A 60,127-nucleotide genomic window follows, 5' to 3' on the forward strand; every position below is an offset into this window, starting at 1 on the left:
ATTATTGGTACCCACTGGGGTCATTTATGTGGTTGAATTATATGTTCAAATTATAATTTCACACTCAGTCAAGTTTATTCATTTCATATCATATCTCAGTCTCTGTTGTTATTTATTAAAACATCATATTATCAATTTTGGGCTGATTATCATGATTTCTGAAAGCCTGAGAGACTGGTGAGGTTGATGACTAAGTGAGGCCGAGGGCCTAATTGTGAGGATATTTATGGATCGGGTTGCACGCCATAACATGTTTTAGTGATTTATGCCTTGATTGGATTGATATAACGCTTGGGCTGAAGGAGCCTCTCCGGAGTCTGTGCACAATCCCAGTGAGTGCAAGTACCTACTGAGTGCGAGTGCCGAGTGTCGAGTGATGAGTGACTGTGAGGAATGAGTGACTGTGAGGAAAGAGTGAATGTGAGGTTGGAGTGAATAGGAGGACTGAGTGACTGTTACTCTGAGAGGATGCATTGATTTCATTATTTGCTGCATTTCAGCTGTCATATATCATTATTTTGAAAATTTTGGAAAAATATTATTTTCTGTTTCGGTCAAACTTGTTATGAAATTCCAGTAAAATCTTAAATGTTGAACTTGAGAGCATGCCTACCATTTTATGTTGGAAAGTATTGTATTTGGACTTAGCTGAGAAGCTCGTCACTACTTTCAGTTCCTTATTTATTATTGTTACTTGTTGAGTTGGTGGTACTCATACTACACCCTGCACTTTGTGTGCAGATCCAGGTGATCCCGGACACTGTGGGTGTTAATTATTTCACACAGTTGATTTTTCGGAGACCCAGAGGTAGCTACTATATTTCGCAGACCTTGTCTCTCCCTCCCTACCCTTTTGTTTATTGTATTTGGTCTCGGATTATTATAGACCGGGTTTCCCAAACTTGTAATTTATAGATGCTCATGTACTCAGTGATACCAAATTTTGGGAGTGTATTTATATCAGTATGTGTGGGATTTTTTCTTAAATTAATTATTATATTTTCCGCATTTAATAAAAATTGTGGTTTATGGAGGTTGTCGGGTTGCCTAGTATTAAGATAGGCGCCATCATGACATGTGTGATTTTGGGTCGTGACAATATTGTAATCTGGTGCTTGGTTCTCCGACCTCGACCGATATTAAAGCTTCGGTACCGTAAACAAGCGAGAACGGGGTGGCTTCGGTACTTAGACTTTGAAGTTGTACGATATGCCCAAAGGACTTCGAGCAGGATTTCCTTCCATTTTCCTTTGGCGTCGTTCAACCTCTTTTTGAGGTTTTGGATTATGATTTTATTGGTGGATTCTGCTTGTCCGTTCCCACTATGGTGGTAGGGAGTGGATAAGATCCTTTTGATCTTATGGTCTTCGAGAAACTTGCTTACTTTGCTGCCAATAAATTGTTTTCCATTGTTGCACACGATCTCGGCCGGTATTCTGAACCGACATATGATGTGGTCCCAGATAAAATCGATGACTTCTTTTTCTCTGACCTTCACATATGCCTGTGCTTCAACCCATTTAGAAAAATAGTCAATCGTAAACAAAATAAATTGGGGCTTACCGGGTGCTCGTGGAAGCGGGCCAACGATGTCCATCCCCCAGTTCATGAATGGCCACGGTGATAAGATCGAATGTAGCAGCTCTCCGGCTCGATGAATCATAGGAGCATGCATTTGGCATTCATCACATATTCGTATGAATTCCTTCGCTTCTTTTTCCATGTCGACCCAGTAGTAACCGGCCCTGATTATTTTTTGGACTAGTGCTTCGGTACCTGAATGATTTTCGCATATGCCTTCGTGAATTTTCCTCAAAACGTATTCGGTATCTCTTGGTCCCAAACATATCGTGATCGGTCCATCGAACGTTATTCTGACTAAGGTTCCATCCTCGGACAAACTAAATCGGGTTGCCTTCATACGTAGGGCCCTCAATTCCTTTGGATTCGAAGGCAATTTTTCGATTTTCAGATATTCTATGTATTTGTTTCTCCAATCCCATGTTAGGATCATTGTGTTTATTTCGGCATGTCCCTCTTCGACTACCGATTTCATTAGTTGTATGACTGCCCCTGCATTGATCTCATTGTCTTCCACCGATGACCCCAAATTAGCGAGGGCATCGGCCTCATTGTTTTAATCTCGAGGCACGTGTTGTAGAGTCCATCCCTTGAACCGGTGTAGTGTTACTTGTAATTTATCTAGATATCTCTGCATTCGTTCTTCTCTGACCTCGAAGGTCACATTAACTTGGTTTACTACAAGGAGTGAATCACACTTAGCTTCGATCACCTCCGCCCCCAAACTTTTGGCTAGTTCGAGACCTACAATCATGGACTCATTGTTAGTCAATCTTATAATTCTAATAGACTATCTAACTACATTACCTTTTGGTGGTTTTAACACGATGCCAAGTCCGGACCCCTTCGCGTTCGAGGCCCCATCTGTAAAGAGGGTCCAGATCCCCGAACAAGTCCCCGAGTTTAATAATAACTCTCTTTCGACTTCAGGTACCAGCGCCGGTGTAAAATCGGCCACGAAATCTGCCAGAATTTGGGATTTAACGGCGGTTTGGGGCAGATATTCAATGTCGTACCCGCTGACCTCAATGGCCCACTTGGCTAACCGTCCCGAGAATTCAGGTATGGGTAAATAGTCACAACATGTATGGGGTGGCACTGAAAATACAGTTTCAACTTCCTAGAGGCGCTTAGCAAGGCAAGCGCCAATTTCTCTAGGTAGGGGCATCTAGTTTCGGCCTTACCTAAAGTTCGTCTAACATAGTAAATAGGGAATTGCATACCTTTTTCTTCCCGGACCAGGACTCCACTTACTGCTATCTCCGAGACTGCTAAATATAGGTATAGTTGTTTGTCTATCTTCAGCGTGTGGAGCAGCGGCAGGCTCGATAGATATTGCTTGAGCTCTTCCAAGGCCTGTTGGCATTCCGGAGTCCATGAGAAGTTACTATTTTTCTTCAATAATGAGAATAATCGGTGACTTTTATCGGAGGACCTCGATATGAATCACCCCAAAGCGGCTATGCGCCAGGTTAGCCTATGCACGAACTTTACGTTATCTATGACCATGATATCTTCGATGGATTTGATATTATCGGCGTTAACCTCGATTCCCCGCTTGGATACCATAAATCGGAGGAATTTACCAGATCCAACTCCGAACGCACATTTCTCCGGGTTCAGCTTCATGTTGTATTTTTTCAATATGTTGAAGGTTTCCTCGTCTTTGATGAAAGCATTTTTGACCTCGGACTGGGGCCTCATCTTTTGCTTGACCGGGTGGAACTTTGGATCCAAGATTATCTTATGAGTGGTTCTTTCCGGTGGTATCCATGTCATATCGAGGTGGGACCAAGCAAAATAATCTTTGTTAGATATAAGAAATTGAATGAGTTTTTTTCCTGAGCTCGGGATTTAACCCCGTGCCCAGGTATACGTTTCGATCGGGCAAGTGTTCACTTAGTACGACTTGCCCAGTTCCTCAACCGTTGATTTTGTAGCGTCGGAATCATCGGGGGTTATGAAAGACCTGGGGACTCCGTAGTCATCACCTTCATCTGTTCCCTACTCCTCCGGATTCATTCGAGGTGGGTATCGGTGATTGCTATTTATCTCCTTTTTTATCACCGGATTCGTACCTTAGATACCGAGAGAGCGGATGTCAAGATCACTTCATTGACTGTGAACATCTCCCTTGTGGCCGGTTGTTCCCCGTACACTATTTTGGTTCCTTCGGGCACCGAGAATTTCAGCACCTGGTGCAATATCGAGGGTATTGCTCTCATGTTGTGAATCCATGGCCTTCCAAGCAAAGCGTTGTATCTCATGTCCCCTTCGATTACATAGAACTTGGTTTCTTGAATGGTTCCGGTGACGTTTACCGATAATGTTATTTCCCCTTTAGTGGTCTCACAGGCCATATTGAACCCGTTTAGGATTCGGACTGCAGGTACGATTTGACCTTGTAGGCCGAGTTGTTCCACGACCCTCGATCTGATGATGTTGGTCGAGCTACCTGGATCAATTAACACACGTTTATTTCGATATTAATTTATGAGTATCGATATTACCAGTGCATCATTTTGGGGTTGTGTGATCCCCTATGTGTCTTTGTCATTGAATGACAAGGTCCCTTCCGGTAGGTAATCTCGAGTCCGTTTTTCTCTTGTGATAGAAAGTTTGGTGCGCTTCAACATCGATCCCTGGGAATGTCGACCCCTCTGATGATCATGTTTATGATGTGTTGGGGTTCTTCTGGTTCGGTTCCTTTATTCGAGTCTCTGTTCCTGAAATGGTTATTTGCCCGATCACTGGGGAATTCTCGGAGATGCCCGTTGTTGAACAGCTGGGCTACCTCTTCCCTTAATTGTCGACAGTCTTCCGTTCTGTGACCGTGAGTGCCATGATATTTGCATATAAGGTTAGGATCCCTTTGGGCTGGATCATATTGCAAAGGTCGAGGCTATTTGGTATCTTTGATGTGTCCGATGGCGGACACGATAGCAGAGGCATCAACGCCGAAATTATACTTTGATAGCCTCGATGCTTCTTTAGGCCTGATGGGCCTGTCGAAGCTATTTTTCCCATGAGTCCTCGGTTGTTCTGTCCTCGGTCATTCCTTCTTTCATTTCTCATAGGATTTCACCCGGATCCACTACTTCTTCGGTCCCTATTGTACGGTTGATACCGATCCCGGTTTGATATAGGTTCGTGATCGGTGTCTCTCTTGACTCGGTTGGTGATCCTGACTGGGTGTTCGGATCCAGAAGGGGTCCCGAGTTGGTCATCCTCGACCCTGATTTTTTATTGATACCGATTATGGACGTCGGTCCAAGTGATGGCTGGATATTCTACCAAGTTCTATTTCAACTGCTGTGAAGCCAATGATCTTCAAATGTTGAGTCCTTGGGTGAAAGCCTGAATGGCCCAATCGTCTGCGACCGGGGTGCAAATCCATCTGTTCCATCTGGAATCGAGAAACGAACTCTATGAGCATCTTGTTACCCCTCTGCTTTACTTTGAAAAGGTCTGACTTCCTGCTCTCGACCTTTATAACACCGGCGTGTGCTTTTACGAAGGAATCTATAAGCATAGAAAACGAGTCAACAGAATTAGGAGGAAGATTGTGGTACCATATCATAGCTCCCTTTGACAGGGTCTCTCAGAATATTTTCAACAAGATAGACTCGATCTCATCATCTTCCAAGTCGTTCCCTTTGATAGTGCATGTATAAGAGGTTACATGCTCGTTTGAGTTGGTCGTTCCGTTGTACTTGGGGATTTTGGGCATGCGAAACTTTTTGGGGATCGGCTTCGAAGCCGCGCTTAGGGGAAAAGGCCTTTGAATAAATTTCTTGGAATCCAGGCCCTTAAATATCGGGGGTGCTCCTGGGATTTGATCGACCCTGGAATTATAGGTTTTTACCTTTTTATCATAGGCTTCGATTTTCTTTTCCCCTGTTTCTATCAGTTTCGTCAATTCTTCGAGCAATTTAAGGATTTCGGGCTTAGTCCCCGATTCACTGTCGCTTGTTTTTTCTGATATTGGTTCATTTCTGCGGATGGCTTCCCGGGGGAGCTCGGGTTCATTCCTGCTCAGTGTTCGACCTTGGTTCTGCAACTGAGCTATCGTTGTCTGTTGTTTTAACCATTGTAAGTGTTTTGCGCAATCGAATGCACTTTCATGCGCATGCTGTTTTCGGGGTCGGTGGGCTGGTTTGTGTCGATGGCCATATGCTAACAGACGTCGATGGGAACCACCACCGGGATTCTACCAAGATCGATCGATGTTGCCTTGTTACCGAGCGCTGCATTGTTGTTCCTTTCGTGGTGGCCGAATTCTGTGTCTATGTATAGAGGGACAGACTGTGGGTTTGATATTTCGATCCTGACCTGAAATCAGAAATACTTCAAAGAACAAGTGTAAAATGGGATGTGTTATGATGATTTGTATCAAATTGTCGCTATTATCCTTAGCTCCACGGTGGGTGCTAAACTGTTTACCCTAAAAATCGGATAACAATTGAATTTGTTAGTGGTTTAAAAAATATGCGGATTAACTTGATACAAAGCGATAAATTAGATTGAAATTGAAATAAATGACGATAGATTAACTGCAAACCACATGAATTGGATGATTTCAGCTTAGGAAAGCAAGCCACCCTAGAGTTGTATGCACTTTTATTGACACGAAGATACCAAAGAGTAAGAACTTGGAGAATGTATTGCTTATGAGTGTATGTTACCTTTTTTTCATGAATTGTGAGGCCCCCTTTATATATTAGAGGAACCTACTTTTTAGGTATTATTCTATTATACCATAAAAGGTAAAAAGATCCTTGATTTGTTGACCGTTGGTTCCTTTTTTGGTATATTCCGTGATTTTCGCCGTAATGTCTGATTAATTGCGAGAATTTCGGATAAGCTGGCAATATATTCCTTGAGACCGTTATGACCGGGACCGGTTATGATTTCGGTAAACTCGAGGGCAAATCTGGTGGTGTCGATGACTAATTTTAGCAATGCTTTGGGTCCGATCTTAATTACCATATTTCGATATCGGCTGATTGTGTTGGATGTAAGATCGAACTTCGAGCTTGACTTTTACCCGATTATGGATATTTCGACCCTATCCTTAATTAGGGAGGTTGGAAGCTCGATCGAATATCGAGCCCGATTTTACCCATATATATTAACATCTAAGGTTAAGATCATGTTCTTATAAGTTCTCATCATTTAATGATCTCAAGTTTGCTAAGTATATGTTAAAATATAATCATATATTTGGAATAGTTCAAGTCTATTTTAAATTTAAAAAGGGCTTGATCTATTCTTATACGGAAAAAAGGTTAAAAATAACCTTATACTATACAAAAAGGATCGTATATGTCATTCGTTATACTTTTGGTCTATTATTACCCCTTACATTACAAATTTGGTGCAAAAATATCATTCCTCCGTTAAGTCCGCCGCCACAGCCAATGCCATCCAACGTGACCTATTATTGAATGCCACATCACAAGCCAAACTCACTACCCAATTCAATTTTAACCCCAACCCCCCACTTTTTCCACCACCACTTTCCCTTCACCCAAACCCCAATTACCACCGCCCCTATCAGCACTTCCTGAGGTTCCTCCTCTCTCCATGATAATTTTCTTCTTCCTTTTATTCTTCTTATAAGCTAATAATTCGTATCTTTTATTTGTAATTCTAGTATATGGTTATTGAAAAATTGTCAGTTTGCTACTAAATTTTATCTCGGAAAAAAAAATTAAACTTTGCTTGTTTCGACACTGGTTTTGCACAAATATTGAACCATGTTTTAGCCTTTTTGGTTCTAGAATTAGAAAAGCTCCAATTCAGCAGCCAAGCGAAGGGAATAACTACTGCGTGGTGCAATTTATTGGAATGCTCTCTTCTTGTATGTGCAAAAATTGAAGTGAAGAAACTTAGTGTATCCAAGATTTGATACATTTGCGACCATGTTCTTCCTTAAAAGGCTATAGATAATGACTAGGAGCTCTTCCGTTTTCCGCTTGCAGCACCATAAATGATACACAAAGCTTTTTATCCCCCGCCTCCCCCCTTACATATTATGAGTATTATAGGGTAGGGGCTAAGTCTCTTATTTGTTTAGTATTTGAATTATGTAATGGGAGTTTATTGAATCTTTCAATATTATAGAGTGAGATGAATTCTAGAAAAGAGAAGAGTTATGGTAGGTGAGGTCCTTGTTGTGAACCCACACGTTGAATTCCTTTTCTGGTTATGCTTTGTGGGGTGAACTGTAGCCGGATTAGGATTACTGGGTAACTGTTGTGGAAGAAGAGTTGCTAATGCAATCCTAGCCTTTAAATTTTGTGGCGTAAGGATATGTATTGGATGGGATTCGGACTCAGTTGGGATGAAGGGGGTGGTGGCGGAAGAAGTAAGAGAAGGGGGTTAAAATGGAATTGGGGTGCTGAGGTGGCATGCGACTTGGCGTCCACATTATTGAAATGTTAAGCCACATATGATGGTGTTGGCCATAATGGAGGGCTTTAACGGATGACGAGTATTTTTGCATCAAATTTATAACGTCAGGGGTAATAATAGACTAAAAGTATAATAGAGAGCATATATGATCCGCTTTGCATAGTAGAAGGCTATTTTTAACCATTTTTCGTTCTTTATAAGAAATATCAACTCTAAAAGATACTACAAGAAATTTTATTTTTTATTTTATTATCGATAACTTCATCAAATTATTATTTTTACGTAGTGCATATTTAATTCACTACAAGAAAAATGTGAATCACATGGGGATTATACTGGAAAATCCGCAGGAAATTAATTTTTCTACGGATTTTCCTATCAAAAAGAATCCGATGAAAAATCTTCGTAGGTAATTATTACATGCGAAATTTAAAATCCCCAGGTACATTACTTAGGGATTTTTAATCCACATGTAAATTACCTGCGGATTTTTCGCACCATATACTAAAAATTCGTAAGAAAGTTTTGGTAAAAGTTCGTGAGAGAAAAGGAAATTTCTTCCGGATTGTCCGCAAGTAATTCCCCATGAAAAGTTCCAACGAATTTTTGGCAAAAATTTTCTGAAAAAGAGAATTATTATTTCATTTTCATAATTTAATTTATTCCATATTATTTCTTTTGTTACTACAATATTTCCTAGATTATATTAACACCGATATTCTCTTCCTTACTTCTCAATTATTAATTCCTACAGTTATCTTGTATAATTATAATATGTTGGATTTAATAACACTAATATATCTTCCTCTATCAAACCCACCCTACGGAAAGATACATTGGCCATGATATTCGTCACCCCCTCAATTGCCCGTGTTTAAATGCCTGAAGATCCAACGCTCTACCGATATTAAGTTGCCAACTATAAAGGGTGAAATAGTGTTTTCTTTATCCGATGTAGTAAAACAAAGAGACTAAATTGTTGGCAGTCATATCTCTTCCAAAATCAGGATGTAAAATTTTTATTCTCTCTATCTTTTTTTGTTTGAAAAAAGATACAGTAAGAATGAATTTTTCAAATATAGCATAACGGATCAAATTAAGATAATTTTTATTGATTAATTGACAGTTCATGCCATGTGTAATTTTTTTCCTTCGAGGAACACAATTTTGGACATTAGAGGTCTTAAATAAGAAAAATGGATAATGGTACATTTATATACCTTGAATAACACAATAAATGTTTTATATAATAATTTCTTTAAACAAGAAGTAAACACGCTTTACATGGTTAAGTAATTGGTAAAGATTATTAGCTAATTCCAATCATGTATACAAGATCCAGTTACTTCAATAATATTAGAAATTAATCAAGAGGATTGTCACGACCCAAAATCCCACCACATGCGTCATGATAGCACTTAGTCTCTAAGACTAAGTAAGCCGATTATAATTACAATTCAAACTATTTTTTTAAATAGATAATCGAAACCAACAGTGGAAATAATTACAAACAACCTCCCCAGACTGGTAATACTGAGTCACGAACTCTAACTGAATACATGAAATGATCTCAAGGATCGAATACTCAATATTGTTTGATTAATAATTAACAGTATAATAAAATGGAAAGACTCCAAGGGACTACGAAGACCAAGCAGCTCTACCTTGAATCCTTGAGATCACACTCTAACTCTGTCCGAGTCCGATATCTCCAATACCTGGCTCTGCACAAAAATGTGTAAAAGTGTAGTATGGGTACACCACGGTCGGTACCCAGTAAGTATCAAGACTAACCTCAGTGGAGTAGTGACGAGGTACAGTCAAGACACTTACTAGTCTAATAACCTGTAATAGGAAACAAATAACAATGATGACAACAATAATCAACCGGTGATATACACAGCAGGGTAACAAGAACACCATAAATATTGCCCAACAAATAATGAATACAAGTACAACCAACTAATCAAGTCTTTTAAATATAAATCTTTCGCCTATATATTTTTCAAATACTAATCTTCAGGATATAATACTTTCCAATAAATATATTTCGAATATACTCCCTTCAAATAAATATCTTTCAAATATAATTCTTTCAAATAAATCTCTTTTAAATATAATTCTTTCAAATAAATATCTTTCGAATAAAAGTCACCATGTGACACCTCATTTCAAAATCATAAAATACGGGTCTCAGCCCACTTTTATATTTTCACGACACCCCGTGCCAATTTCTCTATCACAACCGCACGGACAACTCACGTGCCAATATCATCATCATCATTTACTCACGGCACCTCGTGTCCACATTTCATATCATAACTGCACGGGCAATTCACGTGCCAATATCATCATTATTTACTCACGGCACCTCGTGCCCACATTTCATTTCATAATACGTCGGGCAATAGCCACAAGCTCCCAATTTCAACATAGATCAGACTATTATCAATTTACCAACAATAAAATAAATTGCACAAGATATAAAAATAAACAAAAGGAAAATCACAACATCACATAAAATTTACCAACACAATAACCCCACATCATCACATAAAAATTACCAACACAATAACTCCACATCATCACGTATCATCCCTGACAATAGCCACCATTATCTCTCCTATAGCCACCCTTATCACTCCTATAATAGCCTCCCTTATCCCTCCGCCCTGACAATATCAATAGCCACCCTTATCGCTCCTATAGCCACCCTTATCTCTCCGCATAATAGCCACCCTTATAACTTCGCCCAGACAATATCCCAACATACATAACCACAGTAAAATGCCACCCTTATACCCACATAATATCAACAGTGAAATATCATCCTTATAATAATAACTCAAATTACATAATAATTTACACGGAATATTATCACGACAACACAACACAATCAATTCATATCACAATTTGCCTAATGACCACAACCAATTCCAATGATATAGTAAAATTAATAAATTTCTCAAAAATAGCCCAAGGCTCCACACAACGTATATAAAAATCTCAAAATAATTAACAGAGATGGAAAAATAACTCAGCATAGGACAACACCTTCTTTAATCCATATTTTAATAAATATAAATTAATGCCTCATTTTTAAATCCGAATTAAACGATAAATATAACCAGAGATTCATGAAATATAATCACTTTCGGATATAGAACACTTACCCCAGTCGAAATCGTGAAGAAATCCTCAAAATCGCCCAAACACCGAGCTCCAAAAATCCCAATCGAAAATAAAGTGTGATGACCCAAAATGTCATCTTTAAATTTAATAAGTAATTCTCTGTTCTAAAACCTTAAAAAGTACCATTTATCATTCCTCGACTTGCGTGCACAGTCCGTACATTTTTTCGGAAAGTTTTTATGTGAAAAATGGATTAAAATGGGAAATAGAGCTTTAAAACTCAACTAAGTTGACTTTTATATTTTGAGCAAACGGAACCGGATCAGTATTTTAAAAATTCTGATAGGTCTGTATCATAATTTGGGACTTGGACGTATGCCCGGAATCGAATTCCAAGATCCCTAACCCGAATTATGGAATTTTGATAAAAAATTAAAAGCTTGAAAGCTTAATGATTTCTAAGAAATTACTGATGTTGGATTTATTGACCTCGGGTCCGTATTTTGGTTTTGAAGCCCGGTTTAGGTCCACTATAATATTTATGACTTTTCTGCTGAATTTGGCGAGAATCGGAGTTGATTTGACGTGATTCGAACGTCCGGTTATAAAAATATAAGTTTTAAAGTTTTCTTAAAAACTTCCTTTGATTTGGTGTCCGATTCATAGTTTTAGGTGTTATTTTGGCAATTCGATCGCGCGAGCAAATTCGTATGATATTTTAGAACTTGTGTGCATGTTTGGTTTGGAGCCCCGAGGGCTCGGGTGAGTTTCGGATAGGCTACGGGATGATTTCGGACTTAGGAAATCTGGTTTTCTGCAGGCTTCAGGCTTCTGGTGTGTTCTTCTTCGCGTTCGCGAAGAGCAAATTGGGCCGGTACGTGTTGTGCTTCGCGTTCGCGACATAGTGACCGCGTTCGCGAAGGCTTGAGGTTCAAAGCTTCGCCTTCGCGATAGAAGCCTCGCGTTCGCGAAGGGAAAGAGACTGGCCAGGAAAATTAGCCTTTGCATTCGCGAAGGGCATCTCGCGTTCGCGAAGGCCAAGCTAGGCAAGCTTCGTGTTTGCGAAGTAGCCCTCACATTCGCGAAGAGTAAAATTTGACAGCACATAATTGTGCTTCGCGATCGCGAGGCACTAACCGCGTTCGCGAAGGGTAAAAATCCCAGAAACAGAACTTAAGTTCTAAAAATGGGGCTTCGACCCATTTTTGAGCTTGGGTAAGGCGATTTTTTGGCGATTTTCACGGAAAAACATTGGGGTAAGTGTTCCTTATCCTATATTAATTATATTTCATGATTTCATACTCATTTATATCATGAATCCGTGAATTTATGGAAGAAAAATCAGATTTTTATAAAATCTTCCAAAAACAAAAATTTTAGATTTGAAGGTTCATTTGATATCGGAATTAGACAAATTTGGTATGGTTGAACTCGTATCGGAACGGGTGTTCGAATTTCGTGAGTTTTTTCAGGATTTGAGACGTGGGTCCCACTGCCAAATATTTTAATGAATTTCAGATTTTTATCTGGAAAATTTATAAATTCATATGGAATTAATTCCTATGATTAGTATTGAATATATTGAATTATTTGTGGATAGATTTGAAGCTTTCGGAGGCAAATTTAAAAGAAAAGGTCGTGGTTGAATAATTGATTGAAAATTGCAAAGCGAGGTAAGTGTCGGGGTTAACCTTGACTTGAGGGAATAGAACCCTTAAATTATTTGTTATGTGAATTGCATGTAAACGACGTATAGGCGAGGTGACGAGTGTCTATACGTCGTCAAATTAATTGTTTGCTTGCTTACTTGAAAAATCACAAATTATTTTTAATCATAAGTTAATTATTATAATAATTATTTCTCTCTTATTCTTTGCAAATATAAATTCTTGAATTCCTGCATTAATTGTCACGTGCTATTTGAATTATGTGCCTTAATTGTTATTTGATATTTAGCATAATAAATATTAAACTGACTATTTTCTCCCTGATTTCCCTAATAATTTGCTATTTGTCATTGTTTGCTTCATAATTAAACCATAATTATTGTATGCTTGTTGTCTTGTAAATTTATATTAATTGTTACATTTATTGGAAAAATTTCTTCTATAAGAATTGGTAAATGAAAATATTGCAGGAGCGGGTTGCACGCCGCAACAGACTTATTAAAAGTCAATATTGGAGGATCGGGTTGCACGCCGCAACAGACTTATTAAAAGTCAATATTGGAGGATCGGGTTGCATGCCGCAACAGACTTGTTAAAAAGTTAATATTGGAGGATCGAGTTGCACGCCGCAACAGACTTGATTAAAATGAATATGTTGGAGGATCGGATTCCACGCCGCAATAGACTTGATTAAAATGAATATGTTGGAGGAGCGGGTTGCACGCCGCAACAGAACTGAATGTGAATATATTGTGAGAGCGGGTTGCACGCTGCAACAGAATTGAATGTGAATATATTGTGAGAGCGGGTTACACGCTGCAATAGAATTGGTTGAAATAATAATGGATTATGACTGCTGGGTTGGTTTCAATTATTATAAATGAGTTACCTGATTTAATTATATTATTTGTTGTTATTATCAATATTATGTATAGGTTAATGTAAGTGAACCGCCTTAGCCTCGTCACTACTTCGTCGATGTTAGGCTCAGCACTTATCAGTACATGGGGTCGGTTGTACTGATACTACACTCTGCACTTCTTGTGCAGATTTTAGAGTTGGTCCCATAGACTTGCTCGGATTTCAGCTATCAGAGGAGACTTGAGGTATAACTGCATGGCGTTCGCAGTTATGAAGTCCCCGTCTATTGTACTTTAGCTGTGTGTTTATTTTCAGACAACTTTATTTTATTCAGACCTTTATTTGTATTTATTCTAGAAGCTCGTGCACTTGTGACACCAATTCTGGGAATTTAGATACCGTTATTATTATGGATTATTTCAAAATTTCTTCCGCATTTGCTTCCTTGTTATTAATAAATTTAAAAATTATTTTAAAAACGGTTAATATTATTCAACATTGGCTTGCCTAGCAAGTGAAATGTTAGGCGCCATCACGGTCCGAAGGTGGAAAATTCGGTTCGTGACAGTTGGTATCAGAGCACTAGGTTACATAGGTCTCACGAGTCACGAGCAAGCTTAGTAGAGTCTGAAGGATCGGTACGGAGACGTCTGTACTTATCTCTCAGAGGCTATGAAGTTTAGGAACAATATCACTCATTTCTTATTCTGTCGTGCGATTTTATTCTATCATCGATGATTGAACCATTCTACTCTTATTCTCTCGCAGATGGTGAGAACAAGTAATACCTCTACCGATGGATAGGGACCAGAACCCCCGGTGGCAACTATGGCCAGGGGTAGAGGTCGAGGCCGAGGTCGTGCTAGAGGCCGAGGCAGAGGCTGAGGTAGAGCTCAGTCTAGAGCTCGAGCAGCTGCACCTGTTGAAGAACCTCAGATAGACCTTCAGGAGGAGGTCCCAGTTCTGAATGTACCAGTTGGACCGGTTCAGGTCCCGGAAGGATTCATAGCCACTCCAGTGCTTCAGGACACTCTAGTCCGATTGGTGAGTCTTATGGAGGGTGTGGCCCAGAATGGTATATTTCCAGTGGCACCAGCCATCTCACGGGCTAGGGGAGGAGCACAAACTCCCACTACTCCCGCTCCGGAGAAAATAGATCCCCAGAATCAGGCTCCAGCAGCCCCGCCAGTTGGGGTAGTTCAGCCGGTTGTTGCGGCACAGACCGGTGTTAGACCCGCCATGTCTTTTGAGGCCTTATTGAGACTGGATAAGTTCACTAAGCTCTTTCCAGTTCACTTCAGTGGTACACCTTCTGAGGACCCACAAGATTATCTTGAACGCTGCCATGAGGTGCTGCGAAACATGGGTATAGTTGAGACCAATGGAGTTGATTTTGCTGTATTCTAGATGACGGGTTCCGCCAAGAGGTGGTGGAGAGATTACACATTGACCCGACCAGTCAAATCACCTGCACTTACCTAGGAGCAGTTCTCTCAGCTATTTCTGGAGAAGTTCCTCCCTATCACACTGAGAGAGGAATTCCGCAAGCAATTCGAGTGTCTACAGGAGGGCAGTATGACTGTTACTCAGTATGAGTCCCGTTTGGTGGATTTGGCCCGTCATGCTCTCCTTTTACTACCTACGGAGGGAGAGAGAGTGAGTAGGTTCATTAAGGGACTCACTCACCCTATTAGACTTAGATGGCCAAGGAGACCGGAAGTGAGATTTCTTTTCAGGCGGTTGCTAATGTCACAAGGAGGATCAAAATGGTTCTTGCACAGGAAAGAGGGCAGAGGTCCGATAAGAGGCCTCGTCAGTTTGGTGGTTATAGTGGTGCCTCGTCTGGAGGCCGGGGTAATTTTGGTAGGGGTCATCCTCCCAGACCATTTCATTCAGCACTTCATATATCTCCCGGTGCTTCAGGGAGTCACGGTCCTATTATGCCTTACTCTGGGCAGCCAGTATTCAGTGCACATTCAGCTCCTATCAGTGCACCACCACTCCAGAGTTACTACAGTGGTTATCCGGCCCATCTGGGTCAGCTTCAGCAGCCACGGCATCAGGATGGGTGTTATGAGTGTAGGAACATTGGTCACATCAGGAGGTATTGCCCTAGATTGGCGAGTAACAGATCTCGGCAAGATTCTCATGCCATCATACCGGCACCGGTTGCTTCACCGCCTGCTCAGCCAGCTAGAAGTAGGGGTCAGGTAGCTAGAGGTGGAGGTCAGGCCATTAGAGGTGGAGGTCAGACCGTTAGAGGTGGAGGCCAGCCAGTTAGAGGCCGTCCCAGAGATGCAGTTCAGAGTGGTGAGGCCCAGCCTTGGTTTTATGCTTTTCTAGCTAGGCCTGAGGACGAGTCATCTGATGTTGTGATCACAGGTATTATTCCAGTTTGCCATAGAGATGCTTCAGTTCTATTTGATCCAGGATCTACTTATTCCTATGTGTCCTCCTATTTTGCTTCATATTTGGTTGTGCCTTGTGATTCTCTGAGTGCTTCTGTGTATGTATCTACACCGGTGGGAGACTCTGTGGTAGTAGATCATGTCCACCGTTCGTGTGTGGTTACTATTGGTAATCTTGAAACTAGTGTGGATCTTCTACTTCTTGATATGGTAGATTTTGATGTCATCTTGGATATGGATTGGCTGTCTCCTTATCATGCTATATTGGACTGTCATGCCAAGACAGTGACCCTAGCTATGCCGGGGTTACCTCGATTAGAGTGGAAAGGAACTCCTGGCCATTCTGCCAGCAGGGTTATTTCTTATATGAAAGCTCGACGTATGGTAGAGAAAGGATGTCTAGCCTATTTGGCTTATATTCGTGATCCCAGTGCGGATGTCCCTTCTATGGACTCAGTACCAGTTGTTCGTGAATTTTCAGAAGTATTTCCTGCAGATCTGCCGGGGATGCCACCCGATAGAGATATTGACTTCTGTATTAATTTGGCTCCGAGCACTCAGCCCATTTCTATTCCACCATACCGTATGGCCCCGCCAGAGTTGAAGGAATTGAAAGAGCAGTTACAAGACTTGCTTGATCAGGGATTCATTAGACCCAGTGTCTTGCCCTAGGGTGCACCAGTATTATTTGTAAAGAAGAAAGATGGCTCGATGCGGATGTGTATAGACTATCGACAGTTGAACAAGGCCACTATTAAAAACAAATATTTGCTGCCAAGAATTGATGACTTATTTGATCAGCTTCAAGGTGCCAAGGTATTTTCGAAAATTGATTTGAGATCTTTTTACCATCAGTTGAAGATTAGGGCATCCGATGTCTCTAAGACAGCTTTTCGGACTCGGTATGGGCATTACGACTTCCTAGTGATGTCATTTGGGTTGACAAATGCTCTAGCAGCATTTATGGATTTGATGAATCGGGTTTTCACGCCTTATTTGGATTCTTTTGTGGTTGTATTCATTGATGATATCTTGATTTACTCTAGCAGTCGAGAGGAGCATGAGCAACATCTTCGAAGTGTGCTTCACACCTTGAAGAATAATCAGTTATATCCCAAATTTTCAAAATGTGAGTTTTGGTTAGACTCAGTTGCCTTTTTGGGACATGTTGTATCAGCATAAGGCATAAAGGTGGATCCTAAGAAGATTGAGGTTGTTCAGAATTGGCCTAGACTTACTTCGGTTACAGAGATCCGGAGTTTTCTGGGTTTGGCAGGTTATTATCGTTGGTTCGTGGAAGGGTTTTCATCTATAGCAAGCCCATTGACCAGATTGACCCAGAAAGGTGTTCCATTCAGAGGTGAGACGAGTGTGAGTTGAGCTTTCAGAAGCTCAAGACCTCTTTGACTATAGCGCCAGTATTGGTATTACCCACAGGCTCAGGATCGTATACGGTATATTGTGACGCATCTCATATTGGGCTTGGTGAAGTATTAATGCAAGATGGCAAGGTAATTGCATATGCACCGCGGCAGTTGAAAGTTCACGAGAAGAATTATCCTGTTCATGACTTAGAATTGGCAGCCATTGTTCATGCGCTGAAGATTTGGAGGCATTACCTCTACGGTGTCTCGTGTGAGGTATTTACTGATCATCGTAGCCTGAAGTATCTGTTCAAACAAAAAGATCTTAATTTGAGGCAGAGAAGATGGTTAGAGTTGTTGAAAGACTATGATATCACCATTTTGTATCAACCCAGAAAGGCCAATGTGGTTGCCGATGCTTTGATTAGAAAGGCTGTGAGTATGGGCAGTCTTGCATATATTCCGGTTGGTGAGAGGCCATTAGCTGCAGATGTTCAGACTTTAGCTAATCAGTTCGTGAGGTTAGATGTTTCAGAACCCAATCGGGTTCTAGCTTGTACAGTCGCTCGGTCTTCTTCATATGAGCGCATCAGAGAGAGGCAGTATGATGATCTTCATTTACTTGTCCCTAAGGACATGGTGCGGCACGGTGATGCCAAACAGGTTGCTGTGGGGGAAGATGGAGTTCTGCGAATGCAGGGCCGTATTTGTGTGCCTAATGTGGATGGGCTTCATGAATTAATTCTTGAAGAAGCACACAGTTCCAGGTATTCTATTCATCCAGGTACCGCTAAAATGTATCAAGATTTGCGGCAACATTATTGGTGGAGGAGAATAAAAAAGGATATAGTTGCACATGTAGTTCGGTGTCTGAATTGTTAGCAAGTTAAGTACGAGCATCAAAGACCTGGTGGTTTGTTTCAGAAGTTAGAAATTCCTGAGTGGAAGTGGGAGCGTATCACTATGGATTTTGTTGTTGGGCTCCCACCGACACAGAGAAAATTTGACGCAGTTTGGGTCATTGTAGACAGGTTGACCAAGTCAGCCCATTTCATTCTAGTGGCAGTTACCTATTCTTCAGAGAGGTTAGCTAAAATTTACATTCATGAGATTGTCCGCCTTCACGGTGTGCCCGTGTCTATTATTTCAGATCGAGGAACGCAGTTTACCTCACATTTTTGGAGGGCTGTATAGCGTGAGTTAGGCACGCGGGTGGAGTTGAGTACAACATTTCATCTACAGACAGACGGACAGTCAGATCGCACTATTCAGATATTGAAAGATATGATTCGCACTTGTGTTATAGACTTTGGAGGTTCTTGGGATCATTTCTTACCACTTGCGGAGTTTGCTTATAATAATAGCTACCAGTCGAGCATTCAGATGGCTCCATATGAGGCATTGTACGGAAGGTGATGCCGATCGCCAGTTGGTTGGTTTGAACCGGGAGAGGCTCGGTTGTTGGGTACCGATTTGGTACAGGATGCCTTGGATAAGGTCAAGATTATTCAGGATCAACTTCGCACAGCTCAGTCTAGGCAAAAGAGTTATACCGACCTTAAAGTTCATGATATTGCATTCATGGTTGGAGAACGAATATTGCTCCGGGTTTCACCTATGAAAGGTGTAATGAGGTTCGGAAAGAAGGTCAAGTTGAGCCTTAGGTATATCGGACCCTTTGAAATTCTTGAAAGGGTGGGTGAAGTAGCCTACAGGCTTGCATTACCACCTAGTTTATCAGCGGTTCATCCAGTGTTCCATGTGTCTATGCTCCGAAAATATCATGGTGATCTGTCCCATGTGTTAGATTTCAGCTCAGTCCAATTGGACAAAGATTTAACTTACGTGGAGGAGCCGATGGTTATTCTAGCCCGGCAGGTTCTACAGTTGAGTTCTAAGAGTTATCCTTTAGTTCGGGTGCAATGGAGAGGTCAATCGGTAGAGGCATCAACCTGGGAGTCCGAGTCGGACATGCGGAGTAAATACCCACACCTTTTCACCAGCTTAGGTACTTTTTTCTAACTCCGTTCGAGGACGAACGTTTGTTTTAGAGGTGGAGAATCTGATGACCCAAAATATCATCTTTAAATTTAATAAGTAATTTTGTATTCTAAAATCTCAAAAAGTACCATTTATCATTCCTCGACTTGCGTGCACAGTCCGTACATTTTTCCAAAAAGTTTTTATGTGAAAAATAGATAAAAATAGGAAATAGAGCTTTAAAACTCAACTAAGTTGACTTTGGTCAACATTTTGAGCAAACAGAACCGGATCAGTGTTTTAAAAATTCTGGTAGGTCCGTATCGTGATTTGGGACTTGGGCGTATGCCCGGAATCGAATTCCGAGGTTCCTACCCCGAGTTATGGAATTTTGATAAAAATTTAAAAGCTTGAAAGCTTAATGATTTCTAAGAAATTACTGATATTGGATTTATTGATCTGGGGTCCGTATTTTGGTTTCGGAGCCCGGTATAGGTCCACTATAATATTTATGACTTGTCTTCCGAATTTGGCGAGAATCGGAGTTGATTTGACGTGATTCGGACGTCCGGTTGTAAAAACATAAGTTTTAAAGTTTTTTTAAAAACTCCCTTTGATTTGGTGTCCGATTCGTAGTTCTAGGTGTTATTTTGGCGATTCGATCGCGCGAGCAAGTTCGTATGATATTTTAGAACTTGTGTGCATGTTTGGTTTGGAGCCTCGAGGGCTCGGGTAAGTTTCAGATAGGCTACGGGATGATTTAGAACTTAGAAAATCTGGTTTTCTGCAGACTTCGGGCTTCTGGTGTATTCTTCTTCGCGTTCGCGAAGGACTCTCGAGAACGCGAAGAGAAAATTGGGCTGGCACGTGTTGTGCTTCGCGTTAGCGACATAGTGACCGCGTTCGCGAAGGCTTAAGGTTCAAAGCTTCGCCTTCGCGATAGAAGCCTCGCGTTCGCGAAGGGAAAGAGATTGGCCAGGAAAATTAGCTTTCGCGTTCGCGAAGGCCAAGCCAGGCAAGCTTCGCGTTTGCGAAGTAGCCCTCGCGTTCGAGAAGAGTAAAATTTGACAGCATATAATTGTACTTCGCGAACGCGAGGCACTGACCGCGTTCGCGAAGGGTAAACATCCCAGAAACAGAACTTAAGTTCTGGAAATGGGGTTTCGACCCATTTTCAATTCTTTCCCATATTTGAGCTCGATTAAGGCGATTTTTGGGCGATTTTCACGGAAAAACATTGGGGTAAGTGCTCCTTATCCTATATTGATTATATTTCATGATTTCATACTCATTTATATCATGAATCCGTGAATTTATGGAAGAAAAATCAGTTTTTATAAAATCTTTCAAAAACGAAAATTTAAGATTTGAAGGTCCATTTGATATCGGAATTGTACAAATTTGGTATGGTTGAACTCGTATCGGAACGGATTTTCGTATTTCGTGAGTTTTTTCGGGATTTGAGACGTGGGTTCCATTGCCAAATATTTTAATGAATTTTGAATTTTTATCCGAAAAATTTGTAAATTCATATGGAATTAATTCCTATGATTAGTATTGAATATATTGAATTATTTGTGAATAGATTTGAAGCTTTCGGAGGCAAATATAAAAGGAAAAGTTATGGTTGAATAATTGATTGGAAATTGCAAAGCGAGATAAGTGTTAGGGTTAACCTTGACTTGAGGGAATAGAACCCTTAAATTGTTTGTTATATGAATTACATGTAAACGATGGATAGGCGAGGTAACGAGTGTCTATACGTCGTTAAATTAATTGTTTGCATGCTTACTTAAAAAATCACAAATTATTTTAAATCATAAGTTAATTATTATAATAATTGTTTCTCTCTTATTCTTTGCAAATATAAATTCTTGAATTCCTGTATTAATTGTCACATGCTATTTGAATTATGTGCCTTAATTGTTATTTGACATTTAGCATAATAAATATTAAACTGCTTATTTGCTCTCTGATTTCCCTAATAATTTGCTATTTGTCATTGTTTGCTTCATAATTAAACCATAATTATTGTATGCTTGTTGTCTTGTAAATTTATATTAATTGATACATTTATTGAGAAAATTTCTTCTATAAGAATTGATAAATGAAAATGTTGGAGGAGCGGATTGCATGCCGCAACAGACTTATTAAAAGTCAATATTGGAGGATCGGGTTGCACGCCGCAACAGACTTATTAAAAGTTAATATTGGAGGATCGGGTTGCACGCCACAACAGACTTATTAAAAGTCAATATTGGAGAATCGGGTTGCACGCCGCAACACACTTGTTAAAAAGTTAATATTTGAGGATCGGGTTGCACGCCGCAACAGACTTGATTAAAATGAATATGTTGGAGGAGCGGGTTGCACGCCGCAATAGAACTGAATGTGAATATATAATGAGAGCGAGTTGTACGCTGCAACAAAATTGGTTGAAATAATAATGGATTATGACTGCTGGGTTGGTTTCAATTATTATAAATGAGTTACCTGATTTATTTATATTATTTGTTGTTATTATCAATATTGTGTATAGTTTAATGTAAGTGAATCGCCTTAGCCTCGTCACTACTTCGTCGAGGTTAGGCTCAGCACTTACTAGTACATGGGATCGGTTGTACTGATACTACACTCTGCACTTCTTGTGCTGGCATTCGCAGTTCTGAAGTCCCCGTCTATTGTACTTTAGCTGTGTGTTTATTTTCAGACAGCTTTATTTTATTCAGACCTTTATTTGTATTTATTCTAGAAGCTCGTGCACTTGTCACACCAATTCTGGGATGGTATTTAGACACCGTTATTATTATAGATTATTTTAAAATTACTTCCGCATTTGCTTCCTTGTTATTAATAAATTTAAAAATTATTTTAAAAATGGTTAATATTATTCTCACGTTGGCTTGCCTAGCAAGTGAAATGTTAGGCGCCATCATGGTCCGAAGGTGGAAAATTCAGGTCGTGACATGAAGAAATGACAGATTTTCAATCCTTAAGTTTCTGCCGAGGTTCGCATTTGCGGACAAAAACTTCGCATTTGCGAATGAACAGTACCTCCCATGAACAGTATTTTCGCAATTACGATAAATGGTTCGCAATTGCGAATGAACAGTGTTTTTGCAATTGCGATAAATGGTTTGCAATTGCGAATGAACAGTGTTTTCGCAGTTGCGATAAATAGTTCGCAATTGCGAATGAACAGTACCTCACTAGAAACCAGCAAATTCAAACTTCTCTGAAATGATCTGAAACCATCCTGAAACTCATCCGGAACCTTCCGGACACAAACCATATATGAATTTCAATCATAAAACATGTTACGGGCCTACCCGTGCACTCAAAATACTAAAAAGAAGTCGTCTTGACCCGATATTGACCATGGTTTAATATACACCTAAAATAAGATATTAATTTTAATACATGTTAAAATAAGATAACATATAAGTAAGATATACACCTAAAATATTAGTATTTTTCCTTGTACATACTGTCTATTCGAAGAGACAATTAAACTTCATGCCAATGATAATTGCAGTTGAATATTTTTTCTACTTAAAAGTTATGCTTAAATTATTCAACAATACCAAATTAAGTATATTTTTTAATGATATTAGCTTAATAACAGTTGGATTTATGATAATTAATATGTTATTCAATTAGTAACCGGCGTCATTCTTTTGTAATATTCAATCCAAAAAAAAATTACATCATTGATCCTTGTATGAAATTAAGTTCTAACTACATTTATCTTAAAAAAAGAATGATAAATATGCATGACATTTCCATCAATAAATAATTTAACTAAATATGATAGTTTATTAATAATTTTATCAATATTGTTGCTTTAATCCTTTATCTTTTCAACAACTTTTTAGAGTGAGATTATTGCATAATAAATTATTTGACTTGAAAAAAGGAAGTAAATGTTTAAAAATAATATTCAATTTTGATATCAGTATCATTTTTCTATATTATTATAATTTTAATTTCTTAAATATATTTTTTTAAAATTGTTTCCAGGTAAATCTCCAGCTAAGTCAATCCCCAATAAATAATCTTCAACTAAACTTGTAGCAGCAAAATCCCCGCATAAATCACCAAGTAAATCCTCCAAAAAAAAAGAGTTCTCAGCTAAATGAGCAATAATAAAATCCCCAAGTAATTCTCCAGGTAAAAGAAATCCCCAAGTAAATTCTCAAGAAATAAATCCCCAGCTACATTCGCATATTAAAATTCTCAGGTAATACCATAGATAAGTATATCTCAAGGTAAATACCCAAATAAGTATCCCTAGCTAAATCCGCAGATATATTTACCTAGGGATTTTCTTGCTAATTGACAAAGGAATTTATTTTTCTTCATTACTTGCGAATTTACTGATGAAAATGGTACTTGCAGATTTATTTCCCAAATAATTCCGCATATAATGTTTTGCGCAAAATAGCGCCAAATTTACCTAGGGATTGTTCTGGAGAAAAACTTTGCGCAGGTAAAATATTCTAAAATTTAGGAATTTCATATTTTTGCATGAGAATCCGTAGAAAATATCTGCGGACAAAATTCCCAGGTAAGCACTTTTCTTGTAGTGTAATATATTATGAATTAAGTATTTCTCTAATACCTGAGCTCTATCACATTCCCAAAAAAAACATAATCTAGCATTTTTAATAATAATAATTTTACAATATATGTGTAATACTAAATAATAATTGGTCTGGGGCCTTCAATTTGGGGGGAGGGGGCTGCTTTAATGGCATTCCCCTGGAGCCGGCACTGACAAGATCAATTAGCATCTGAATCAGCAGCTACAAGGAATACAGGTTATTGTGGAAACATATAAATGATTGAGATTCTATCATTATTCTTCATGTATATGGATTTTTTATTGTGGTTCACGGCTGTTAGTTTCAACCGTTTGACAACGAAATAAAAATACATATTTTTCTTCCTTTGTTGTACTATATATGCTTGTTAAGATTAAGAGGAATCAGACGCTTATAGTCTATTGATTTTATTTTATTGTTTTATTAGAAGGTTTTCATAACTGTCGGGTGATTTAATCTAATTGATGTAACTAATCATGTTACTTATTTGGGAAAAAATGATGCTCATCCTCATATATCTTCCACTCCTCTTTGAATATTTTTGTTATACATGTTCGGGGTACGTGGGTTTTAGAGCCTAGGATAAATTTAAAGTAGTATAAAGGAATTTTTTTTTACCTTTCTATACATTATTTGAAACTTTATTACCATTCTTACTTAAGTTTCAATTTAATTACATATGCATATACAATTTACCAATTATATACATTTTAGAAATTTAATCAGAATCAATTAACTCCTATAATCTCGCTAACGTACATAACCCACTCCCCCCATGTTTCTCTGTCCATACTCCCACGATTCTGTACTCTCTCCCTCCATTAACGCCCTCTTCTATTTTTGTTCAAAAATCATTTATAATCTTTCTGAATTCTCTCTTAAAATCCTACGAAATCAGTAACAGCTTAAAATTTTCCTTTCCTTACAATGAAGAAGAAAGGAGTTCCGAAGAATAGCCCTAAAAAAGCTAATGTTGGTGATATTCCTACTTTCGATTTGGGTATTTTCTCATAGGATTCACTCAAAAAAATAGTGAAATCGACACATGCAAAACCAGAGACAAAGTCCAAGCTTTCCCCTCATGAAGCTAGGGCTGAAGCTCGAACAAAACTCAAGCATGTCAGGGATGTTGATGAAGCTTCGACATCTGCTAAATCAGTAAAGCGGAAGGCCAAAGAAATTGTTCGCGATGATGATTTCGTCGAAGAAGAAATTATCCCGAAACCTGCAAAAAAAATCAAAATTTCTCCTACTGTCAAACCTTCAAAAAAGAAGAAAGTTCAAAAATCTCCTAAAACCATACCCCAACAGTCATTGGAAAAGGTAAAATTTTAGTAGTTACAATTTTGGTTTTTTTTTTAGTTACAAAACCTGTTCTCATTCTCATGACTATACCTATTTTTTGTTTTTCTGTATTTGTAAAAATTTTATCTACATTGTGTATATTTGTTGTAGATTATCAACTTTTCTACATTTCCTTGAAAATTGTAGATTTCTTGTATATTATTCGAAATAATTTTGTTAGGGAATGTACTACATGATTTAGTTAGTTTTATTGGTTATTATTTGCTCTATTTGTAGATGTTAATTTTATTTTCTGTAAACAAATTGTATATATTATGTCTAGTTGTTAGTTTTAAATTTCTTGCTCTAAACATAATTTTATCAACGCATTTGTAGCTTCAATGTAGTCAGTTGTTATATATGTTTACTAATTTTGTAACTTACTTATATGCAATATATTAATGTCTTTCTGGTCGTAGCTAAAGTGTAGTAGAATTGTGATTATTTTATTTTTTTGATCTATAAACAAGTTTTATTAACTTACTGTTTCTTTTGGTGCAAAATCGAATATTTTTTGCACCACATGATGTTGACTATGGCATCACTAGGTTCCAGACATTATCCGACCTTGTTGTTCCTGGCCAAATGAAGGTGTTATTGTCTGAAAATGGGTTAAAGTTGTTTAAGAAGACATGTTTTGGGCACTTTCTTTCCCTGCCCAAAATATGTATAAAAAATCAGGCAATTCACCTTCTCATGAAGTATGAATTAAAAGAATACGGTTCTCATTTTTTTTACAGCAAAGATAAAGGGTGAGAGGCTGAACTTTGGGTTGAGGGAGTTTGCCCTTATCACTGGCCTTAGATGTTTTATAGAAGTAACAGACTTTGGTTACACAACTAAGTATGACAGTAAAACAATAAGGAGCTATTTTTCGAATAAGAAAAAAGTTAAGAAGTCGTACTTGAAACAAATTGTAACCAGTCGTAGTTGGGTGAATAATGAGGATGCAGTCAAGCTGTGTATTTTCTATCTTATAGAATTCTTCCTATGTCCTTCAGAGAAAGATAGTGGTTTGATAGACCATTTTAGGTTCTATTTGGTGGACTCAGGGTTGTATGCCAATTTTGCATGGGGTATCGAACCTTATACACAATTGCTTTAGTCTATTAGACATAAGTTGAACCCTTTTGTGCATTTTTATCTCATTCGAAATTTTTCACTCGCTATGCAAATTCGGTTGTATGAGTGTTTCTCTACAATCAACACTGATATAGGTACACAGGTTGGTAATTCAATCCCTACATACTTAACTGGACAGCTAGTAAGGATAAGATATAAACTTCTGTATTGGAAGAGAGGATGATCAAACCATCATGGATCAAGGTACATGTTTTTCACTTCTGGACAGACAATATAATACAAATTATCTATATATTTTATACATATGATGACTAGGTCCCTCACATATTTGTTTCACTCAGTTCACCAACATGCTTGAAGCCCTAAAAGAGCTTTCTAGAATGACTTTGCAGACAAAGTTGAATATATCCTTGAAGAAGCTGAAACAAAAGCCGAGCATCCGACAGATGCTCCATCCCCATGTGGACATAAGAAGGCAATGGGAATAGATGACAAAAAAGATATTGTGAAACAACTAAAAAAAATTAAAAAAAGATGTTGATAAGGTAACATCTTAAGATAATCCTAGCTGGTTTCTTTAATTTATGTTATGCAAATTATTTATTTAACTCTTTCTATTTTAATACGTAGGTCGGTTCAGATCTTGAATTGTTTAAGAAAGAGGAATACCTAATTCTTGATTTTTAGTTTTTTTTATATATCTGTAAGCCTCTAATTGTCAGATACATTATAACCATTTTTTGTTCTTTAGGTTTTTCAAGAACTAGGTAGCATTCGACTACTACTTAATAATTCTATCAAGTCTGTGTTACAGGCAATAAAAAGTCAATAGGATACTAACATTAATGCTAAGGTTTCATTCGACATATATTCATTTTGGACAATAATTTTTACTATATTTATGTTTATATTAGCATTCATAAAGTATATAGCCTAACAAATTCTGCTTGCAGTTTACTGGCAGTTCTACGAAAAATGATGAGCATTACAAAGAAAAGAACAAACAACAAAATCCTGGCAGTAGTGCTAAGCCAGTGTTGGGCAGCAGCAGTAAAACATGTATTTTAACAATTTTAACACAATTTGATGATAAATAATCTATATTATATCTACATATAGCCTAAATTACCAACAAATAATCTACATTATATTTTCAATTGTTGTCTTAGATACAGGACACATGTCTGACATTCAAAGTGAGGAGAACGTTCTTATATCATGCCCTATAATTGTTGACTTATCTTCTCAATTTCAAGGGGCATTTAAGAAAAAAACTGAAGGAATGATTTAGTACATTTTATCTACATATTTCACAATACATATTACATCTAAGCTACAGGCCAGAATTTCAACAAATTAACTACAATTAAGTTATAATTTATCTACAGTGTTATTTCTGTTTACTACAAATGATCTATAATTTTATTAAGTTGTACACATTTATTATAACACAGAAGAAAACTATGCATGTAGACTCTCCAAAACAGGATGCAAAAGTTGGCATACAAGGAGAACATTTAAATAAGGAGAAGGAGACCATGCATTTTCAATCTCCCATTCAACTAGAAAATGTTATACAACAAGGAGACGATTGCAATGAATATTTCAGTGGTATTATATGTTACAATATAATTATAGAAAAGAAAAACAACTTTCATATAAGTTTTAGTTTTCCCAAAAGAACTGATGCAACCAACATACAATGTTGTTCTTTTGTTTTATTTTTTTAGGTGAACCAGCCGACTACATCAATGTAGATGATTCAGACAATGACTCCATATCTGGAAAAAGGCCAGTAACACTTTATGATTTTGAGCTGGCATAGAACTTCTCATAGATTATTAAGTTCGGCAAGGTTAATGAAGATGAAACAACCATTGTGCATCAAGGAAGAACAAGGGTTCTTGGAAGGCGCATACAATTTATGAATTTCCAATTAAAACTACATAATAATTGTACTTGCTATGTCTTTAAATAGGAGGAAGGCGCTTTATACTTTAAAAGATAACCAGCTCAAGTCGTGATTTGATCTTAGAGTGGAGAAAGTTGATAAAAATAACTGGTTTTATACTTTGGCACATTCCGGGAAAGTCCTCAACAATACGATACACACATACCCTGGCAGAATTTAATGTTTAGCTGTAGTGTTCTGTTATTTTAATATATCTGTAGATTTTTTGTTTGAAAATTGTAGTTAAATTGTATGAAGTATTGAGAAATAATGAAATCTATTTTTTGCAGTACATTGATGTTATTTTATACTATTGTAGTTAAAACATAAAACACGATTTACAACCACTGACTGTATGTTCAAGACTAGAATTAAACAAATTTATGAGAGGTACATTAATGCTTCTGGCGATAAGAAACTTGTTGTTGTCAAACCCCAGGACGTCGTATCAGAATACATATTGGGGTACCAATTACTTGCAAATATTGCATGGGACAACGTTGATTTTGTGATTATTCCCATAAACATTGTGGAAAAATTTTATTAGTTGTTGGTTGTGTTTGACATTACCGATAGGGTTCTATATATTTATGATTTTATGGTCTCATCACGAAATTACAAACTTATTGAATCTGTTGTCGACAAGTTTGCTATTATGATCCCCCTCTATTTGTCATGCACCGGCTTCTATGGCAAGCGTCCAGACATCAACTACAAGAACACAAAGTCATACATTGAAAAAGGTGTTACTAACCCTCTTGACATTCAGTGGTTGGTCGGTGAGATACCCTAGCAAAAAGAGGGATTACTGTATGTGCTGCTTTTCCTTCTATCTATTTAACCAATTGTATTTTACATTGAATGCTAAATCTTTTCCCCTATTATTTTTTGCAGTGACTGAGGTGTATACGTGGCGGCATTTGCAGAATATATCAGTGTCACGACCCAAAATCTAACCATGGTCGTGATGGCGCCTATCGTGTTACAAGGCAAGCCTATTTCCCAAAATATTACTACTAAATTGATTATAAGAATTTAAGAAAACATTTGAATTTTTTCAGAAACTAAATCAACTCTAAATATAATTATAGAAAATACGGAAACGAGCCCCAAATATCGGGATGTCACTAAGTCATGAGTGTCTAAATCTATGAAATAAGAAATAAAACTGTCTAACTGTCAATACAGTCCAAAAGAAGAAATGATAAAATGAGTAACAAGGTTCTGCGGACGCTAGCAACTACCTTGCAGTCTCCAATGATAGTCGGCTTGAACTTAACGATCGCCGCGCTTTAACTCACCAGGATCTGCACATAAAGTACATGGTGTAGCATGAGTACAACCGACCTAGTAGTAACAGAAATAACTAAGGAACTAAGCAGTAGTGACGAGTTAAGCAGAAAAATGCAATTATTATTTTCACAATTAAGTACAAACAGGAGTAGACAAGTAATTTCATAAATCAGTAAGACTATAGAAAAATTAATAGGTAAATGCAGAAACATCAAAAGTAAATGCAACCTCACAGCAATGTCACTCCATCACTCAGCACTCGCACTCAGCATTCAACGCTCAATACTTTGCGCTCACTGTGAGTGTGTACAAACTCCGGAGGGGCTCCCAAAGTCCAAGCACTAAGCACGGACAACTCACGTGCCATCATATCAATACCTGGATCCGCACAGTCAATTCACGTGCTACGCGGACAACTCATACGCTACGGTATCAATACCTGGATCCGCACGGTCAACTCACGTGCTACGAGGACAACTCACGCGCTATGGTATTAATACCCTCACAACCAGGCCATCGGCATCACTCAATCATGTACCTCACTAGCCTCACCATCGTCAACAAATAAGGGAATACAGCCCACATCAAGTATCACAGCATATTAGCAAATAATAGAGACGGAGGTAAACATGTACAATAATTTCTATGACTGAGTACAAATAATGTGAGCATGAATAAAGCCTAAGCATGATCTCTAATATGAAGGCAGACAAGTTCAACAACAAGTAATTACGTAAACATAGATGATGGCCATGAGGCCTCACGGGATGGACCAAGTCTCAATCCCTAGAGGTATACACCCACACGCCTGTCACCTAGCATGGGTATCACCTCCAAACAGTCACACGATATCAAATTTTTCGGGTTTATACCCTCAAAGCCAGAGTTAAAACTGTTACTTACCTTAACAGCGTAAATTCCTACTCCGGGATGCCCTCGTCTCTGAACTCGGTCTCCAAAAGCTCTGAATCTAACCAAAAATCAGAATACTACTATCAACAAAGTCTAAAAAATCAAATTCCACAATAAAATACATAAATATGCCAAAAATCCAAAATCGACCAAAACCCGGCCCCCAGGCCCATGTCTCAAAATCAGTCAAAAATGGAAGAATACAAAACCTCGTCCTCTCCCGAGTCTAACCATATAAAATTCATCAAAATCGGACTCCGTTTGGTCCCTCAAATCCTCACTTAAACTCTCCAAAACTCAAACTCTAACTCCCTCAATTTCACTTTGAAATCATCAATCAAATCCTAAAAACAAAGATGGATTCATACAATATAACCAAAACTGAGTAGAGAACACTTACCCGGTGAAAATCGCCTCCAAAATCGCCCAAATCCGAGCTCCCCAACTTAAATATGACCGAATGAACAAACCTTTATTTTATATATTTTTCTGCCAGCTATTCTGCCTTGTTTCTCATGCCAAACGATCCCGAAACTCGATTTTTATGCCTCCAATGGATTCCTTATGAAACTTTAGTCAAATTAGGCTTTTGAATCACTCAATTTGACCTAATAATGAAGGAGATATGTAGGTTTTAATATTTGCAAATAGTGCAGATTTTTAAATACGCCGTCAGTAGCAATTTCGTAATTAATCTGAAAAATCTAGCAACCTAATTCTTAGTAAAATGACCATAAAATCCTCATACGATGTCTAAATTCAACGATTCTTTTTGATACGGGTCCGTAATTACGATACGGATCTAATGCTTCAATCAAAAAAGAAATCGGAGCTTATTTGTTCGATATGATATCATTTATGCTTGAAGAAACGACGTCGAAACATAAGAAAAACGAGCGCAACACAACACAAACCTATCCGAAACTCACCCGAGGCCCTCGGGACCTCGAACAATAATTCCAACAAGTCATATATCACTACTTGAGCTTAGTCGAACCTCCGGAACACCCAAAACAACACCAAAACACCAAATCACCCTTGAATTCAAGCCTAAGAACTTCTAAACTTCCAAAATTCGCCAACGACGCTGAAACCTATCAAACCACGTCCAAATGACCTCAAATTTTGCACACACATTACAAATGACACTACAAACCTACTCCAACTTCCGGAATTCCATTCTGACCCTGATTCCTAATTTTCCACCGCCGACCAAAATTGCCAAATTTCTAACTTTCGCTAATTCAAGCCTAATTCTACCACGGACCTCCAAATTACATTCTGGACACACTCCTAAGTCTAAAATTACCCAATAAGTTTGTTTATTCATAAGTCAACTTCCGGTTGACTTTTCTAACTTAGCTTTCTAACTAAGGGACTAAGTGTTCATTTCACTCCAAAACTACTCCGGACCCAAACCTACCAACTCGATGCAACTTAACATAGTTGAACAACACATAAATAAGAAGAAAGGGGGAAACGGGGTTATAACTCTCGGAATGACTGGTCGGGTCATTACAGTCAGCTTTGGAGAGCTATCGATTTCAAAGGAAGACCTTTCTGATATTGATCAACACCGTAGACGCTATGGAGTGCTCCTTTGGGATTATGCTAGGAAAAAGCAAGAGCTTGGTGCAAGTACTAAAAGTGAGGTGACTGGCAGATTAGCAAGAAGAAAAGGTGCACCAACTGTGAAGGAGAGAACACAAGTCCGGAAAAAGAAGAATTAGTCGCCATTTTTAGTAGAAAAATTATAGTTAAAGTGTTTAGTTGTAGCTGAATTGTAGTAAAGTTGTAGACAAATTGTTTATTAAGAACGAGTCAGTTGCAATTTATTTGTAGCAGATTTGTGCTACGGTTGTTTTACCTTTTGTTTTGTTATTTTGTCCAGAATTCTACTACTTAGAATAGAAAATATCTGTGGCTTTTTTTTGGTTGAAAGTTGTTAGTACTTGATCTCGATATTGGTACTATATAAGTTCTTTACCGCATAACTATAATTATGTCTACAACTACTATACAAAAATACATAATCTCTTCAATTTAAATAGTGTTGCTAGGAAAGGCTGAAAATTAACAAATAAATACAGTATTTGAACAAAACAACTACAAACCTATTGTATTAAGAGTTGAAATCTGTTTATCAAACATTCATTATATGAGACAATCTTTATTCAAATTAGCAACACAATTACACCACAACTATAATTCTCCATAATAGAAGACATACAACTTCATATGTCTTAAAGGACAGATTATCATCAACAGTACTCAGTAAAACAAAATCTTTAAACTGTATCAATTTTTGTTTCCTTTTAGGAACATTCCTACAAGATCTTTTGTTATGCCCTTCTAGTCCGCAGTTGCCACACGAAACCTTGTACTTCTTTGCATTTACTTTATCATATGGTTTGTATTTTTATTTTTTAGGTCTCCCTGGCTGCCTTCTCCCAATAGGTGGCATTACAACTTCTTCAACTATATGTTGTGGCACATTCCATTTGCTTTCATCAGGCAGCGGGTCTACTGGTATTTCATAAGTCTGCAGAAGGCTCTCCCTCATGTAATAAGGAGAACAATAGTTTTCATAAGACTCGTTCATGTGCCTCAAAGCCGCCAAAGCATGTGGACAAGGAAGTTCATCAAGCTGGAATTGTCCACAGCTACATCTATTGTTTTGAAGGCAAACAATGAAGCTCTTCACACCATCTATCACAGTATGGATGTAATCTGTTGAAGCCCTCACCTACAATTTCATTACAAACACACAACAAGTTGTCAGCAACAGATACAAAACAAAATAACTATAATTATACAACAACATTTCTACAGTTATTAGTATATATTTAGTTTGATGGAATTAATGATCTGATGTTATTGGCTATAACTTACTCTCATCTTCTATGATAATGTCCTGTTGTACTCCAACTCTTTGTTGTATTTTTTCCCATGGTATGTGAACATACCCTTTATATTCAATAACTTTTCATTAGTCCAACGTTCAAGAAGAGTCCTCATGTACTCTAATAGTTCTACTACGGGAAACTCTCTTGCATCTTTGGTTATCGCATTCAAGGACTCTGCAATGTTTGATGTCATTGTCCATATTCTGTTCACCGTAGCCTGTACCTGAGACCATCTGTGATAGCCAATATCGTATAGGTCTGCTTTAACACGTGTGTCGATCTCTTCAATCTTTGACATTCTTTCATTAAATTCATCATGCGTGCATGATCGTGTCGTGATAAAGTACAATTCGCTTAACTTTAGATGACCCTTCTTGAACTTTGACCTTACATTTGTCCAAATATGCCACATGCAAGCATAATGTGGCATGCCGGTATAAATAATAGATGTTGTTGTAACGACCCGGTCAGTTGTTTCGAGAGTTATAGTCCCATTTCTCCTATTTCTGCTTCTTTTGTGCTTTGCAGCTGTATTATGTCTTGCCGGATTGGTTGGTTCGGGTCCGGAGTGGTTTTGGAGTAAATTGAGACACTTAGTCTCTTAATTGAAAGCTTAAAATGAAAAAGTCGACCGGATATCGACTTGTGGGAAAACGACCTCAGATTTGAATTTTTATAGTTCCGTTAGCTCCGTTAGGTTATTTTGGATGTAGAAGCACGTCCGAAATGTGATTTGGAGGTCCGTAGTAGAATTAAGCTTGAATGTGACGAAAGTTCGAAGGTTCGACTAAGTTCGTATCGAGTTATAGGACTTGTTGGTATAATTGGTTGAGGTCCCGGAGGCCTCGGGGTGATTTTGAGTGGTTAACAGCTTGATGGGAGTTGAGGAATTACAGCTGAAGCTGTTGCTACTAGTGTAACTGCACCTGCGGAGTGGGAACCGCAGGTGCGAGCTCGGAGAAGCGAAGTAGGAGCCGCAGATGTGACTAAGGAGGATCTGGGCAGAGGACGCAAGTGCGATGGCATTCCCGCACCTGCGATGGTCACAAAAGCGGATTTAGGGGCGCAGGTGCGAGTTTGGACCGCAGGTGCGATGTAGTTCCCGCACCCGCGTTGAGCGCAGATGCGGTCACTTGATCGCAGGAGCGAAGGCAGTGTTTAGTGATTTTTTTGCAGAATTGGGGCTTTGCCCGTAGATGCGGCACCGCAGATGCGGAAATGGAGTCGCAGGTGCGAGAAGTATGGGCAGAACCTATAAATAGAAGACTTTGAGATTTTTCACCATTTTTATCATTTTTTAGCTCGGATTTTGGGGATTTTGAGAGAGATTTTGGAGTAATCGCTGAGGTAAGTTCCTTGTGCCTATTTATATTCAATAATGGTGTTTTCCCACTGATTTCTACACCTAGTTAGTGAGTGTTTGAGGTGAGATTTGGGAGATTAGGGTTTGGGAATTGGAGAGTGAATTTTGGAGTTTTGGAGGGGCAATTGAGGTCAGATTTTGATAAATTTGGTAAGGTTAGACTCGTGAGTGAATGGATTTTCGGATTTTGTGACTTTCGTCGGGTGTCAAGACGTGGGCCCGGGGGGCCGAGTTGAGCCGATTTCGAATTTTGGACTATATTTTAGTAGTTTTCTTGTGGAATTGATCCTTTTAGCCAATGTTGATTATCTTGTACTGTTTGTGGCTATATTCGGGGCATTTGGAGGCCGATTCGAGAGGCAAAGGCATTTCGGAGTAGGATTTCTGCACGGTTGAGGTAAGAAACAGTCTTAAATCTGGTTTTGAGGGTATGAAATCTCGATAATTGGTATGATGTGAATATTTGGAGGTGACGCACATGCTAAGTGATGGGCGTGTGAGCGTGCACCGTGAGGGATTGTGACTTGGTCCGTCCCGTGAGACTGTAAAGTCGAATAGCAATTGTTATTACTTATTTTTCCTTGTCTTTGAGTAATTGACTGCCGTTCATATTAGAAACCATGCTTAAGCCATATGATATCACTGTTGGGACCCGCAGCGGTCGTATACTTGTTGAATTGACTGCTAATTGTTGTCTTGTACTCAGTCAAAGTCTTACTTGTCTGTTATATCTCTGTTCCCTCTCATTTCTTGTTGATACTTGTTTTATTCTCTGTTTAGGATAATTATTATGATATTCTGTGAGACCGAGGGGATGGAGAGGTCAGTGACTGAGATAGGGCCTGAGTGCCGAGGTGCGAGCTGTGAGGTATATGGATCGGGTTGCACACCGCAACAAGCTTTCGGGCTATATATATATATATATATATATATATATATATATATATATATATATATATATATATATATATATATAGCCCGAAGGCTTGTTGCGGCGTGCAACCCGATCCAATATTGTTGCGGCGTGCAACCCGATCCAATATAATATATATATATATATATATATATATATATATATATATATATATATATATAAAATTAGATTGGGTTGCACGCCACAACAATACTAGATTGGGTTGTACGCCGCAACAATATTGGATCGGGCTGCACGCCGCAGCAATATAGCGCTTGGGCTGAAGGAGCCCCTCCGGAGTCTGTACACCCCCAGTGAGCGCATGTACCTATTGAGAGTGTGTATTGAGGGCTGAGAGCCGAGAGTATGAGCTGTTAAGATGAGTTGAGTGACTGTTGCCTTGAGAGGTTGTACTTGCTTTTATTTATTGTTGCACTTAGTTGTTATCTGTTGTTGTTGTGAAAATTCTGGAAGATTCATATCTGTTTTACTTGAGCTCGAACTGATTTGACTTATACCACCAGATTTGAAAGCATGTTCACTCTTTACTGAAAATTTTTGAAATGATTTGTATTTTTATAGATCATCAATGCTTCTCAGTTCCTTATTTAATTATGTTACTAGATGAGTTGGTTGTACTCATGCTACACCCTGCACTTCATGTGTAGATCCAAGTGTGTACGGTTCTGGCGGATGCTGAGTTCGTGCGCGAGCTGATTATCGAAGACTTACGAGGTAGCTGCCGGCGTCCGCAGTCCTTGTTTCTCCTTTCTTATTATGTTTTCTCTCTTGTATTGGCATTTGGCACAGACTGTAGTAGACGTTATTTCTAGATTGGTTGTTAGATGCTCATGACTTAGTGACACCTCGATGTCGGGCTATCATTCCGCACTTGTATTTTGGGTTTTTACCCCGTTATTATGTAAACCTTCAGTTAGTTAAATTACTTTAGCTCAGTTCTGTTATATATTGAAAGCATATTGAGAGTGTCGGCTTGCCTAGTTCCACGATAGGTGCCATCATGACTGGTTAGGTATTTGGGTCGTGACAAGTTGGTATCAGGGCCTAGGTTACATAGGTCTCACGAGTCATGAGCAGGTTTAGTAGAGTCTTGTGGATCGGTACGGAGACGTCTATACTTATCTTCGTGAATCTGTTAATTCTAGTAACTAAACATCTGTTGTTTCATTCTTTCACAGATGGTGAGGACTCGTACTACTGGGCAGGATGGATAGCCACCAGTACCACCAGCCAAGGCTGCGAGAGGCCGAGGTTATGGTAGAGGCCGCGGTAGGGGCAGAGGTGCAGCCCGCGCAGCAGTTGGGGAAGTACCTGTAGATCCACCAGTTGCCCCAGATCAGGACCATATTCCAGTTGTTGATGCACCAGCTCAGACACCACATGTGCCCATCGTGATCCTTGGCCTTCAGGAGGCCTTAGCTCAGATTCTGACCGTATGCACTGGCCTTGCTCAGGCAGTCTCTATTTCGATAGCAGCAACCACTTCTCAGGCCGGGGGAGGCACTCAGACTCCTGCCGCCGGCACACCTAAGCAGGTAGTACAGGGACTCCAGACACCGGGGGCACCACCAGCCCAGCCAGTTGCAGCTGCTCAGGACTTTGTGGTTCCTGCTATGCCTGAGGATGAGCAATGTAGATTGGAGAGGTTTGGGAGACTTCATCCTCCATCTTTCAGTGGTGCAAAGGGAGAGGATGCACAGGGTTTCTTGGACAGGTGTCAGAGGATACTCCGTACAGTAGGTATTCTGGAGACCAGTGGGGTCTCGTTCACTACCTTTCAGTTCTTTGGGGCTGCATTCAGTTGGTGGGAGGCTTACAAGAGGCGTAGGCCGGTCGGCGCAGTGCCCCTTACCTGGCAGCAGTTCTCCGTTATCTTTCTGGAGAAGTTCGTGCCTCAGTCCCGCAGAGAGGAGCTGCGCAGACAGTTTGAGCAGCTTCATCAGGGTGATATTCTGTGACGCAGTATGAGATGCGATTCTCGGAGTTGGCCCGTCATGCTATCTGGTTGGTTCCCACAGACAGGGGGAGGATCAGGAGGTTTATAGATGGCCTCACTTTTCAGTTGTGATTGCTTATGACTAGAGAGAGAGTGTCTGGTGCTACTTTTGATGAGGTTGTCGATATTGCTCGTCAGATTGAGATGGTTCGCAGTCACGAGAGGGTTGAGAGGGAAGGCAAGAGGCCTCGTGGATAGGGTGAATTTAGCGGTGCTTCTTCTGGGGCTCAGTTCCAGCACGGTAGAGGCCGTCCTTTCAGACAAGCTCAGACGGCTCGTCCAGTTCACCATGGTGCATCATCTGGCCATGGTTCTCACAGTTATCAGCAGGGTCGTTCATCTCTCGGTGCCCTCCCAGCGCAGAGTCGTCCCGTGCTCTATCGGGTCAGGGTTCTCTATGCCAGGTCCTTCTGCCAGTTATCCCGGTGATCGGGGCTCCATTCAGTCCCCTGCACCAGCACCGGGGAGTTGCTATGAGTGTGGGGAGTTTGGTCACATGAGGAGAGAGTGTCCCCGTATAGTGGGAGGTCCTACTCCGCAGAGGAGCCAATCTATGTCATTAGCACCAGCCCCTCCACCACTCGCTCAGCCAGCCCGGGGTGGAGCCCAGTCAGCTAGGGGTCGCCCGAGAAGGGGAGGCAGATCAGGGGGTGGCCAGGCTCGTTTCTATGCCATCCCTGCCATACCAGATGCCATTGCTTCAGATGTTGTGAATACATGTATTGTCTTAGTTTTCCATAGAGATGCCTCTGTATTATTTGACCCCGGTTCCACTTATTCATATGTTTCCTCGTATTTCTCTCATTTTCTGAATATGCCCCGTGAGTCTTTAGTTTTATCTGTTCATGTATCTACTCCTATGGGTGATACTATTATTGTGAACCGCGTATATCGGTCATGTGTGGTGACTATTGGGGGTCTGGAGACCAGAGTGGATCTTTTGCTGCTCAGTATGGTTAATTTTGATGTGATATTGGGTATGGATTGGTTGTCTCCATGTCATGTTGTTCTAGATTGTCACGCTAAGACTGTGACATTGGCAATGCCGGGGTTACCGAGGGTTGAATGGAGCGGTTCTACAGACTATGTTCCCAGTAGAGTGATTTCATACTTGAAGGCTCAGCGGATGGTTGAGAAGGGTTATCTATCCTATTTCGCTTTTGTGAGGGATGTTAGTGCAGAGACTCCTGCCATTGATTCTATTTCGGTGGTGCGTGATTTTTTGGATGTGTTTCCTGCAAACCTGTCGGGAATGCCGCCTGACAGGGATATAGACTTTGGTATTGATTTGGTGTCGGGCACTCAGCCAATTTCTATTCCACCATATCGTATGGCACCGGTGGAGTTGAAGGAGTTGAAGGAACAACTTCAGGAACTCCTTGATAAAGGGTTTATTCGGCCTAGCATGTCACCTTGGGTACACCGGTTCTATTTGTAAAGAAGAAGGATAGTTCTATGAGGATGTGCATTGACTACAGGCAGTTGAATAAGGTCACAGTCAAGAACAAGTATCCTTTGCCACGTATTGATGATCTATTTGACTAGCTTCAGGGGGCGAGGGCGTTTTCCAAGATTAATTTGAGGTCAGGGTATCACCAGCTAAAGATTCGGGATTTTGATATTCTTAAAACAGCTTTCAGGACCCGGTATGGCCATTATGAGTTCCTTATGATGTCTTGTGGGCTGACTAACGCCCCAGCAACGTTCACGCATTTGACGAACAATGTGTTTCAGCCTTATTTGGACTCGTTCATTATTGTATTCATTGATGATATCCTGGTGTACTCTCGTAGCCAGGAGGAGCATGCCCAGCATCTGAGGATTATGTTACAGAGATTAAGGAAGGAGAAGCTTTATGCAAAGTTCTCCAAGTGTGAGTTTTGGCTCGGTTTAGTGGCGTTCTTGGGGCACGTGGTGTCCAGTGAGGGTATTCAGGTGGATCCGAAGAAGATAGAGGCGGTGCAGAGTTGGCCCAGACCGTCTTCAGCCACGGAGATTAGGAGCTTTCTTGGTTTGGTGGGCTATTACCGTCATTTTGTGGAGGGTTTTTCATCTATTGCATCGCCCTTGACCAAATTGACCCAAAAAGGGTGCTCCATTCAGGTGGTCGGATGAGTGCGAGGAGAGCTTTCAGAAGCTCAAGACTGCTTTGACCACGGGCCCAGTTCTAGTTCTGCTATCAGCTTCTGGTTCTTACACAGTGTATTGTGATGCCTCGCAGATAGGTATTGGATGTGTTCTGATGTAGAATGGTAGAGTGATTGCTTATGCTTCACGCCAATTGAAGACCCATGAGAAGAACTATCTTGTCCATCATCTTGAGTTAGCAGCTATTGTTCACGCCTTAAATATTTGGCGGCACTATCTATACGGGATTCATTGTGAGATCTACACTGATCATCGGAGTTTGCAACATCTGTTCAAGCGGAAGGATCTTAACTTGCATCAGCGGAGGTGGTTGGAGCTTCTCAAGGACTATGATATCACCATTTTATACCATCCCGGGAAGGCCAATGTGGTGGCCGATGCCTTGAGTCGTCAGGCGGAGAGTTTGGGGAGTTTAGCATATCTTCCAGTAACAGAAAGACCCTTGGCATTGGATGTTCAGGCCTTATCTAGCCAGCTTGTCAGATTCGATATTTCGGAGCCAGGTCAGGTATTGGCTTGTGTGGTCTCTAGGTCTTCTCTTTATGATCGTATCAGGGAGCGTCATTGTGATGACCCCAATCTGCTCGTCCTCTAGGATAGGGTTCGGTGAGGTGATGCTAGAGATGTGACTATTGGTGATGATGGCATGTTGAGGATGCAGGGCCGGATATGTGTGCCCAATGTGGATGGGCTTCGGGAGTTGATTCTTGAAGAGGCCCACAGCTCGCGGTATTCCATTCATCCGGGTGCCGCGAAGATGTACCAGGATTTGAGACAGCATTATTGGTGGAGGAGGATGAAGAAGGATATAGTTGGGTTTGTGGCTCGGTGTCTCAACTATCAGCAGGTTAAGTATGAGCATCAGAGACTGGGTGGCTTGCTTCAGAGGTTAGAGATCCCAGAGTGGAAGTGGAAGTGGATCACCATGGATTTCGTAGTTGGGCTCCCATGGACTTCGAGGAAGTTCGATGCTATTTGGGTGATTGTGGATCGGCTGACCAAGTCCGCGGACTTCATTCCAGTTGGTACTACTTATTTTTCAGAGCGGTTGGCTGAGATTTACATCCGAGAGATTGTTCGCCTTCATAGTGTCCCAGTTTCCATCATTTCAGATAAAGGCACACAGTTTACATCGTAGTTTTGGAGGGTCGTGCAGCGAGAGTTGGGTACTCAAGTTGAGTTGAGCACAACCTTTCACCCTCAGATGGACAGACAATCCGAGTGCACTATCCAAATATTGGAGGACATGTTACACGCTTATGTCATTGATTTTGGGGTTTCATGGGACCAGTTTCTGTCGCTCGCAGAGTTTGCATATAACAACAGTTACCAGTCGAGCATTCAGATGGCTCCGTACGAGGCTTTATATGGGAGGCGGTGTAGATCTCCGGTGGGATGTTTTGAGCCGGGTGAGGTAGGGCCCTTGGGTACAGACTTGGTCCAGGATGCATTAGACAAGGTGAAATTGATACAGGAGCGGCTTCGTACCGCGCAGTCTAGGCAGAAGAGCTATGCTGACAGGAAGGTCCGTGATATGTCTTTCATGGTCGGGGAGAAGGTTCTGCTGAAGGTATCACCCATGAAGGGTGTTATGAGGTTTGGGAAAAGGGGCAAGTTGAGCCCTCGGTTCATTGGGCCTTTTGAGGTACTTCAGACCATCGGGGAGGTGGCTTACAAGCTTGCCTTGCCACCTAGCTTGTCAAGTGTGCATCTAGTATTTCATATTTCTATGCTCCGGAAGTATATCGGTGATCCTTCCCATGTTTTGGATTTCAGCACAGTTCAGTTAGATGGTGATATGACTTATGATGTGGAGCCGGTGGCCATTTTGGAGCGGCAGGTTCGGAAGTTGAGGTCAAAGTATATAGCTTCAGTGAAGGTGCAGTGGAGAGGTCAGCCTGTGAAGGAGGCCACTTGGGATACCGAGCGGGAGATGCGGAGCATATATCCACACCTATTTGAGACTCCAGGTATGTTTCTAGACCCGTTCGAGTACGAACGTTTGTTTAAGAGGGGGAGGATGTAACGACCCGGCCGGTCGTTTCGAGAGTTATAGCACCGTTTCCCCCATTTCTGCTTCTTTTGTGCTTAACAGTTGTATTATGTCTTACCGGGTTGGTTGGTTCGGGTCTGGAGTGGTTTTGGAATGAATTGAGACACTTAGTCTCTTAATTGGAAGCTTAAGTTGGAAAAGTCGACCGGATGTCGACTTATGGAAAAACGGCCTAGGATTTGAATATTTATGGTTCTGTTACTCCTTTAGGTGATTTTGGACTTAGGAGCGCATCCGGAATGTGATTTGGAGGTCCGTAGTAGAATTAGGCTTGAATTGGCGAAAGTTAAAATTTTGGCAATTTTGGCCGGCCGTGGAAATTTTGATATCGGGGTCGGATTGGATTTCGGGAAGTTGGAATAGGTTCGTGGTGTCATTTTTGACATGTGTGTAAAATGTAAGGTCAATCGGATATGTTTTGGTAGGTTTCGGCGTCGTTGTGGAATTCGGAAGTTTAGAAGTTCTTTAGGATTGAATCTGGATGTAATTTGGTGTTTTGATGTTGTTTTGAGGGATTTGAAGGTTCGACTAAGTTCGTATCGGGTTATAGGACTTGTTGATATAATTGGTTGAGGTACCGGAGGCCTCGGGGTGATTTTGAGTGGTTAACGACTTGATGGGAGTTGAGGAATTGCGCCTGAAGCTGCTGCTACTGGTGTAACCGCACCTGCGGAGTGGGAACTGCAGGTGCGAGCTCGCAGAAGCAAAGGAGGAGCCGCAGATGCGGCTAAGGAGGATCTGGGCAGAGGACGTAAGTGTGATAGCATTCCCGTATCTACGATGGTCGCAGAAGCAGATTTAGGGGCGCAGGTGCGAGTTTGGACCACAGGTGCGATGTAGTTCCCGAACCCGCAATGAGAGCAGATGCGGTCACTTGATCGCAGAAGCGGAGGCAGTGTTTAGTGATTTTTCCGAAAAAGTGGGGCTTTGCCCGCAGATGTGGAAATGGAGCCGCAGGTGCAAAAAATTTGGGCAGAACCTATAAATAGAAGACTTCGAGATTTTTCACCATTTTCATCATTTTTTAGCTCGGATTTTGGGGATTTTGAGAGAGATTTCGGAGTAATCACTAAGGTAAGTTCCTTATGTCTTTTTATCTTCAATAATGGTATTTCTGTCACGACCCGAAATTTCCCATCGACGGGACCGTGATGGCGCCTAACATTTCACTTACTAGGCAAGCCAACGTTAGAGAATCATTTACCAATTCCTTATTTCCATTCAGTAATTAACATTAATTAACTACAATGAAAAATAACAAGTGCGGAATATCATAAATCTGTATTAACTACTACCACCCGGATCTGGAGTCACAATTCATGAGCATTCTAGAATTTACAACAAGTAATAATCTAAAAGAAATACAACTGCCTGAATGAAAGAAAACAGTAAGACATAAAGGATAGACGGGGACTTCAAGGTCTGTGAACGCCGACAGATCTACCTTGAGTCTCCGGACAACGGACCAGTAGCAAATCTCGATCAACCTGAGCTGGTATCAAAATCTGTACAGAAAGTGCAGAGTACAGCATCAGTACAACCGACTCCATGTACTGGTAAGTGTCAAACCTAACCTCGGCGAAGTAGTGACGAGGCTAGGACAAGACACCCACATATAACCTGAACAGTATAATCATGCTAGAGGCAACAACAATAGGTAAAGCAATAATGCAGAAATAATGGAAGGGGAACATAGAGTTGGGGAATACAACATAAAGAGTGAGAATAATGAAAAAGACATAATTAAACCGAAAATCCTTAAACGAATTGAGCAATTAAGACAGCAAGGAAAACTGCACGGCATCACCCTTCGTGCTTTTACTCTCAACCTTACCAAATAACAAATAAGACTGCACGGCATCACCCTTCGTGCTTTTACTCTCTTCCTCACAATATAAATAAATTATGCACGGCATCACCCTTCGTGCTTTACACTCTTCCTCGCAATATAATTAAAGTATGCACGGTATCACCCTTCGTGCTTTACACTCTTCCTCACAATATAATTAAATTATGCACGGCATCACCCTTCGTGCTTTACACTCTTCCTCACAATATAATTAAATTATGCACGGCATCACCCTTCGTGCCTTACACTATTCCTCGCAATTCACAGAATCAATAACAATGGATAGAGAGGAGTTTCACAAGAAATCAATATTTCATAAATAATTACTTTCACAATTTAACATCTCAACCTCGAATCAATATTCACAATTTTATCGACCTTGGTGGAACCGGATACAATTTTCCCAACATTTTATCAACAACAATAAGCATGGATAACAAGATTTAAGACTACAAATTTGCAAGAATGGAATTTCACTCGCACGCTATGACTCGACCACAACGTATAGATGCTCGTCACCTCAACTATACTTCGTATTCAACAACAAACACGTAGCAAATACTCACACAATACCTATTCCCTCAAGCCAAAGTTAGACACAATACTTACCTCGCTCCGAAGGCCACTTAATTCTCAATCACAGCTTTTCCTTTGGAATTCGCCTCTAAACCACTCGTATCTATTCAAAAATGACTCATTAATATCAAATATTGTTAAAGGAATTGATTATATTTCATAAATTAAATTTCAAAAATTTTCCTCTAAAAAGTCGAAAAAAATTGACCCCGGGCCCGCTTGGTCAAAACCCGAGGTTCGGACCAAAATCCTCTTACCCATTCACCCCCGAGCCCTAATATATAATAAGTTGTGGAATCCGACCCCGAATTGAGGTCTAAATCTCCAAATTTCCGAAATTTCTAGTTTCTACCCTAGCCCCTAATTCTACCATGAAATCCTAGATTTTTAGGTTGAATACTAGTAAAATGAAGTAAAAGATTGAAAGAAACGAGTTAAGGAACACTTACCTATGATTCGGGGAAGAAAATGTCTTTGAAAAATCGCCCTAGGCCTCCTATCCTTTTAAAAACAAGAAGAAAAATGGCTGGAGTCCGAATTAAATGCTCACTGCCCAGCGACCTTCGCACCTACGGTGTTTTGGTCGCACCTGCGCATCCCCATGTGCGGACGGGATGTGCGCTTCTGCGGAAAGGGACTGGGCCAACTGGGGCCGCACCTGCGGACAGGGTTCCGCTTCTGCGGTCCCGCTCCTGCGGAAAAAAGTCCGCATCTGCGGAAAAATGAAGTCTAGGCCTTGGTCGCATCTGCGGGGCTTTCGCTCACACATGCGAGCTCGCTCCTACGACCAAAGGCTCGCAGGTGCGGGCACACCAGATTTGGTGCACCAACAGCTTTGTTGAGGTTTGAACTCAACTCGCGCATCGCCCGAATGGCACCTGAGCCCTCGGGTCTCCAAACCAAACATGCACGCAAGTCTAAAAAAATCATACGGACCTTCTCGCGCGATCAAATCGCCAAAATAACACCTAGAACTCTTAAATATGTCAAATCAACTCCGTTTCTCACCAAATTTCACAGACATGTCTTAAATATCATAATGAACCTGTACCGGGCTCCGAAACCAAATTACAGACCCGATACTAACAATGCCAAATATCAATCAATTCTTAAAAACAAATAATTTTCAAACTTTTAATTTTCATCAAAAATTTATAACTCAAGCTAGGCACCTCCGAATTCGATTCCGGGCATACGCCCAGGTCCCATAATTTGATAAGGACCTATCGGGACCGTCATAGCACGGATCCGGGCCCGTTTACCAAATATATTGACCGAAGTCAACTAAAATCAACTTTTAAAGAAAAAAATCTTATTTTCATTAGTTTTCAACATAAAAGCTTTCCGAAAACCTGCCCGGACTGCGCACGCAAATCGAGGAGGATAAAAAATGAAATTTTTAAGGCTTAAAAGCGCAGATTCGAGTTCTAAAACATAAGATGACCTTTTGGGTCATCACATTCTCCACTTCTAAAATAACCGTTCATCCTCGAACGGACATAGAAAAGTACCTGGGCTGGTGAAAAGGTAGGGATATCTACTCCGCATATCAGACTTGGACTCCCAAGTAGCTTCCTTAATAGGTTGACCGTTCCACTACACTCGAACTGAAGGTAACTCTTTGATCTCAACTGGCGAACTTACCGGGCTAGAATTGCCACCGGCTCCTCCTCGTAAGTCAAATCCTTGTCCAATTGGATAGAGCTGAAATCTAATACATGGGAAGGATCACCGTGATACTTTCGAAGCATGGACACATGGAATACTGGATGAATAGCTGCTAAACTGGGTGGCAACGTAAACCTGTAAGCCACCTCTCCCACTCTTTCCAGAATCTCAAAAGGTCCGATATACCTAGGGCTCAACTTGCCCTTCTTTCCGAACCTCATTACACCCTTCATGGGTGATACCCAAAGTAACACTCTCTCTCCGACCATGAGTGCAACATCACGAACTCTACGGTCGGCATAACTCTTCTTCCTGGACTGAGCTGTGCGAAGTCGATCCTAAATAATCTTGACCTTATCCAAGGCATCCTGTACTAAATCTGTACCCAATAACCGAGACTCCCATAGCTCAAACCACCCCACTAGCGACCTACACTGTCTACCATATAATGCCTCATAGGGAGCCATCTGAATGCTTGACTGGTAGCTGTTATTGTAGGCAAACTCCGCTAACGGCAAAAACTGATCCCAAGAACCTCTGGAGTCAATAACACAGGCGCAGAGCATATGCTCCAAGATCTGAATAGTATGCTCGGACTGCCTGTCCGTCTGAGGATGAAATGTTGTGCTCAACTCAAACTGCGTACCCAATTCACGTTGAACTTCCCTCCAAAAGTGCGAGGTAAACTCCGTACCTCGATCAGAAATGATAGACATCAGCACATCGTGAAGACGGATGATCTCACGAATATAAATCTCTGCCAACCACTCCGAGGAATAGGTAACTACCACGGGAATGAAATGCACTGACTTAGTCAGCCTGTCCACAATGACCCAAACTGCATCAAACTTCCTCTGAGTCCGTGGGAGTCCAACAACAAAGTCCATAGTGATACGCTCCCACTTTCACTCAGGAATATCTAACCTCTGAAGTAAACCACCAGGTCTCTGATGCTCGCACTTTACCTGCTGGTAATTTAGGCACCGAGCTACATAAGCAACTATGTCCTTCTTCATTCGCCTCCACCAATAATGTTGCCTCAAGTCCTGATAAATCTTGGCGGCGCCCGGATGAATAGAATACCGGGAACTGTGGGACTCCTCAAGGATCAACTCACGAAGTCCATCCACATTAGGCACACAAATACGACCCTGCATCCTCAAAACTCTATCATCTCCAACAGTAACCTGCTTGGCACCCCCGTGCAGCACTATGTCTCTAAGGACAAGTAAATGAGGATCGTCATCCTGCCGATATCTAATGCACTCAAACAAAGAAGACCGAGCAACTGTACAAGCTAGAACACGGCTGGGCTCAGAAACATCTAACTTCACGAACTGGTTGGCCAAGGCCTGAACATCCAATGCAAGCGATCTCTCCCCAACTGGAATAGATGCAAGGCTACCCATACTGACTGACTTCCTACTCAAAGCGTCGGCCACCACGTTGGCCTTCCCAAGATAATATAATATGGTGATATCATAGTCTTTCAATAGCTTCAGCCACCTCATCTGCCTTAAATTGAGTTCCTTTTGCTTGAACAAATACTGCAAGCTCCTATGATCAGTGAATACCTCACATGGCACGCCGTAAAGATAGTGCCTCCAAATCTTCAGCACGTGAACAATGGCCACCAGCTCTAGATCATGAACAGGGTAATTCTTCTCGTGAACCTTCAGCTGCCGCAAAGCATATGCAATAACCTTGCCACTCTGCATCAATACCGCACCCAGACCAATACGGGATGCGTCACAATATACCATATAAGATCCTGAACTTGTGGGTAACACCAATAGTGGTGCCGTAGTCAAAGCTGTCTTGAGCTTCTAAAAGCTCGCTTCACACTCGTCTGACCACCTGAACGGGGCACCCTTCTAGGTCAATCTGGTCAACGGGGCTGCTATGGATGAAAACCCCTCCACAAATCGACGGTAATAGCCCGCCAAACCCAGGAAACTATGGATCTCTATAGCTGATGTGGGTCTAGTCCAGTTCTGAACTTCCTCAATCATCTTAGGATCCACCTGAACACCCTCTGCTGATACAACGTGACCCAAGAAAGCAACTGAACTAAACCAAAACTCGCATTTTGAGAACTTAGCATATAATTAGCTGCTTTTCAGAGTCTGAAGAATGATCTGAAGGTGCTGCTCATGCTCCTCTTGACTGTAGGAGTAGATCAAGATATCATCAATAAACACAACCATAAAAGAATCCAAGTAGGGTTTGAACACCCGGTTCATCAAATCCATGAATGTTGCTGGGGCATTTGTCAGCCCAAATGACATCACTAGAAACTCATAATGACCATACTGTGTCTGAAAAGCTGTCTTAGGAACATCTGATGCCCTAATCCTCAACTGATGGTAGCCAGATCTCAAATCAATCTTTGAAAACACCTTGGCACCCTGAAGCTGATCAAATAAATAATCAATCCTCGGCAATGGATATTTGTTCTTGATGGTGTCTTTGTTCAACTGCCGATAATCTATACACATCCTCATTTATCCATCTTTCTTCTTCACAAAGAACACAGGTGCACCCCAGGGCAAGACACTAGGTCTAATGAAGCCCTTATCAAGTAAATCTTGCAACTGCTCCTTCAATTCTTTCAACTTTGGAGGGGCCATGCGATATGGAAGAATGGAAATAGGCTGAGTGCCTGGAGCCAAATCAATGCAGAAATCAATATCCCTGTCGGGTGGCACCCCTGGCAGGTCTGCAGGAAACACCTCTGGAAACTCACGAACAACAGGCACCGAATCTATGGAAGGAACCTCCGCACTAGAATCGCGAACATAAGCCAAATAAGCTAGACACCCCTTCTCGACCATATGCCGAGCCTTCACATAAGAGATAATCATGCTGGAAGAATGGCCAAGATTTCCTCTCCACTCTAATCGAGGCAACCCCTGCAAGGCTAAGGTCACTGTCTTTGCGTGACAATCTAATATAGCATGATAAGGTGACAGCCAATCCATACCCAGTATGACATCAAAATCAACCATGTCGAGAAGTAGGAGATCTACACGAGTCTCAAGAATCCCAATGGTGACCACACATGAATGATAAACACGATCTACAACAACAGCATCTCCCACTAGTGTGGACACATACACATGAGCACTCAAAGAATCATGGGGCATAACCAAATAGGAAGCAAAATAGGATGACACATATGAGTAAATAGATTCCGGATCAAATAGAACTGAAGCATCTCTACTGCAAATTGAAACAGTACCTGTGATAACAGCGTCAGATGACTCAGCCTCAGGCCTGCCTGGGAAAGCATAACACCGGGGCTGGGCCCCACCACCCTGAACTATGTCCCTGGGACGGACTCTAACTGGCTAGTCTCCACCTCTAACGGCCTGACCTCCACCTTTAACAGTCTAGCCTCTACCTCTGGCTTCCTGACCCCTGCCTCTGGCTGGCTAAGCAGGTGGTGCAGCAACTGGTACCGGAACCATGGCACGAGAACTCTGATGCTGTGAACTGCCCGTTGCCTGAGGGCAAAATCTAGCAATATGCCTCGGATCACCACAAGTATAACATAACTTCGGCTGCTGTGACTGCTGACCCTGAAACTGACCTTGTCGACCTGAATAACCACCCTGATAACTCTGGAGTGGAGGTGCACTAATAGGAGCTGGTGGTGCACTGTAGGCTAGCTGGTCGGAATAATGCATCTGAGGTCCACGACCACCTGAGGCACCGTGGGATGCCTGGAGCGCTGAATGAAACGGCCTGGGAGGATGGCCTCTACCAAAAGTACCCATGCCTCTAGATGAGGCATCGCTGAACTCACCGGAATGACGAGGTCTCTTGTCAGACCCCTGACCTCCCTGAGTAAGAACCAGTTCGACTCGTCTGGCGACATTAGCAGCCGCCTGAAAATAAATCTCACTCCCCGTCTCCTTAGCCATCTGCAATCTGATAGGCTGGGCAAGTCCATCAATAAACCTCCTCACCCTCTCTCTCTCTCTCTCTCTCTCTCTCTCTCTCTCTCTCGGTGGGAAGCAGAAGAATAGCATGACGGGCCAAATCCACAAAATGGGTCTTATACTGAGTAACAGTCATACTACCCTGCTGGAGACGCTCAAACTGACGGCGACGCTCCTCTCTCAATGTGATAGGCAGAAACTTCTCTATGAAGAGCTGAGAGAACTGGTCCCAAGTAAGAGCAGGAGACCCAGCACAAGTAATCTCTCCACCATTTCTTGGCGGAACCCGTCATCTGAAATGCAGCAAAATTGATCCCATTGGTCTCCACTATACCCATGTTTCGTAAAACCTTGTGACAGCTGTCAAGATACTCCTGGGGATCCTCTGAAGGAGCACCGCTGAAGTGAACAGGAAAGATCTTGATAAACCTGTCTAATCTCCATAAAGCCTCAGAAGACATAGCTGGCCCATCTCCGACCTGTGCCGCAATAACCGGCTGAACTAATCCGAGTGGCTGAGTTGCTGGAGCCTGATACTGGGGAGCTATCTGCTCCGGAGCGGGAGTGGTAGGAGTCTGGGCTCCTCCTCCATCCTAAGAGACTATTGGTGCCATGGGAAATGCGCCATTCTAGGCCACACTCTCCATAAGGCCCACCAAACGGACCAAAGCGTCCTGAAGTACTGGGGTAGTAATGAACCCTTCTAGAACCTGAGCTAGTCCGGTAAGAACAGTCTGGGCTAGAACCTCCTCGTCAAGCTCTATCTGAGGCTCCACTGTTGGGGCTGCTGCTCGGACCCTAGGTTGAGCCCTGCCCCTGCCCCTGCCTAGGCCATGGCCTCGACCTCTGCCCCGCATAAGAGCTGTCACTGGAGGCTCTGGCTGCTGCTCAGCTGAGGAAGCGGTACGTGTTCTCGCCATCTGTGAGAAAATAAGAGTAGAAGAGTTCAATCAGCATTGAGAAAGCAAAATCGCACAACAGAGAAGAAAAGAAGTGAAACTTGTTCCTAAACTTCATAGACTCTGGAAGATAAGCACAGACATCTCCGTACCGATCCTCCAAACTCTACTAAGCCTGCTCGTGAATCGTGAGACCTAAGCAACCTAGTGCTCTGATACCAACTGTCATGACCCGAAATTTCCTACCGACGGTACTGTGATGGCGCCAAACATTTCACTTGCTAGGCAAGCCAACGTTAGAGAATCATTTACAAATTCCTTATTTCCATTTAGTAATTAACATTAATTAACTACAATGAAATATAACAAGTGCGAAATATCATAAATCTGTATTAACTACTACCACCCGGATCTGGAGTCACAATTCACGAGCATTCTAGAATTTACAACAAGTAATAGTCTGAAAGAAATACAACTGTCTGAATGAAAGAAAACAGTAAGACATAAAGGATAGATGGGGACTTCAAGGTATGTGAACGCCGACAGATCTACCTTGAGTCTCCGGACAGCGGACCAGTAGCAAATCTCGATCAACCTGAGCTGGTATCAAAATCTGCACAGAAAGTTCAGAGTGCAGCATCAGTATAACCAACTCCATGTACTGGTAAGTGTCGAACCTAACCTCGGCGAAGTTGTGACGAGGCTAGGACAAGACACCCACATATAACCTGAACAGTATAATCATGCTAGAGGCAACAACAATAGGTAAAGCAATAATGCAGAAATAATGGGAGGGGAATATACAGTGGGGGAATACAACATAGAGAGTGAGAATAATGAAAAGGACATAATTAAACCGGAAATCCTTAAACGAATTGAGCAATTAAGACAGCAAGGAAAATTGCACGGCATCACCCTTCGTGCTTTTACTCTCAACCTCACCAAATAACAAATAAGACTGCACAGCATCACCCTTCGTGCTTTTACTCTCTTCCTCACAATATAAATAAATTATGCATGGCATCACCCTTCGTGCTTTACACTCTTCCTCGCAATATAATTAAATTATGCACGGCATCACCCTTCGTGCTTTACACTCTTCCTCACAATATAATTAAATTATACACGGCATCACCCTTCGTTCTTTACACTCTTCCTCACAATATAAGTAAATTATGCACGGCATCACCCTTCGTGCTTTACACTCTTCCTCGCAATTCACAGAATCAATAACAACGGATAGAGAGGAGTTTCACAAGAAATCAATATTTCATAAATGATTACTTTCACAATTTAACATCTCAACCTTGAATAAATATTCACAATTTTATCGACCTTGGTGGAACTGGATACAATTTTTCCAATATTTCAACAACAATAATAAGCATGGATAACAAGATTTAAGACTACAAATTTGCAAGAATGTAATTTCACTCGCATGCTATGACTCGACCACAACGTATAGATGCTTGTCACCTCAACTATACGTCGTATTCAACCCAAAACATGTAGCAAATACTCACGCAATACCTATTCCCTCAAGCCAAAGTTAGACACAATACTTACCTCACTCCGAAGGCCACTTAATTCTCAATCACAGCTTTTCCTTTGGAATTCGCCTCTAAACTACTCGTATCTATTCAAAAATGACTCATTAATATCAAATATTATTAAAGGAATTGATTATATTTCATAAATTAAATTTCCAAAATTTTCCTCCAAAAAGTCGAAAAAAATCGACCTCGGGCTCGCTTGATCAAAACCCGAGGTTCGGACCAAAATTCTCTTACCCACTCACCCTCGAGTCCGAATATGTAATAAGTTTTGGAATCCGACCCCGAATTAAGGTCTAAATCGCCAAATTTCTGAAATCCCTAGTTTCTACCCTAACCCCTTATTCTACCATGAAATCCTAGCTTTTTAGATTGAATTCTAGTAAAATGAAGTAAAAGATTGAAAGAAACGAGTTAAGGAACACTTACCTATGATTTAGGGAAGAAAATGTCTTTGAAAAATCGTCCTAGGCCTCCTATCCTTTTGAAAACGAGAAGAAAAATGGCTGGAGTCTGAATTAAATGCTCACTGCCCAGCAGACCTGCTCGCGCGATCAAATCGCCAAAATAACACCTAAAACTCTAAATTTAGCACCAAATCAAATGAAATTCTCAAGAACACTTTAAAATTTCTATCTTCTCAACTGGACGTTCGAATCACGTCAAATCAACTCCGTTTCTCACCAAATTTCACAGACATGTCTTAAATATCATAATGAACCTGTACCGGGCTCTGGAACCAAATTACGGACCCAATACTAACAATGCCAAATATCAATCAATTCTTAAAAACAAATAATTTCCAAACTTTTAATTTTCATCAAAAATTCATAACTCAAGCTAGGGACTTCCGAATTCGATTCCGGGCATACGCTCAGGTCCAATAATTCGATACGGACTTATCGGGACTATCATAGCACGGATCCGGGCCCGTTTACCAAAAATGTTGACCGAAGTGAACTAAAATTAACTTTTAAGGTAAAAATTCTTATTTTTATTAGTTTTCAACATAAACGCTTTCCGGAAATCTGCCCGGACTGCGCACGCAAATCGAGGATAAAAATGAAATTTTTAAGACTTAAGAGCACAGATTCGAGTTCTAAAATATAAGATGACCTTTTGGGTCATCACACCCCACTGATTTTTACACCTAGTTGGTGAGTGTTTGAGGTGAGATATGGGAGATTAGGGCTTGGGAATTGGAGAGTGAATTTTGGTGTTTTGGAGGGGCAATTCAGGTCGAATTTTGATAAATTTGGTATGGTTAGACTCATGGGTAAATGGGCTTTCAGGTTTTGTGACTTTCGTCGGTTTTCGAGACATGGGCCCCGGGGGGCTGGTTGAGCCGATTTCGGATTTTGAACTATATTTTAGTAGTTTTCTTGTGGAATTGATCCTTTTCGCCAATATTGATTATCTCGTACTGTTTGTGGCTAGATTATGGGCATTTGGAGGCCTATTCGAGAGGCAAAGGAATTTCGGAGTAGGATTTTTGCGCGGTTGAGGTAAGTAACAGTCTTAAATCTGGTTTTAAGGGTATGAGACCCCGAGAATTGGTATGATGTGAATATTTGGAGGTAACACATATGCTAGGTGACGGGCGTGTGAGCGTGCACCGTGAGGGATTGTGACTTGGTCCGTCCTGTGAGACTGTAAAGTCGAATAGCCATTGTTATTACTTATTTTTCCTTGTCTTTGAGCAATTAACTGCCTTTCATATTAGAAACCATGCTTATGCCATATGATATCACTGTTGGGACCCGCAGCGGTCGTATACTTGTTGAATTGACTGCTAATTGTTGACTTGTACTCAGTCACAGTCTTACATGTGTGGTATATCTCTGTTCTCTCTCATTTCTTGTTTATACTTGTTTTATTCTCTGTTTGGGCTAATTATTATGATATTCTGGTAGACAGAGGGGCTGAAGAGGTTAGTGACTGAGATAGGGCCTGAGTGCCGAGCTGCGATCTATGAGGTATATGGATCGGGTTGCATGCCGCAACAAGCCTTCGTGCTATATATATATATATTATTGGATCGGGTTGCATGCCACAATAATATTGGATCGGGTTGCACGCCGCAACAAGCCTTCGTGCTATATATATATATATATATATATATATATATATATATATATATATATATATATATATATATATATATATATATATATATATATTATTGGATCGGGTTGCACGCCACAATAATATTGGATCGGGTTGCATGCCGCAACAAGCCTCCGTAACAAGCCTTCGGGTTATATATATATAATTGGATTGGATTTCACACCGCAACAATATTAGATCGGGTTGCACGCCGCAACAATATTGGATTGGGATGCACGCCGCAGCAATATAGCGCTTGGGCTGAAGGAGCCCCTCCGAAGTCTGTACACCCCCAGTGAGCGCAGGTACCTATTAAGAGCGTGTATTGAGGGCTGAGAGCCGAGAGTATAAGCTGTTGAGATAAGTTGAGTGACTGCTGCCTTGAGAGGTTGTACTTGCTTTTATTTATTGTTGCACTTAGTTGTTATCTTTTGTTGTTGTGAAAATTCTAGAAGATTCATATCTGTTTTACTTGAGCTCGAACTGATTTGACTTATACCACCGGATTTGAAAGCATGTTCACTCTTTACTGAAAACTTTTGAAATGATCTGTATTTTTATAGCTCGTCACTGCTTCTCAGTTCCTTATTTAGTTCTGTTACTTTTTGAATTGGTTGTACTCATGCTACACCCTGACTTCATGTGCAGATCCAGGTGTGTACGGGCCTGGCGGTCGCTGAGTTCGTGTGCGAGCTGATTATTGGAGACTTACGAGGTAGTTGCCGGTGTCCGCAGTCCTTGTTTCTCCTTTCAAATTATCTTTTCTCTCTTGCATTGGCATTTGGCACAGACTGTAGTAGACTCTGTTTCTAGATTGGTTGTTAGATGCTCATGACTTAGTGACACCCCGATGTCGGGCTATCATTTCGCACTTGTGTTTTGGGTTTTTACCCCATTATTATGTAAACCTTCAGTTAGTTTAATTGCTAGCTCAGTTCTGTTATATATTGAAAGCATATTGAGAGTGTTGGCTTGCCTAATTCTACGATCGGTACCATCACGACTGGTTAGGTATTTGGGTCGTGACAGTTGCCTTCAAGATACTCTCATTCCGATCCGAAACAACACACATATTTGATTTTTCACCATATGCATGTTTGAATTGCTCAAAAAACAACCTCCATGATGCGTTTTTTTCTGAATCAACAACGGCTATGCTAGTGATAATATGCTACCTATCACATAGGTAGCAAAAAGAAAATCAATTTCTGTAATGAAACTTGAAAATAGAAAAAATTACAGTCTCAAAAATAACTTTATAACAATATTTTTATAATTAATCTACATTACATGTTGCATCCATTGTGCTAGCTGTTTGCATGACTCCCCTATATGCCGACTTCAAGAAGGTGCCATCAACTACTACAACCGGCCTGCAATGCTCCCAACCCTTGATACACGTACTAAGTGAAACAAATGTATACAAGAAACTGTCATCTTCAGTCTTCTGCAATTTCACTATCAACCTCTGATAAGTCTTCTCCAGAATATACAAATAACTCGGCAAGCAACTGTAGGAATCAGCAGAATGACCTCTCAAAAATTCCAAAGCATTTTCCTTTGCTCTCCAAGCTTGTATGTATGTTAAGTTCATACTATGATCCGACAACATGTCAGTTTCTATGTCTTTTGGTGTGTATATTGTCTTAGGATCCGCATATTTTGGCATCATCATGCTACCAACTACCATGGCAGTAGGTTTGCATTGTATATATGTGTTGTCCATCAAAGAGCATGTATGCAAGTTGTTGAATTTTCGAACCTTGAACAATGTTTATTCATTTATGCTGGTGGACTTGAAGTGCCACGTACAATTGTCCCCAACACATATGAGGCAGTATCTACAGAATAAAAATAATTCAAAAAATGTTATGCAAATTGTATCTACAGAATACGAGGCTATTTATGCACAACAACTTGTCTTAAATAATTTATATACAAAACAACTACAACTTATACACAATATGAATTTGACAATTAAAATGTTCCTACCTTCTTGCACTAGACCTTTTCACCCTAAATTGAAACTTATTCATGACAGAATAGTGCTTTATTGTACTGACAATTATTTGCTTGTCTTGGTAAACTTGGCCTACTTCAATTACATTTGGCGTATGTTCTGTTATGATGATACTTTCATATTCAACAATTGCTGGAAATTTTTGCATATCAATCAACTTCACTGTTCCTGATACTTCTCCAATTGTGTTACAATTGCTTGGCAATTGTACCACGTTAGTATTACGATAATCAGATGAACCTGCACTCAATTAAAAATATAGTAATTCAGACGTCTATATATTCATGTGTTCGGTATTTGACAGAATACTTGTAGAGACATAACAGTTGAACTACATTTGTTATATAGTATTATTGTAGATAATTTGTAGGAAAATTGTAGAACACTTGAAATTGAAAAACATCAGCACTGAAAAAACAGAGCAAACCTGCAATTGTGCTCGCATTTGACATACTGCATTCCAAATCGAAATCATGCACTGTTATATACAGCAGATACATTCCTAAGTTTTTGTTTTCCTTTTTCGTCTCCATATATACTTGAACTCCCATATCGTTCCGAATTTTCATTGGAGGACAACGTTCGTTGACAGTGTATTTGATTTCGACGGTTTTTGCGGAGGTATCGATCATTAGATGCTCTGCAATTGCGGAATTCAATTGACTATAATTTGATTCTTCATTGACTACAATTCCATTAACATCAAAATCTTTGTATCTCCCAACGTTATCCCACCGACCATTGAGCTTAAGTATAATCGCTAATTTTGACATTATGTCGCGAAATTCGATTCAATTGTAGCTAATTGTTTGCAATTATTTTCTTCAAAACCTTTGTTTATGGAAAACCAGAGAAAACCAGAGAATAGAAGGATACTACATATATGTTGCCTTGATTATGGTGCGATGATAATGAGAAAAAATCTGCGTAATAGAAGGATTCTACAAATATGTTGCCTTGATTATGGTGCGATGATTGCGTCAGTAAAATCTCTAATTGAAATATAAGCGATCCCAAAATTCCGCGTTTAAATAAGGAAGACTATCGCATAAAGGAGTCTAGTTTAAACAAATGTATATTTTTTGTAGCTAAAACGCGTTTAGGTCGGGTAAATACCTAAACTTGGACATTTTTGGTAATAAGGTTTCAAATAGTGTATAGGAACGAAAAAATCCCTAGTATAAATTGTTGTTGCTAACACATTCCATACTCCTGAAAGAGCTTTTTAATTCTCTTATCAATTAGCTTTCGCTTAATAGGAAAGTCGTAATCCATTTTTGCATCTTAAGAGTGAAACAACATCATGTTTGCTGAAATAATGCGCAAAAACTGACTTGAACGCCACTGTTACAAAAACAAAACCAAAAACAAAACTGAAAAAAGAATACGATGCCAAAGAGCGTCTAAAGAACATACATGATTAGAAAGTGCAAGGTCAATGAGCATATATCTTAATCAGCAGCTACTCACATGTTATTGTGTAAACATGTAAATCATTCAGATTCTAAAATTATTCTAAAATTATGGCTCATGGCCGTTAGTTTCCACCGTTTAAGAACGAAATAAAACTACAAATTTTTTTCTTCCCTTCTTGTACTATATCTGCTTGTTAGGATTAAGAGGAATCAGACGCTTATAATCTATTGATTTTATTTAATTGTTATATCAGAAGGTTTTCAGTAATTGTCGGGTGATTTATTCTAATTGCTGTGCTAATCATGTTAATTGGAACAGTGATGTTCGTCCTTCTTATCTTCCACTCTTTGCTTCAGATATTCTTCTGATACATGTTCCCCTGCGTAAGTTTCTACATGACCTAAAGGAGATCTCAGAGAAGTGTCTTTTACGCAAATTAATCTCAAATCATAAATATTAAAATCCAAATTTTAATGAATAAAATTATGAATTTAAGTTATATTCATAGACAATATCGGTAGAACTTAATCGATAATAACAGATTATACTTTATTTGTCTGGTTGTCATATTAGATTTGCTAAAATTAGTTACTTTTGTTATATGTCAATTTGAAACATCATTAGTTCACAAAACTTGAACTCGTAATTTATCAGTGTAAGGTCAATGAGAATCTGAATCAGCTAGCTACTCACCACTCTTGTTATTGTTTATAATAAAAATGGTTCAGATCCTATAACTGATCTTCATGTATATGGATTTATTATGGGTCATGGTTGTTACTTGTTAGTTTCAGCCGTTTCAGAAAGAAATAGAATTATGCCTATTTTTCTTCCTTTTTGTACTATATATGCTTGTTAGAATTAGGAGAAATCGGGAGCTTATAATCTATTCATTTTATTTAATTGTTATATTCGAAGGTTTTCAGTAATTGTCGGGTGATTTATTCTAATTGTTGTGCTAATCATGTTACTTATTTCCTTCTTATCTTCCACTCTTCTCTTCGTGTGATGTTCTTCCTTTGATCACTCACTAGAGACACTCTTTAGTATCTGATACCGTTTCGCCAAAAAAAGAAAAAAACAGTTTCTTTGTGTATATATACATATTACATTGAAATCCTTTGAAAATAACACAACACGAGATAAATAAGATAATAAAGACGAACATCACTTATATATGCAAATTATGCGTAAGCTCTTGCTAATGCATGTTCCCCTACGTGGGTTTCTAGATGATCTAAAGGAGATTTCAGAGAATTGTCTTTATGCTAATAAATCTCAAATCATAGATATACGAATCTATATATATTCAAATGAATAATATATTAGGTGATGAGATGAATTCTTGCCCACTTTTCTCTAATTGAAAAATGAAAAGGGGTGGATTACAGAATGCCCACATGCCCCCCCTTAGCCCTTTCTAAATACCCCTTTAAACAAAAGACTAACTTTAAAGTTTGATTCTGTGGGGTATTCCCATTTTTTCATCCCACTTTGCCCAATCCAAGTCTTCATCACTAAGGAAAACAAACATTTTCTTGCTTTTGATGTCCCCAAAATTATGAGTTGATTTGAACATTCATCATCCGATATTAGAAGTTTTTTTATTTCTTTAATTCCTTGTTATTTTATTTTTATTTTGATTAACTGCTGAGTTTATCACAATCACTAATAAATGAAAGCAATCACTCTTAGCTAAGACTTTACTTTATTAAAATCTACTTCTTCAACTCTTCAATTTAATATCAAGTTTAGTACTAGGTAAGGTTTATTCGGAATTTTTAAATTTATTAGATTATTAGCAATTATAAGTGATAATTGACATATCTATTTTTATATAAATAATACTTCGATTATTGATTTGAGAGACAATTATCACAATAAACTATTAAAAAAATATTACCTGCTAAATTAATGTTGAGAAAATCCTCAAAGGCGCCTCGCTATCCAAGTTCCATAATATAAACAAATTAATGAGATTTGAGATGGATATGCTCTCTGCTTTAGGATGTTTGTCTGCATGAAGTCCATTAAACAAAGAAATTAATTATTTTTTATTTTTTGTTTTGGGAAAAACTGAATTAGTAACATCCGAGTTG

General features: G+C 40.1%; 1 protein-coding gene across 1 annotated transcript; it reads right to left on the reverse strand.

The window, feature by feature from the left end:
• Positions 1-33,016: 33,016 nt before the first annotated feature.
• Positions 33,017-33,495, reverse strand: LOC104101598 (uncharacterized). Its single transcript, XM_070179027.1, has 2 exons — positions 33,490-33,495; positions 33,017-33,343 (listed from the first exon to the last, which is right to left on the reverse strand). Exons 1-2 carry the CDS (start codon positions 33,493-33,495, stop codon positions 33,017-33,019), a joined length of 333 nt encoding a protein of 110 aa, XP_070035128.1.
• Positions 33,496-60,127: the final 26,632 nt, after the last annotated feature.

The sequence above is a fragment of the Nicotiana tomentosiformis genome, chromosome 6 (genome assembly GCF_000390325.3).
Source record: "Nicotiana tomentosiformis chromosome 6, ASM39032v3, whole genome shotgun sequence".
NCBI lineage: Eukaryota > Viridiplantae > Streptophyta > Magnoliopsida > Solanales > Solanaceae > Nicotiana > Nicotiana tomentosiformis.